Source organism: Chenopodium album, chromosome 17 (genome assembly GCF_948465745.1).
Source record: "Chenopodium album chromosome 17, dcCheAlbu1.1, whole genome shotgun sequence".
Classification (NCBI taxonomy): domain Eukaryota; kingdom Viridiplantae; phylum Streptophyta; class Magnoliopsida; order Caryophyllales; family Amaranthaceae; genus Chenopodium; species Chenopodium album.
Genome location: NC_137850.1, coordinates 41422575 through 41494663, shown reverse-complemented (window position 1 = coordinate 41494663; position 72089 = coordinate 41422575). Strand labels below are relative to the sequence as shown.

Below are 72089 nucleotides of genomic sequence, written 5' to 3'. Positions count from 1 at the left end.
TCTTTAATTTGATCAAAGAATGGAACCTTCAAAATAAAGTTTTCAGTATGACCGTTGATAATGCCCGTTCTATGGATGTGATGGTTGGCTTTCTTAGGAAAGATGTCACGAATTGTTCTCCTCTTCCTTGTGGAGGCAAATTTTTCCATGTTCGCTGTTGTGCTCATGTCTTGAATCTAATTGTCAGAAAAGGTTTAGAGTTTGTTGATGAAATTGTTGATAAGTTGCGTGAAGTGGTGAAATATATTGATGGCTCTGATTCTAGGCTCACTCAATTTGAGCTAGCTGTTTCTGAGGTTGAGTGTGTGTTTAATGGTAAATTGCGCCTTGATGTTGTCACTCGTTGGAATGCCACATACTTGATGCTTCAAAAAGCTTTACAAGCTAAGCTTGCAATCAAAAGATATATCAGTAGGTTTTTGGGGGTTGATTATAAACTCACAGATGATGAGTGGGAGACTATTCAAAATGTTTGCGACTTTCTCTTGCCATTTTATAACATTACCACTTTGTTTTTTGGTTCTCAATATCCTACTTCTAATTTGTATTTTGAGAATGTGCTTCTTATTGAGTATTATATCACCGAAGCTCATAAAGACCCTAAGCTTGCGCCTATGGCATCAATGATGTTGGAGAAGTTTGAGAATTATTGGGAGGATTATTCTTTAATTCTTTCAATTGCTGCTGTTCTTGACCCTCGTTATAAGATTCAACGTGTGAGGCAATTATACAACTTGTTATACGTTGGAGAGGCTGTTGACGCAAAGGTAAAAAGGGTAATGGATTCTCTTATTGAAATGTATTCTTTCTATTCTGCTCAACAACCTACTTCTAGTTCAAGGGAAAAATCCAGTACACCATTTAATGAATTTAATAATGGTGATGATGATGGCGGTAGGTTTCTTGCATTGTCGGCCGCATATAAGGTGAATATTTGTTTTAATTAGTTTATTAATGATTTTGCATGTCTTATCTTGTATTAATTGATTAAAATATTTTTTGTCATTATTTTAGAAGTGTGGTGCTACCGATGATGATGATGATTCAATGGGGAGCCTAACTGTTGATCTTGATGCTTATTTGGCCCTACCTCGAAAAAAAGTAGCAAAGGGAGAAAAATTTGATATTCTCCAGTTTTGGAAAGGACAAGTTGAGTTGTATCCTACATTATCTCGTGTTGCTAGAGATGTTTTGGCCATTCCTATAACATCTGTTGCTTCTGAATCTTCATTTAGCATGGGAGGTCGTGTTTTGACGAAGTATAGGAGTGCTCTTCTTCCCAAAAATGTAGAGATGTTGGTAACCATTCAAAATTGGTTTCTTGATTATGATACCGATATTGATGAAGATGTTCTTGAAATTGGTAAAGAAGTGTCAAATGAAACTGATAGTGCAGCATCAAATTAGTATTTTGTTGTCTCTTCCACTTGGTGCCACTAACTTGCTGGTTATGCTCTTGTTTCCTTTTTTCTTTTTTTTTTTTTTTTTTTTTTTTGGCTTTTGCTCTACTTTTTTTGCCATGGAATATTTATGATTTCTTATGTTAGTTATAGTTATGATTTCTTATTCACATTTTATTTTAGTTACTCCGTCTTTAATTTTAGGGGAAGAGATGTTTGCTTTGTTTTACACCGTGTTTTTTACTCTTTAAATTACTTCTTCCTAGGGAAGAGTTAGAGTTGCAATTGAGCAAGGCACGTACTTATACATCTGTTGATCTTGATGTGCAGCTGATTTTTTGGTTGAGGTTCCTGATGCATCTGTTTCTGCTGCTATTTTTGGTTGCTGCTACTCCACTGCCTTGTGGATGTTCCTCTAGTGATTGAGTGTGGTTGCTGCTGCTGCTCGACTGCATTGTGGATAATTTTTGCTTTATATAATTTCTGCTTAGTTTTCTAAAGTAAATTTGCTAAGTGGTTGGTGTTTTTGTTTACTGATTTGTGGATCTTACTACTACCTAATAAACAGGTTACTATTGTCACAGGACTTCGTATAAATTCTATGGTTGATACACTCTTGTTTTGAGAGAATATGATACTTGGGGACCTTGTGTTTTTGATCTGTCACCAAAAATGACAAAGAATTGCTTTATTTATCTACAATGAAAGTCTTAGAACTCTTTAAACTGAAGCTAATGAGAGCCATTCATTTGTGATTTAGCCTTCATCAGCCATTAGGCATTAGATTATTCAGTTACCAACTTACCATACATTGACAAAATTAATTTTTCATAGGTGATTTTATTAATATGTTACTAGTTTTGTTTCACCTCAAGATACTTTAGTTACACTTTACTTAGTTTCTCAATTTACTTTAGTTAGTCTCTCAATTAACTTTTTACTCTTACCAAGTTAATAAATTATGAAATAGTCATGTTGTCGTCTGTTTACCAAAGTATCATGATTTGAGTGTTTTTTATTTTTTTTTTATTTTTTTTTTATTATAATAAATATAATCTAAAGTTAGCTATAATTTTCAGATTTTTTTTAATACAATATATATTATCCAATAAGCCATTACTCATAAAAGGAATTTATATAGGGTTAACGATTTGGTCATAATAGGTTATGGACTTATGGGTTATAACTTGATCAGTTATAATCGGTCACAGGTTGTAAACAGTTCGGTCATAACCGGTTACAGGTTGTAAACGGTTCGGTCGCAATCGGTTACAGGTTGTAAACGGTTCGGTCATAACTGGTTATGGGTTATAAACGGTTCGGGTTAATCAGGTTTTTGTCGGGTTTTAACAGTTTCGGTTTACACTAGGTCGGGTTACTATCGGGTTCGGCAGTACTCGGTTCGGGCTGTTCTCGGTTTCGGGTTGCATCGGTTCGCTTGAAAAACGGGTACGGTTTCTTAACAGTTTTCAAACATTTGGATCGGTTCAGTTTCAGGTTTTATAAAATCGGGTCGGGTCAGTTTACGGTTATAACATAACGGGTTGTTAACGGTTCGGTTCCTTTTCGGAACAGTTCGGAGTCACCAGTTCGGGTCGGTTTTTGATAGCTCTACGACGTGTTATATTTATGTGGGAATAATAAATATCATACCCGATTTGACCAGAAAGAAAAAGAGGTTTTTGAAAATATATATCACATCCGATTTGTTAAGAAAGATATAAAGTTATATTTAGAGATATTTTCCTACAGATACTCCCCTGATATAAAATTTATACACAAACAATGCAAGTTATGGGACCTTTATTATTACTGTATGTTATTGCTTCCGATTAGACTTTTCACGAGGATAGTAAAAAACTAAAAATTATTTTGATTTTATGTTTTATGAGAGGAGGGAATTTTCAAACAAAAATGAAAGAAATTTGTCACTTTCTTGCTTATTGCTGGATGATTTTTCATACTAGACATTAGTTAGTTATTACAGCTAAATAAGTTCTAATAAGTTTTGGCAAGTTTATACGAAGATAAGTTCAAAGAAGTAAATATTAGATGAATAGAATGCACTTATCCTAACATGTTAGATGTCTAAAGTATTTTTGTACGAGTAATTTAAATAGATAGGAAAATAGTGTGCAATTTATACCTGAAGCACAGAGGACGAGAATAGCAATAACAATAAATTTCGCCATTTTTTTTTGTAGGTATGTTATTTTGTAGAGGAGAGAACTTTTCCTTATTTGGTGCATTTTATACATAACCAAAGCTTGCCTATTTATAACCTGCTCATCAAGTGTCTAACTAACCTCATCTTATTATTAATAAGCTTGTCAAAAATGAAGAAACGTGATTCATGAAATGTCGACATTATTGAGGATACTAATTACTAAAGATTTGAATACCAAATAATCATTGATCCTTCTCGTGCTACTAAATAATCTAGATCTCTAGAGACTAGAGTGTTGCTTGCCTATTGACACCTTGCCAACTATCCTGTTCAAAATTATTGTTAATTACTGTATAAATTAGTTAGTTACAATTATGTATTATGTAATTTTGACATTTTGTGCATCTAGTATCTATAAGTCTATAACAAGTCACACACGCATTGCGTGCATATATTATTACTCCCTCTGTTGAAGAATAAACCTCTCAAGTGTCCCACATTGGTTGAAAAAGAGTAATTAAACACTTTATAAGGTTAAGGGGCTACTCCTTCTATTGCTATATGGTTTTGGGATGGAATCTCCTTGGACTTATGAAGTGGACTCTCTCTCTTGGTTTGCGGGTGCGGCACAGACTCGTGTTTAATACCCTCTGTTGCACATATCACTCATAAATATGTAATGAGCCGAATCTAACAAAATCACTCATAATTATGTAATGAGCCGAATCTAACAAAAACACTCATAATTATATTAATAAAGTATATATTAACGGGAGATATTTTGCTCACTAGGAAAGTATGGTCTTCATCGCACAAAGCATCTCCAAGAGACCAAGATTGATTAATGTCACGTGGGCTATTGCTGTATTGGACCAATGATATTTGGGCTATGTTTTACTAAAGCCCAATTAGTCTAAGGTGCACCCTTGTGCACCTTAAATAGGTGTAACAACGTAGCCCAAAAGTCTAATTATACACAATCCTATTAAAAAAAAACCCTAAAACTAAAAAACACAGAAACTGCAATACAACCCACACCCAATACACCCACCCACACCCAATAAATGTAACGTCATTTCCAAACTCAAAAATCTTCTTCTATATGATTTTCTCTCTCTTCTTTTTCACTTTCTCTCTCCTCTATTTCATTCTTTCACTTAAAAACAGCAAAAACTTCAATGGACATTAGGAAAGAGATGCAAAATCAAAAGGATCCTCCCCAAAAAGACTATTTTATGTAAATTTCACTTAATTTTGTTTGAATTTATATGATTATTACTTAATTTTGTTTGAATATTGTTCGAAATTTATTATTGGAATTGTAAAAAAAAAAATAGTGAAATCAAACGGATATTTTATGTTCACATTTCAAAATGCATATGTTTATAATTTGAATTCTTATGTTCATATTTTGAATCCGTTTGTAAACTTTCTGAAATGCTTATATTCACTTTCTAAATTCATATGTTCACATTTTTTTATGTATATGTTCACCTTTTGAAATGCTTAATTATGTTCATACGCATTCAAAAATGAACCAATGCATATGTTCATATTTTGAATTCATATGTTCATATTTTTAATACTTATGAATTATGATGCATATGTTTCATAATCATATTATTTTTATTTCTTGTTCAAAAAAAAAAAAATTATTTTTATTTCTTCAATTTTTAATGTTCATAATATAATGCCTTGTATTCATAATAATATTTTATATGTTCATAATGTAAATATTCATAGTAAATATTTGTTGTTCTCATTAAGTCTGTTTATGCATATCTTCTCTCTCTTAAATGCATATGATCATATTTTTTACGCATATGTTCACCTTTTAATTGGTTATATTCACTTTAAGGAAACCAATGCTTACGTTCATATTTTGAATTGTTATGTTTACTTTTTGAAATGCATATGTTCATATACTTTATGCTTATGTTCACTTTCTGAAAAGCTAATGTTCACATTTAAGGGAACCTATGCATATGTTCATATTTTGCACGATTATGTTCATTGATAAAAAAAAAATGCAGAAAATCAAATGAAATTCATACACAAATGAAATTGATTGAAGCTTAAAAAAAAATCAATTCATATGAATTCAAAAAATCAAATAAACAACCAATTCAATATTGTAAGTAACATATTCAATCGTTAAATCGAAAAAACGAGAAAAATAGAAAAAAAAAAAAAAAAAACTGAGGAAAAAGGAATTAAAGAAGGAAGGAGAAAAATAGAGTATAATTTGTGAATTCAAAGATTCATATATACCTTAATCAATCGAAATTAAAGCACAAAATCGAAATTCACTCAAAAATTCATACTTAATAACTACTTTCATGTTGTAAGAAACAAATTCAATCAAAAAAGTGTAAAAAAGGGGAAAAATTAAAAAACAGAGGAGAGAGAAAATAAAAAATGAAGGAGAAAAATAAAGGAGAAGAAACCTAATGTTCACTTTCTGAAAAGCTAATGTTCATATTGTACTGTTGTTACACCTATTTCTAGGTGCATGATTGTGCACCTAAGAATATGTGACTAAAGCCCGCGCAATATATGAGTTGGGCTGGGTTGGGTTGAAACTTAGAAAGGTCTTAAATTTTTTTTTTTTTTTTTGACAAGTAGAAAGGTCTTAAAATTGCCCTGGCACATTTTGCGCTTTTATTTTGGACTATTATTGTTGTATATAGCTTAAGATAAGTGATTAGAGGCTTATCCTCATTTCAGGTGATTGTGGATTGATTTTCATCACCTGTCCTTGTTGCTCTCTACACACCAAAAAAAAAAGTGTTGTGTATTTATACACAATAAACATTACTACGTATTATTGTTAATAGAGATTCTTATTCGCTAATTTTTTTTAAAGATGTAGGTCTATCTATTGAACCAAACTAGACTAAGCTCATTACTTATATAGTTGACTATTTGTCTTACATTTAGGGCTTGTTCTCATACAATTATTTTCACTTCATTTCAGCTTTAATAAGTTCAGTTTAGTTCAACTCTTAATTTTCTTCTCTTATAAAATATTCATTTCAGTTCAGTTCAGCTCTAATAAGTTCAGTTCAGTTTAGCACATTTCAGTCAATGAGAACGGACCCTTATATTCCATAAGGAAAAAAAATACATATAATTAATGTTGTAATATATTACTCCAATCACTTTGTCTTTAATTGTTTCTCTTCCTACTTTAACCTTGTTTTATCTTTTCAACAAATGAACAAGGACATATAAAGACATGAGGAGTTCCTTTCACAAAATTTGTAAGAAAATGGAATTAAACTCGAGATCATCATTATCTACTAATCCGTATTGAATAAGGTCTTATTCCTGCTAACTTATTTTCGAGTTAGTTTAGCTCATATTATTAATTAATTTTAGTTCAGTTTAGTTAAGCTCATTTCAGTTCAAAAGAACAAGATCTTTGGCTTTGTAAGAAAAACTAGACAATTGATTCATTTTGATTGGAATGTTACAATAATTATTTAAGTAGTAGTGGTGTTAAGTAATCAGAAACTTTACCAACTAAATTGGATTTGCAATTATAATTAGCGTGATATTAGTCAAATTACATAGTTTCATATGTGGTTAAATGCTCGCTCTATCTTCTCTAAAAAAAACACATAGTTTCATATGTGGCTGACTACACCGTACGATCAGAATTGCTTATTCAGGAGTTACTCGGTCGGTCAGGGGTTACCTAGTCAGTCAGGGGTTACTTGGTCGGTGGTTACTCGGTTGTCAGGGGTTAATCAACAGGTTAGGAGTTACCCAATTAGTATTTTGATGTGAATCAGCCGACCACATGATATGTCCAGCCACACTGAAAACGCGTTGTGGTAAATTAAATTTTGGAACTAAAGAAGAATTCCATAATATGAGTAAGACCTTCTTCTTTTGAGTTGTTCAACTCTGTTCTGCTCCCCGGCCTTACCCTGTTCTGCTATGCTCTACCTTGATCTGTCTGTCTTGTTCCGTTCTATTCTGCTCTACAATGTATTGAAAGTCCGGCTCTACATTGCTGAAATATGTCCTGCTCTGCTCCGCTAACTTCTATTTTACTTTGCCAAGAAACTCAAAGGAACAAAGCCAGATTATTATGAGTAGGATTAAATTTTGGCATGGAATGATGGTGAATATTTGGAGACTTGGAGTAGTGGAGGTAAGAGATTACGTTCACGTGTAGTGAAGTCTTGGGACTTACTTTGCCCCCAAAAATTTAATGCCTCGAGGTTTATGTGATTGATTAATCCTAGATGACTATTTTGTATTTGCCACGTGGATTATTATCTGTCGTACACGTGTAAAATATCTTCCTCACAAAATTATTGAGTGAAGAAAGAATATGCGCATTTCAAAAATGCTTCTTTGCCAATTGGCCCAATTGCCCTTTCTAGGTTTCCCTATCAATGTATTCCGAACGCCCATGTCCATGTATTGGGCACCTTATGATTATTTTTATTTTTTTATAATAAAAGAAAGAACAAAGAATATTCATATCAAACCCAATAGAAAAGGTATATTCATATTCTTTGTTTAGTTTCACCATAAAATTTTAAAAATAAACAAAGTATGTTCATAATTTTTCCTCCACAATACAACATTGAATACGCTCATGTTAAAAAGAAACAACTTATTCCTTATACAGAGTAGTTGATAGGATGAGCGATGATATATTTATACAATATTTAGAATTGTGCATGTAAATGTAAAATATAATTAAAGATTATTAAATTATAACATCAATTGTCAATTAGTGATTTTACCACATACTCCTGAATTGATATGATATTGATATTTATAAAATGTCGATTTACAACTCTAAAAATTCCATGCCTTATTTGTTATATAAAGTAACAGCAAAGTTATTATTATCATTACTCAACAAATGTATTTTCTCCACTATGGTGTGGTCACTTTTACAGAGAATCAACCTGTGCATAGACTATGCATGTTTCCTTCTTGTTAATTAGGTCATTTCTTACAAGCTCATCAAGGTATAAATCATCCTGTAAAGTATAAAGTTTCTTTTTTTTTTTTAATTATTCTGATAAGTTAAGTTTATATGAAGTATATAGTCTTAACATAAAACTTGTCTAGCTTTGTGTATCTTTCTATACATTAAAAGAAAAAAAAAATTCATACATATATAGCGTACAGCCGTACATGAAAAAAACAACGAACATTTATACCTCAAGTCATCACAATTCACAGTAACCAAGCAGGACAAGCACCACCTTTCTTTCTGGGAAATGATACACATACATTGAATGTATGTGGTCCTAACATACATTACCAATTAAAAATTGACAGCTCATCATTAGCTAAAAAAATGAGAGGGAAAAATGAGAGGGAAAAGTTTTTTGTTTTTGGCGCCATTTACCATAACAAGGCGGGACAAATTTCATTGGCGCCAAAAAATCTTTCTTGTTACTAAATAAATATTTTAGGTTACTAAAATATACAATTTTGTTACTGAGAAAATAGCATCCTAGTCAACGTAATTAATGAAGAGAGATGTTTATTATAAGAATCGAATAATACTTCATTTAACGATATTTTACAAACTACAAATCGAAAAATTATTATAAAAAAACAAATGGAATTATTTTTTAAAGCTCTTTTTATAGACATCCATATCGATATATTTTCAAAAAAATTATTAAGTTAGACAATTTTAACCTTACTATGATTGTTAACTTTTTTAAAGAAGGGTTAGTAATTTGTCATTATTGTTACTACAAAAATTTCAAACATACCAAAAAAAGTACATATCATATATTTATTACGTATAAGGAACTATATAAAATTAAATAGGTGTTAGCTACAATTATACAATGATCAAGTACGTGTTGTACGGATTAATTCATATATTATATTGGAGGGTTTTATTCATTTCTTGAAGGTTTTTAATCAAATAATTGAAAGTTAACATGAAATCAAAAAAGTTAAGGTTACACACAAATTTTTATTGCTTATTGTTAAATACTCTCGTGTGTTTATAATTTATCTTTTTTATTTGCAAAGTTTTATAGTACTATTATTTTAGTAACAACGATATTTTTTTTTAGTAACAAACCACATGTTTTAATACCTATTGGTTAGTATAATCAATAAAGGAAGAAGCGAAGAACCCATTATTCATGCTATTTATTAAATTTATTAAAAACATACAAACATATCACATTGTACAAATTATAGTATTTAATTAAACGACATTTAAGGATTATTTTATGTACTGTTTAAAATTATTTGATTTTTCATAGTGTTGTTACAAAAAAAAATGGTTTATATCTTTTTTAAAACCTATAACACATGCACGACTACAAATTAAGATACTAAATAAAAGGGAAAAATCTATTTAATAATGTGGGAATATATGTCCCTACCTTTTAATTATGATAAAACACTTATGAATAGTGTGAGGACATTTATATTCTAATAATGTTAGTTTACCTATAATTAAGCTCCTCTTGATACGATGTTAATTGCATCTAAACTTTTCCCTTGTGTGATTTAATGATTAAACTCTTATTAATAGATGAGAGTATATCCTCTAATATGTTTATTTACGTATTTACCATTAATTGCACTTTATAAGGATAATTTAGATAATTTATCTACCAAAAGCATACCAAATATAGTATGGGTCAAGTAATGTGACATTTTCATTTTAGAAATGTTAGTCAAGTAAATAGTAACATAGAAAGTATAAGATATGTCATATATCAATAAGGACTATATACAAATGAAGACTTTTCAGTTAAATCTTTTATATAGAATGAAATAGAAGCCACCGATTATCTTTTTAAATGAACTTATCATATTGTGATGCTAGTAAGGATTTGAAAAGAAATATTACATTTATTACATTTTTATACTCTGTAATATAGAAAGGTCCTTCGACAAGTAAACAGTTTTAAGTGTTTAAGGTGATCGTCTAACAAAATTTATAGTGTTTATTTAATTTCATTATTTTGATCATGTATGACATCTTACATTAAATAATTATTTCAATTGACAAAAACTTATCATTGCCAAATTAATAATCCATATTGTTTACAACTAATTTCATGAATTAGCATCCCCTATTACTAGAAAAACAAGTTATATATATTACATTTTTCCTCTAACATATATACGGTTACTAATTAATGTACTAACCTATTGAACAAATTAAGAAAAATAATATTTACTTGATTACCTTTACTTTTTCACCATGGTTTCTTATTACTTTTCATTGATGGTGTCACATTATCTAATTCTCAAAAGACTTGATAGGTGGACCTTTTTCCTCAAAACATGAATTTATTTTAAGCAAATACAATTATATAAGGTCGACGCCACTCTAATATTATAAATTCCTTTTTTGTAACCTTTGGAAGTTATGATTACCAAAAAAAAAAAAATAATTACACAATATCGCTATAAAAGTAACAATAAAAAAAAATCCCAAAGGGAAAAATTATGCGCTTTTAAGGAATTATGTAATTCGGAAACAATATGTGCTTACCAAATGTAGTTTCCTATGTTACTAAAAATTACAGAATGGTTGTGTCCTTTTCAGATATGTGCATGTGCTTACCAGATATAGTTCCTGTGTTACTAAAGATATTATAAACAACATTGTTTGAATATTTTGGGGGTTTTCGCCATTGTCGACGACCTTGTCGACCTAAGACCATTTTCAACTATTACTGTTGTCAACCTTCAAATCTTCAATTTATTTATTTATCAATATGACTTTCAGTTACTTGTGTGCCTTTAACAATTATTGTATTCCAAACAAAAATCCAAATCCATTGTTATAATATGAATTGTTCTTACCAAATATACTTTCCTATGTTACTAAAAATCATAGTATGAATTGTTATAATGTTTTCAGATTTTTTTCATACCAAATATAGTTTCCTGAGTTACTAAAAAAATATCTAATAAAATTGTTCGAATATTTTGGGGGGTTTTCCGCCATCGTCGTCGACGACCTAAGCCCTGTTTCAACCATTGCTGTTGTCGGACTTCAAATCTCTTAATTATCTAATATTCAATATGCAATCGGTTACTTACGTGCCTTTAACAATTATAGTATTCCAACAAAAAATCCAAATCCATTTGAAATCGATAGGAAGAGAAGACTCATTTCACTAATCAATTGAAAATGGGTATATTCTGCAAACATACCCATTTATGAATTGGATATGATTAATGGAGGAAGAACAAGTCAATTACACAATAACTCTGCAAATAATTTAATACATTTACATAATTAACTAGAATCAATCCAGTTCGTAAACCCCCAAATCGAAAATTGCGAAACCTAATTAACTCAAAATTTCTCAATATTCTCATGTAAACAACAATTATTTTGTTCAATTAAACCGAATAATATTTGCAGTTGATGTAAATTTAAGCGTCTGCAAGTATAATGAAGCAGCTTCAAGGTTCTTTTTGTTCATCTTCCTTCGTCGCCCATTTCGTTCCTTCTCTCTGCGATGTTCATCAATGTTGCAGAAATATTTTTTTTATTTTTTTATTTTTTTGTAAAAAAAAATAATAAACTAATTGCATTGGAAATGACAATTAATTTGAAATTCAAACTTTTGAATTTTCATTCAAATTTGAATGAAATTTAAAAATAAGTGGATCTTGGGCCCCAAACAAAGAACCTATGACATGCTGCCATGTCATAATGTATGTGGCTCCCACATACAATGAATGTATGTGTAGCTTTTTCCCTTTCTTTCTTATTCATCACCTCTCCTTCATTTCCGTACAAAAAACTATTTAATTAGTATACATGTCTTTTAGCAATAAATAAATAAATAAATGTTTCCAATATGGTTACGACATTGTCACATTTATCATCTTTCTTGTGCTCTAATATTTTCATCTTAAACTTAGAACACGAACATCCATTAGAAAGGCCAGGTCTTACATAATACGAGTACTATGTAATTATGTAAAATAAATAACCATGAATGACATAATACTCCATTAAAAAGCCTACAATTTTTTTTATATATATTTTTTCTTATGTGAATACGCAAAATGAATAATTAATCGTAACTAATCTAACCTCTCACAAGTCCTCCAATCCATTTTTTACCGAGTCAAGCTTGACCTTTCCTCAAGTGGTTATTGGTTAACCTCTGAATGAGGACACAAAAATCTTACCATTATTACTAGCTAATTAGTTGACCAAGTACTTAATGAGTTTGGTAAACTATCCTAATAACGTAGATTATTGAAATAGTTCTCATCATGAGGTGGGGCTTATGTGCCTTAGCTTGCTTGTATGATTAAAAATAAGGCTTTGTAAATATCATATCCCATGTATATAAGAGTACCATTAAATCATATATGGACCCAAATCTTGGTGTCATACTGTCATTAGTCACGTTGATCATGATATATATTATATTCATACATTCCTAAGTTGCAATCTTCAACTTTTTAAACAATTTGACCAGGAGTCGGCGGAACCTAATCAACTTTGGTAGAACATGTAACATAAAGTCATATAATATAGGTACATTTGTTCATGAATGTTACACATCTTGATTAGTTAAAATTTAGAATGATTTCATACTTTTAAAAGATTAAATATCGTCCACATTATTTTTGTGTTTGTGCGTGACTCGATCTCTATATACCAAAAATAATCTCAACAAATTTCTATAGTACATATAAATATATTACAAACTTTTAAAAAAATATGGTGTACAATAATTATTGTACATCCATTATAAAGATAGCCTAAAGTGATTAAAAGTTACCCCTGAAATGAATAAAAGTTACCCCAATATGCGTTAAAGTAACCCAATTCAAATAAAAATTATCTACGCTTTATTAGTAAAGAATCACATTTTAAATGACTAAAAATCAATTATTAGTGATTGAATGTAATTAAATTACCTTTATAAAACTTTTCTTGTTGTTGATTTATATAAAAATTGTATTATGTTTAAAGTTACCCAAAAAAAGACAAAAGGTTACCCTAAAATTAGCTAAAAGTTACCCTTATACTGCTCGATGTACACTAATATTAGTGTAAACCGGATGTATACAAAAGTTTTTGTAAATATATAATACAAGTAATTAATAAGTAATCTGGTAATTAATTTTAATATTGCATTGATTTTTTTTTTTAAAATAAATATATTGATATTATTTCATTGTAATTGTCAACAATTTCTAAATTTAGAAAGTGATTTACTAATAGGGCAATCATAGTCCAATAGCATTACGGAAAATAAGGCGTAGCTAGTAAAGTATTAAGAGAATAAATAGAAATTTCATTTGCATTAGAATATACAAAATATAAAGATTCCAAACATGATTAACAAAAAGAAATAAAAGGAGTACATATTCTTATTGGACCCTATTTAGTATTTACCTCACGTTATAAAAATACTACCTCAATTTCTTATTATATGTACAATAAAAGGGTATTTGGTATTTTATATCTCACAAATACGAGTAATACTTTTTTTTTTTTTTTTTTTTTAAATGAGGTAGTAATACTATTCAATAAATAATTATAGTCATATAAAATTAGTTTATAAAAAATAATTTCAGTTTGGTAAAAATAAGATGAAATAAACTGGGCATTAGTGCATGTTTTCCCACTATTGTCAAGGGATGGAGAAATCACATTGAGAATCGGAAATTTAAAGATTGGATTCGATTTTTTTGGTTAAAAACTTGTGCATGAAAGATGAACACATCATACAAATAAGGTTTGACAACTTGCTATCATAATCAACACAAGTAATTTTCGCAGCAGCAATGCACCAAAAGTAACAACTTGGGTTGCAAAAAGGAAAAAGGTTTTGCGCAAGACCACAAAATAAGCAAGAAGTTGAAGAACAAATATCTCATGCTAGTAGCCCACAAGGCATCTCAAGGGCATTTTAGTACACGGCCAAATGTCAAAATTAAATGTCTTTCTAGAAATAACTTAGAAGAAATTTATTTATTACTAGCCACCAAATTAGTATGGTATTCCTAAATACATGCAAGGTGGAAGTATTTTTCAAATTGAAATTTCAATATATAATGGTTTAATGGTTTTCTAGAAATCACTAAACAAGAAAATTAGTAGCAAGCTTTAAAAATAGTATTTTTAGATGCGTTTAAGCTGGAAGTGTATATTAAATTGAGAAAAATTTGTTGCCTAGTTTTAAGCAATTTATATTGATTAATTTTATAAGAGAAATTTACAGAATTAGTGGTTAATGTCTTAGTGGGATGAGATATTGATAATATCACACCATTATACGAACATGTGATATGCTATATAAAACACAATTTTTATAAGTAATGATAGAATTAAACTAACAAGTAGTTGATTATTTATATAATATAAATAGTTAGAGAGTCAAATCTCATTTGACTAATAAAAAATGAAAAATTAAAAAATTAAAAAACTCCATAATCTATACTAATTCTTAGGTTATATGGTCAGATTAGGGACGAAAACCATATTAAAGTAAATTGCCAACACATTAACCACAATAACATAAGAGAGTCATGGTAGTTATTAAGGTAACACATTAATCACATTATTAGTAAAAAATTATCATAATCATCTAATCTTTTTCATTAATCCCTCTGACAAATCTGCAAGATTTTTCTTCTGCTGCCCTCTCACAGTCCTGTCATTATTTTGTCCTATGTTTTTTAAATTTCAATTTTCTCCTCCAAATTTCCTATTTTTGTAAAACCCCTTTATTTTTCATCTAAGGGTTTTTGGCTTGTCCATTTCTTTCCCATTATAAAGTTTGCTAATTTAATTCACCAAACCCCATATTCCTTCTGAGAAGCCTAAAAATCTTCTCAGCCACCTTATCACCACATCTCTTCCCATTTTCTCTCTCCTCTAAAACAAATAAATTTCATATCTTGAAATCCCAATTTGGGTTTTCATCACTTTTTTCAATTTGTCTGTAATTTTTTGTATCTGGGTATTTTTATACCAATTTTTTTCCTGCAATTTTCATTTGATTTTGTTGTAGAAAACAAGGGGGAGGGAGAGATGGAGGCTGTTCTACAAACCAAGGGCCTTCTTTCTCTACCTTCAAACCCCAAATTAAGGGTATTCAAATCACCTCAAAGTAGTTTAATTAGGCAAAGAATTAGCACCCCAATTGCCCTGAAACCTAATCCTCTTCAAGGGTTTTCAATTTCTTCAAATGGGTTTAAAAAATTTCATGGGGTTGTGTCAAATTCAAAAGGGTTTGCCCAGAATTTGAGAAATTCTCCAATTTGTCGAGCCGAGGCGGCTGCAGCTGCTGCTGCGCCTGATGGTGGTAGTGGTGATGAAATTCAACAACCAAAGTTTTTGGGGATTGAATTAATCACATATAAGAAGATTATTCCACTTGGATTAATGTTCTTTTGTATCCTATTTAATTACACAATTTTGAGGGATACAAAGGATGTGTTAGTTGTAACAGCAAAAGGGTCTAGTGCTGAAATTATTCCATTTCTAAAAACTTGGGTTAATTTGCCAATGGCTGTTGGTTTTATGGTGTTATACACTAAATTGGCTGATGTTTTGCCTAGGAAGACATTGTTTTATACTGTGATTCTTCCCTTCATTGCCTTCTTTGGTGCTTTTGGGTTTGTCTTGTATCCTATGAGCAATTATTTCCACCCCACTGCTCTTGCTGATAAGCTTCTGACCGTGCTCGGACCGAGGTTTCTCGGTCCCCTTGCTATTCTGAGGATCTGGAGTTTCTGTTTGTTTTATGTCATGGCTGAGCTATGGGGGAGTGTGGTCATTTCTGTGCTCTTTTGGGGTTTTGCTAATCAGGTGATTATTCCATTGAATTATTACTATTGTAGTTTGATTAGTTACTGTATGCCTATTATGTATATTCTACTTCTAATGTTTATGTTCTGCATCTTTGATTCTGGGTGATACTAGAATGACTGTGGTACTTATTTTATTTTACTCTGTATTTTACTCTATTCTATTTTTGTGCATAAATGAATTTTGAATGGAATTTTGTAGATTTTGAGAATGAGATCTATTTGCTTGGTTGATATTATAATTTGGTGTTCCATCATTTGATAATAAACAATGAGTTGTTTGGGATATGTATTCTTGATTTATTGTGAAAATCAACAATTTAAAAATTTTCCTCATCTTATGTGTTTGAGTTTTACAATTTAATTACATGCCTTGTTCCACTGTGTGACAATATGGCAGATTCTTGCTGAGTTATTGGTTGACTAATGTAGCTTAGAGGTGTACTTATCATGCCTGTTCTAGGATTTTTTTTTTAAATATTTTTTTTTTCAGTATTATTTGGTAGTAGATGCTTTAGTGATTGTGACTCACATTGTTGCTTCTGGGTGAAGTCTATTTGTGGATTTTTATGGTGTAAAGTATTGAGAAAGTCTTTTGTGTGAGGCATCAAAAGTTACCCCTTATAGAAGTTTAATGTCACGAGGTCACCCTACGAATAGAAAGTTATCCAGGTTACTTAGTTAATTCACCGTAAATAGTTTCATGCAAGATTTTGCAGTTAACTTTAACTACTCATGTGTCATGTCATGTAGAGGAATATTGTGCTGTAATTTTTTAGACTGTTAGTCTGTTACTGATAGGATTTGTTGCTGCACTTTTGTACTTGTGCTTGTCTTCATGATGCTAATTTCTTTGTTAAAAGGTAGTAATATTTTCTTATGATGTTGTATGTGATTTTGATTATCCACCTTTTTTAAGATAAAGATTGTAGTATTTGAGATTTATATGTTGCCGCGCGCGGGGGGGGGGGGGGGGGGGGTGGGGGGAGGGGGTAGATCTTCTGAATGAGGGGAATTGACTTCTTTTCACCATCGTGAGGAAGGCATCTAAACCTTCATTGAGTGTAGATTATCTGCTCAAGGCTATGATTAATTGGATGGTAATTTTTTTGTAAGATGTGGGGTTGGACACTTGGACCTGACTATCTATCTTGGGTATAATCCCAATTAGCTTACTGTCTTTTCTCTTTCCACCTTTCTTATTTGTTAGTGCTTTAATTTAAGAGAATTGGGGTATACTGTCTCTTTTAATGGGGGACAGTGCTTTTAATTTTGAAAGTAGGGCAATTTAGTATCCAGTCATTCTTCATGTTGGTCTAAATCTCAAATTAAGTGACTTAATACTTACACTCCTTTCAGAATGGGTAGATTTTTTGAGAATATCTGTCTGCAATCCCATCCTTTTACTTAGTTGTTCAAATAACACTGCCTACATCCTCTTAGTTAGTTGTTCATGGTAGTGATGACATATATTTTGAACAATGACTTCCTTACAATATGGAGCTTTGAGTTTGCTGTTTCTTTTGCTCAAACGTGTGGAGATTTACAGTCATGTCGTCACTTTTATTTTTTCTCTGTGATTAGATCCTTTGAGAATCCACTAGGGAAATCTTTGTTGCTTTGCTATCAATCAAGTATGGATATGGCTTCCTTTCTTGATTTTGTTCAAATATATATCTGCAAATTCTTACATTCTTTACTGTCACTTGCAGATCACTACGGTTGATGAAGCTAAGAGATTTTATCCTCTGTTTGGGCTAGGAGCTAATATTGCCCTCATTTTCTCTGGACGAACAGTGAAATATTTCTCCCAACTCAGGCAAAACTTGGGGCCTGGTGTAGATGGTTGGGCTGTCTCTCTTAAGGGTATGATGAGCATTGTGGTACTAATGGGCCTTGCTATCTGTGGTATTTACTGGTGGGTGAATACATTTGTACCGCTTCCTACCCGCAGCCAGAAGAAAAAGGTAAGAAAATTCAATGAGTAAGCAGTAATAAATCCAAATTTGTCCTGAACATTTTATATTTAGTGCTTGCCTTTTGTTATCTATGTACACAATGTTGGTAGTTTCACAATTTACAAAATCAGGACGATCACCATATATGAGTTATTTGGCCTCTCTTTCTTAGCTGATGCACCTTATTTCTGTTCTTGAACTCTCAAGATTAGTTTTCTCCGACAAATCTATTTTTAACTTGTTTTTTCAGATTTTCATGCTAATTATTATACCTGTTAAAGGCTGTAGGATTGCTTAAAGCTCTTTCATAATTGTTGTATCTATTTCACTATACTTGGGTGTCCCCAAAAAACAATCATCTACAAAACAAGTGCCTTTTGATATTTTATTGGCTTAGGAGGATGAAAAGAAATAACTAATTCTAATATGACTCTTTTTGTGACGTAACTTTACAGGAGAAGGTCAAAATGGGAACAATGGAGAGCTTGAAATTTTTGGTGTCGCAAAAGTACATTAGGGATCTTGCTACCGTTGTTGTTGCTTATGGTATCAGTATTAACCTTGTTGAGGTTACATGGAAGTCAAAGCTTAAAGCTCAGGTATGGATTCATTTACAGTTGACATCTTTTATGCACTTTTACTTTGTTGTCTGTAGCTGACCTCTCATATCTATATTTGATGCAGTTCCCTAGTCCAAACGAATATTCTGCTTTCATGGGTGATTTTTCAACGGCAACCGGGATAATGACCTTCACAATGATGCTTGCCAGTCAGTTCATATTTGACAAGTTTGGTTGGGGAGTTGCAGCTGCCATTACACCTACAGTTCTGCTCATTACAGGAGTTGGTTTCTTCTCATTGATTTTATTTGGTGCTCCACTTGCACCAATGATCGGATCCATTGGATTGACTCCTCTTCTAGCAGCAGTTTATGTGGGTGCCTTGCAAAATATTTTCAGCAAGAGTGCAAAGTACAGTTTGTTTGATCCTTGCAAGGAAATGGCTTACATTCCATTGGACGAGGACACTAAGGTTTGTTCTGCTGAATTCTCTAATTTAATATCGTCTTTGTCTTTTGGTTCTTCAAATTTCTTTTATTTTGGTTAAACGAGAGTCCAGAGAGAGAGTTTCTGGTTCTGTACTCAGTCCTGAAACAAAGGAACAATATTTCATGCTTCTTTTGGAAGAGGTGTTACTTGAAGGGGAATGTATAATGGGGTGGGTAAGCAAACAAATTTCCATATCTGGGTAATCAAGCAGAAAGGTAACCTCCACTTAAATTACTTGGAAATACTAGAGGGTTGTAAGTGTGTGTTGCTCTTCACCCTTATCTCATCTCGTCCGTTTTTTCTCTTCATTTTCCCCACCTTTCCATTAAGTACTTATTTATTTAAAAATAATATTGAAGAATTATTACCTGGACTTGCTTATGCATGTTAAACTCGGGTATCAGTGATTCAGTGGTTTCGACTTGGCCATTTTATGACTATATCTCCCATATTCGGTGGACCCATGTTGACGCCTTAAGGATCTGACACACGTTATTGAGGTGAAATAAAGTGTCCTAGTAACAAACCCCCAATCTCCTAAAAGTAGAACAGAGCTCAATTACTCTACATGTGAAAGCTGTATTCTTTTAATTTCTCATCATCAAGGACTATACTAGTCAGACAAAATTGATACAAGTTTGATTTAAGGGTAGAGAGGAGAGCGAGGGTGAAATGTAAATCATATTATCTTAATAACACAAAGATTTTCTTTTTATTTCAATATTCTACTTTGGAAAGATACCTTAAAATTCTCTTCCTCTTCCTTAATAACCCAACCTCACAGCGGGTAATATTCAATGATATTTGAAAGTAACGCCCTTGTAACTTTCCAGCTAACCCTTTAAGATCTAGTATATGGGATATTATTTACTCTACATTGTTTTTTTCCTGGTGGTTCTGCATTATTAATGTCTTATACAATGCATCTGCAGGTTAAGGGGAAGGCAGCTATTGATGTTGTTTGCAACCCACTTGGAAAGTCAGGAGGTGCTCTAATTCAGCAGTTCATGATCTTGACCTTTGGTTCACTAGCCAACTCAACCCCATACCTTGGAGGAATTCTGTTGCTAATTGTAACCGCATGGTTAGCAGCAGCCAGGTCATTGGACAAACAGTTCACTGAGTTGCGTAAGGAGGAGGACCTCGAAAAAGAGATGGAGAGAGCTGCTGTTAAGATCCCAGTTGTGGCTGAGAACAGCAGTGAAAATGGTTCCCTCAGCAGTGGGTCCGATTTGAATCCAACCGTTGGTGACTTGCCAGGCAGTTCTTCTGAGAGGCTCAAGTCCCAGTAAGATTATAATTATTTGTTAGCTCTATAATATATCAATGCAAAAAACACAAGAAAGAAGAAAGAGTTTGTTTGGTTGTAGAATTTGTAATAGAAAGTGAGGATCTGAAAATAATCCTACCAGCTGGAAATGCTGAGATTGCCTCAAGGAGGCGCTCCTGTTCGTTGAATTATAGGTAGTTAGATAGATTGGCTGGATTAAGGTGGTTAAAATTGAAGCTCCTAAAAAATTGCTGGCCTTTGCCGCAGTGTAGAAGATTTTGGTGTATTTCATAATTTGATGACTATATCCTATTTTGCCCTTTAAGGATGAATATCTGCTCATGCTTTTATAAATCTGGTCAGTTTTTGTGCACATCATTAGTTCATGATTCATTATTTTTTGACATTCATCTTTACATTGAAAGCAGAGCTCAACTAGGTCAGTGTCTTGTGACATTTGTACATGAACATGTTTGCTTCATTAGATCAAGGTCAAAAGTGTGAAACTAAGTAGTCTTAGCATTCATAGCAACGGCAACAGAAACAGTCTGATTATCTTATTTTTCTGAACAACATAATCCACCCCTCTTAGTTGAGACTAGTTTTGTTGCTTTCAATCTTTCATTAGGGAACAAGTTTTTTCAAACGGATCTTCTAGGGGGGTATAGAAATATTGAAGAACGATTACTGACAAAAAAGTGCGTCTTAACATACATGAAGGAAAACATGTTCATGTCATGTACAATTATCACAAGACGCCGGTCCAGTTGAGCTGTTCTAGTCATTTTCGCAGGATACTACAAACAATCAACTCAGAATAAATAGACATGACGTTATTATAACAGCTACACTACATTGAAGTGGGATCCTTATTTTCATCACAACAACAAACTGGGTTTGCATTGAGCATAGAGGAAGGATCTCGATGGCAGTAACTCTGTAACTTGCTAGCTAGCCTGAGAGTTGACACGCGGTTGGGATGGCTGAGGCAGATTGGTATTGTGGCTGGATTCTCGCTTTCTCAGGTCGAATGGGGTGTTTATTAGCTGCAGAAGATGGTGTAGGAAGACAGGTATAAGAAAAAAGATTTTAATAACCAAACAAACAATGGAGAATAGGATTTTTTTTTTCCTAGAAAATATATATTTTTATTAAAACAAATGGAGCCTTTTTTTTTTTTTTTTTTTTTTTTCTTTCTTTTTTTTTTTCAATTCTATAATACGGAGTAGAATTTTTTTTTTTTTTTTTTTTTTTTTTTTTTTTTTTTTTAAATTTAAAATGTACATTGAATAGTATTTTGATTAGCTAATTCTGAATTCTAATAGCTTAGCTAGTAAAACTTTTGACAGTATCAACAATTAATAGCTTGCGGTCGTAAATTTGATCGAGGTTTTGACATTAATTTTTATTTATTTATTTGTCAAATTTCTTGCCTCTGTAATGCAACTTTTTGTGCCTTGTAATTTATTTTTCCTGTCTTCAATTTTTGATATATTTTAGTTCATCTTGTGGTTTTAACTTTTTTTTTTTTTCCCCCTTATTTTTTCTCCAAATGTTTCAATTATTCCTATTTTGTTTGATAGACAATGTTTTGTTAATTTATCTTAAAATTTGGACTACTCCCTTGTTTTCTGACTTAAAATTTGGACAACTTTATCTTGCTATCTTGGCTTCTTGCCCTCTTGATTATGTTTGTTTTAATCTACATTAAGGTCAACTAAGCTTATTTGTAGTTGAAGAGGGGTATATATTAACTTAATTTTTAATCAGCATTTACTAACATTTTGTCGAAGATGAGAGTCCACAGAGTGTGAATTTATGCCGTTCATAGTGCTCCGACTTGCTCCACCTTCCTCACCGTTTCAAAGTCCCTTGCCTACGTCTCCGCGTCTCATCGTCCTTGGTGATTTTCATCTTTCAACAACATTTTTCAACTACGCCTGTGAATTTCCGCTGTGAGTCCCAAGCTTGAATAAAGAAGGAGGGTCATAATAGGCCAGTTTTAGTTAGTATAAAACTTTAGCACATCCCATGACATGAGCCAAAATGATATACGAATTACGGAATAATCATTTTTGGTTCATGTAGCCAATCCTACTTTTGGAATTAAAGCTTTGATTGATTGTCCTTAGGGGTGTACCCTATGCCGACTTCATTTCCTTTTTATTTATGTGTTCATATATATATTATTATTTTTTTTTTTCTTAAACTTATAACTCTTGGTTCTTTCTTGAAACCGCTTCTAAATTTTGGTTATTTTCTTGTAATAACGAGTCCACTATCAATTGTGTACCTATCATTCTTTAAAAAAAAAACAAATAAAATTATAACACTAATTTTTGCTAAGCTTGCTTAAGACCTTAATTAGGGTGTTAACCACAACTCTCCACGAGAGAATCTAGAACATAAGCATGAATGCATGAACTACTATGATCTTTATGCCTCTTTCCAAATCCCAAAGAAAAAACTAGCTTAATGAATAGTATAATAGAATGTCAAAAAAAAGATATCTAGTCCTTTCGATTGAATTATTAGTATACTAGTTAATTACAATAATACAAAAAATACAAAATTTCTTATGTCATACTTTATGTTTCCCCTGCAAAACAAAATAATACAACAGAAAATGATAAAAAAATGATTCTATCATGAGCTTTGTGTAGGCATGATTATTATCCATGCAATAATTTTTTTTTTGACAAAAATTATCCATGCAATAATATCCTAGAGCATCGTTAAATACTAATGTTAGTTCAGTATATTATATATATATTTTTTTAAATATTTGCAACGTATTTCTATTTAATTAGTAGCAAATTTGTTACAATATTAATTCATTTGGCTAATGATTTCTTCTATCTCTCTTTTCATTATACGAGTTATCCTTTTATCTTTTAATTTTTAAAATAGTATTGTCAAAAAGGAAAAATAAATAAATAAATGTGTGAACGGAGAAAGCATTCCATTATCATATGGGTTTAATGAGCGCTTGGATTATGTTTGTCCAAAATGAAACCATATCTAAAGTACCTCATTATACACCCAATAACTCAACAAGTCAACTACAATAATAGAATACTTTCACGAGACTTATTATTATTTCTTCACGGGGGATCCAAACATAAACTTGCCAGATCATTAAAGATAGATAACTAGTCCTATATATCTATTTCCAAATTGATTAAACATAAGTTACCTTGTGAAATTGTGAATCATCAAAGATAGAGTACTGATTATTTGATCATCTGAAATTATGTTGAATTGACTAGTTACTAGTTAAATTACTAGTTAGTCCCACTGGCCTACATATAGTATTATGTTGAATTGACTAGTTACTAGTTAATCCTGATCTATAAATAGGTCGTTTTAGTTTGTGTCATTTTTATCAAAATATTCTTCTTAGATGATTACGACGAAATAGATAGTCTAATGACTAACAAAGACATGAGGTAGTGAACGCCTAACAAATAAAGATGAAGATAGTATATATACTTCCTTTGTCTTTATTTACTTACAACACAGTTTTATGGCACACACGCTTTAAGGTTGAATTATATAGTATAAACGAGCATATTATTTAAATAATTTGATCACACAATACCTAACCCTACTCTATTTCTCATGTTAAGATTATTTTGATAAAATCGCTTGTTTACCTTCACTAATCATCTTTAAAAACTGAGTGCTTAAAAGATGTGTTGTATGTAAGTTAAATGAAACGGAGGAAGTATGTCATTGGTGTAGTCGATTAAGGTTTTCTCACTTTTGAGTGTTGCGACCTTGAAATTAATAGTCTAAATAGTGTAATTTTGTAAGTACTTGGTGGTGGGAAATCGGTCTTACCTTGCCTTCTACTCCCAAAGTCCCAAATGCCTAGGCTCTAATAATTGGGTTGGCATCACTTATCATCTAACGAAGTTTTTAGTTATTTTGTCAAACATTTAACACAATCATAGTTTAATGAATATTTATGTCAATCATTTGTCTATTGATTCATGGGATAATTATTTGTAGACACCTTATTATACCAACAATAGCCATAGACTAGTGAGTAAGTTGTCCATAGACTGTCAATTGATTGAATGAATGACCCCATTTTATTTAGACCCACATATGCTCGAATAATTAGGCCCCATAGTACCTAAGATTCGACATCGGTAATTGCACAACATATACGAAGTATTTGGTCCTTATAAATTGGTCCAAGACACAGCCGTAACAAAGACTGCAAATAACTTACAAGATCTAGGATCAAATCCCGTCTATATATCACAGCATTAGATAATTATACATAACAAAAATAACTTCCACCGTTAAAAAATTGGAATATTGATTTACATGGGAGTTCACGTGAATCCATAATTAGACAGCATAGAAATATTGGCGTTATGGCAATCATCCCTAGTCCCCACTAAACGTTTCATTTTCAAAGGGTTTGGAATTTTAGAGAAAATACATCACTCACATTATCTTTTTGTGCAACAACTTTCTAATTTTCCCACACAAAGTGATGGGAAGGAAGAAAGATAAGAATACAATGAGGTAATTTCTTAAAATAGAGCTCAAAAATATGACAAATAACAATTAATGCAATATTCTCCATGTCTATTTCTTACTTAGTATTACAAAGAACAAAACCCCTAAACTCTATACACAAATTAAAACCCTTGTTTGGATAATGACTTGAAGGCAGGGTAGGCATCTTACATTGTCTTTTCCTTTCTTATCTTCGTTGAGCTCTTCTTTATCACCCATCCTCCTCACCTAATTCATTCCATAAATACCCATGTGGATTTTGTATAATATGTGTACTTTTCGAGGGGTATAATCGTCTTTTCACTCCTTCGAAACTTGTAACCATTATGTGCTATATAGTAGTCTAGGTATTTCTTTCTTTTATGTTATGTTACATATTAGTAACACACACCATATAATAGAGGCCAAACAATGAATAATAGGGTCACCTTGTCGAATACCTCTGCAGGCAACCCACCGCAGTTGGCGGGTGAGCATTGGCTAGATGATGCTTGCATTCTTGACATGGACTACTTTGTCAAGACACTTTCCGGTATAAAGTCTAAGGGGGTACGCCCTGACCTTGTTGGCTCGATCATTGCTCACTACGCGTCTAAGTGGGTTCCTGAACTATCCGAGAGTAGGGATGTCACAATACTTGAGGGGGATGACCCATCAGCCTCCCCTGAGTCCGTGACATCCGCTTGGAGGAAGAAACGCTTCTTTGTCGAAACACTTGTAGGAATCCTCCCCCCGGAGAATGACACCGTCCCATGTAACTTCCTTCTAAGGCTACTAAGGGTAGCCAACATGGTTGGTGTTGAGCTCACCTATAAAGAAGAGCTAGAAAAAAGGGTGTCATGGCAATTAGACCAAGCCACATTGAAGGAAATTATGATACCTTCTTTTAGTCACACTTGTAGTACATTGCTTGATGTGGAGCTAGTCATGAGGTTAGTAAAGAGGTTTGTGGGATTAGATGAAGGTGTTAGGAGTAGCGCGGCCTTAATTAAGGTGGCTAAGTTAATGGACTCGTACTTAGCTGAAGTCGCGATGGACTCAAATTTGAAGTTGGAGGAGTTCATTCAGCTTGCTGGTGCCCTCCCTGCCCATGCTAGAGCCATAGATGATGGACTCTACCGCGCTGTTGATACTTACCTCAAGGTAATCTTTCATAGCTCCTTTTTTGTGTTTTTGTGTATTTGTACGGAATACTAGCCTTTGTTTTTGTCCTCTCATTTATGTTTTAATCATCTCATTTCTCCCCTTTTCAGCAAAATTTCCTGTCTTATTTACGAGTACATGATTTTAGTATAATGCACAGCATTTTTCCATCAACAGATGTTAGCAATTTCAGGTTGTACATAGTTTCTAATAAGAGTTTATACTAGTATAATCAATATAATGCCTCACATATTGACAACCAGACGCGTACTTAGGCAAGTAATAAGCATGATTTAGTATATGATTGTAGGTTGATGTATAGATATAGTGGTATGAAAGACAGCAAAATTAATCAGTAATTTATATGGTGTGTCCTACAATTGAAAACGCTATGACATAATTTTGTGGGGAGGGAATAGTAGAAGAGCCAAAAATATATTGCCTGTTATTACTGAAACAGAATCTTTTCTGATTAAAAAGAGTCCAATTTTCTAATACTGCATTACAACTTTGCAAGTAGTGCTGGTTTTTGGTCTCTTCTGAATGATATACATATTGTTTAAAAGTTCTTAGACATTTTTTGTGGGTGTACAGGCACATACTAAGGTAACAAAGCAAGAAAGAAAGCTTCTATGCAGATTAATTGATTGTCGAAAACTCTCTCCAGAAGCATGCCTACATGCTTCACAGAACGAAAGATTGCCTGTTCGAGCAGTAGTGCAAGTCCTGTTTACAGAACAGAACAAGATTTCCCGGCAGCTGGACTGGAGTGGCCCTATGTCTATGGCTAGAAGCCCGAACTCTAATAGGCACGATGCACCAGGCCGATGTCAGTCTAAACGGGAGGTTTCAGTCCAGCATATGGAGATCAAGAGGTTAAAGGAGGATGTTGTCAGACTTCAGAACCAGATAACTACCCTGCAGAATCAGCTGGAAAAAGTGGTTGAGAAAAAGAAAGGATTCTTTAGATGGAAGAAGTTCATTTTAATTTCTGGCTCAACTAGTGTTACTGATGTAGGAAAGAGGGATTTTGAGGAAGTCGGGTTTGGAAGGCATACCCCTCTTACCAAGGGCAAGAACTCACACAGATGGAGGAAGTCTCTATCGTGATCAATTCAAGTTTCTTTACTCCATAATACGAAGTCTGTTGTTTTAATTACCATCAGCATAATAACACTGATTTATATATTTGTTTTTCTTGTTAATTTGTACGAAATACATACGTCTTCTTGTAGGCCTACAAGGCTACAAGTCTTCCTGTAGAGTCAAAAGTTTGGATATGTCAAGTAATGTATGCCATTCAGAAAAAAAGTAAAGTAATATTACCTTACATAAGACTATGTTTATTAACAACAAGCTGTTATTCTATATATCAGTATGAAAAACAAACTGACAAAGAAATAAGTTCACACACAAATGAATATCAACCTCAACAAACAAAAAGAATATGGAAATAATTTACATTCCAAAATTTACAACTTAAATTTTGACAGCCTTCTTGATGGATTTGATGGATGACTTGAGGAAGTTGTCACCAGCTGAATGATTCTCATCAATATGATTATAGTCTTCATCATCGTCTATCACGAGTGGCTTCTTTCTTATGCAATCCACCCCCTTTCTCATATTTAATATCTTTGAAGGAGAAGATGGGAGTTGCCTGAAGAACCTCGCGCTCTCAGTCCTAGCAATCCCTTTATCTTTCCCTCCTCCAAAACTCTTCTTTGCTTCACTCTCGGTCTCAGAAGAAATGGATCTCCTTGCTCCTAAACTCTTCCTTGCTTCGCTTCCTTTGCTAGTAATATCGGCCTGATATGATATTGTTCTTCTTGGAGTGCTCATTGCCCTTGGTTTTTTAACTTCAGCTGAAACAATTTCTTCCTTCTTTTTTTCATTTTTTGTTTCATGGCTTCTTGGCTCAACCGAAATGGATCTCCTAGGAGTGCTCATTGACCTCGGTTTACTGGTTTCAACCTCTACACTCTTCTTCTTTTCATCAGAAACAGGAGGTTTCAGGACTTTTATCTCCTTCTGTGGGAATTTTTCATTGAGCTTTTTGATGATTTCATCAGTATTGCTGCTAGTCTCGGGTTCTTGAGCTACTTTAGGAGGGCTAAAATTCAAATGATCTTCGCCTTCTGTGTTTTCCAGCAGCAAATGCAACCATTTCTCTACATTGCCTTTCCCTTTCTCCTTCCTCGATTCCTCATCATCATCATCATCTACTTCTGCTTCTCGAGCAAATGGGAATTTGACACTTAACTCCTCCACATTATGACTTGTTTCTTCCTCTTCTATCTCCTGGCCTAATGTAAGTTTTGGTGTCTCTTCTGTTTCTTCTTCTATTCTGTTTTCTTCAATCATCCAAAGGGCTTCTTCTGACAAGTTGTGTTCTTCTTCTAGGAACTTCCTTAGCTCCTTGTGTGAAGGTGTCTTAGATTTGATCCTCGGCAAGTAGATTAGTGTTCGGTCTTCTTTCTCCTCAGCAAAAGCATCATCAATATCAGTCCTTGATCTCTTCCTTGCTTGTTCCCACTCTGGCTTTATTTGTTTCTCAAGTTCATCTCTTTGCTTAAACTTTTTAGCAAGCTGTTTCTCAGCCGAGTTACAAATTGCCATTTGCGCTTCAAGTCTTGCCATGAGTGTGTTGGTTGCAGCCTGGTTTAGCCTCACCTGTTCTTTGTAAACCACACTCCTACAAAAATTCACAAACAAGATGAATTAGAATTTAGGATTACAACCAAAGAAGTTCCGAAATTTCCCAACAAATGTGCAACAAAAGAGGAAAAAGGCCTTACTGATGCATTGCATTTCTGATCATTTTCTCCAGCATTGTTCTGTAAGAAGATTGAGCCTCAGCCACTCTACGACATTTTTCAGCCCGTCTTCTACGTTTAATCAATGCTAACTCAAGCTCTTGAATTGTCATCTTTTCTTCCTCATTCTTTAACATCAATTCAGTCACTTCATCATCCAACCTTTGAATTTCTGCCTTCATCTTATTAGTCTCTTCTCTCCGCTTCAACGAATCTCTTGCCATAACCAAGGCTTGGTATGGGTTCGTAGCCATGTCAGGCATCTCATTCTCCTTCGACATAGCATTTTTCAATTTCCTCGAAGGAGCTATCATTCATTAGACATAAACGAGTTACACAACAGAAACAGGACTAAAAAAAAAATTCGAAAAAGCTAGTTTTTTACCTATCATAGGAGTAGTAGGCCTATGCTGTCTATTGACATCTAAAGTTCTCAAAGTTGAATCAACAAATTCTTTTCGAGCACGAACAACAACAGCAGCAGGCGCTAGGCCAAGGTGCTCTTTCGACTCCATAAATGGTTGAGGAAAATTATGAGAGTCTACAGTTTGCATATCATTCAGCTCTTCGTTCTCACCTGCTGCAAACATCCACCTAAATGCCCTATGCCTACCAAAACAAATTACCAACATATGATGTTATAAACAACATTTTATATCCTAGTCCAAAAATCTGAAATCTAAATCACAGAAAAAAGGGATAATTCATCAATCCATTCACCTAAAATCCGAATTCGATGCAGCAAAGACAGATAAAAACTGGTCAATAGATATGCCCAATTGCAAATCCCACCAAGGTACTAAAAATTCCAACTGATTGTGCTTCCTCTTGCGAACTTGCCATTGAAGTATCCTTAAATTGCTTGGTACAGTCAGTCCTCCTCCTAAATTTTGTACCACAATATGTCATATAATATATAGTATTTTTTGTTAAGAAAATTGTAATGTACACATAAGTAGAAGATGTGTTCTGTACTTGAACAAGGGAACCAGTGATCGATATCCCAAGCGAGTGGGGAGGTGGCATCAGCATGAAGGTAGATGACATTGCCATAAGGATCAACCCGAAACATGGCCGGATCAAAGCCGGCATTTCTAAGAGCAATTACCACAAAAAACAACATAAGCATTAGTTAAATATCTTGGAATCGTGGTTAATTTAGTTGAAGAAAGAGTAAAACTTCTTTGGTAGAAGGGTTATTACCCTAAGTGGTTGAGTTGCTTCCATATTATACTAACAAAGATTCTGTAATTGGCTGTTGGTTTCGCTTGTGGGTCGATTATAGGAAACAAATCATCTAATTCCTCTGCCCTTGATGCCTAAATCAACAGATTATATAGCCTTAATTAATTAAGCATCCAAAAATCACCAATGTTCAGGAAGAAAAGAATTCATATATTCATGTAACTCAGTAACTCACATATATTGCGAGTTCAAGTTACACTATTAGCGTGACTATTAAAGACGGAAGAGAGTAACTTCTAAAATAACCCAATAAAATTTTAGATGGTAAAATCACTAAAATGTACTATTTAGCTAATGCTACACATTATTCGGTCAAATTTTCTAGAAATGCATGACAAAATCACAGCGTCAATGTTAACTAATATTTCCACCTATAGAATATGCAGCCCATATCAAATTCCTATTTTCAACCCATATTATCAATTAGTCGGATCAATTTTGATAAACAGAGAAGAAAGGACAATTCAATTCACCAAAATCATAAAATTCATAAACATACCAAAATTAGAAGCAAAATTAAATAATAACATGAAAAAGCAAAGAAACCCCATGTTACAAATTCTATCAATTCAATTATACAATCACAACAAAATACTCTAAAGTCAAGAAAGAACAAGAAAATAAAAAAATATCTTAATAAAATTGGGGGTTTTTTATTTACCTCTTGGGAATGTAAAGAATAGGGAGTGAAAGTAAAAGGAGGACCATGACAATAAGGACTAATACTTGTATCTTTACAAAGCTTAGCGTACGCTCTTGGGTACCCAAGGCTTTGATCCACTGCCAAATCTTCCTTACCAAACGCGTACGCCACCGACATTTTATCGAATCGACTCGAATCGAGAGAGGTGTATGAGGAGAAGGATGATGAGGGAGTTAGCTAAGTACAGAAAGTAAGACAGGAAGAGTTAGAAGTGAAGTAAAAAAAATGCAGAGGAAGTCAAGTGTTTTGAGGAGAGAGAATAAAAGAGTAACGGTCAGATTGATGTTTCAAAAAGTGGTTGTGGGGTGTAACGTGAACGTAGCGGTGGGATAGTGTAACGGCTAGATTTTGTGACCCGGCTCAGGGAATTTAATATTGGAATTATTACTCGTTTATTTTTGTTTTTTTATTTATTTTCTTTTTAGTTTTATTGGAATCTTTTATGTATTTATTTATTTAATGGTGGGGTGGGGGTTAAATCAGAAGATTAGTGTGGCCTAGCTGTTTGGTACCATTAATTAGGCAGTTGAGTTTTTTGAAAATAATTGAATTACCGTAAAATTAAAGAGTTTTTGAGATCTTATTCTCTACAAGTTTTGAAATTTTTCATCTTCTCCTACGTTTAAGATACATGGATTAATAAGACCATATTCAACGGTGAGATTTGTTGAAAACTTTTTAAAAGAGAGTATGTATGTAAATTGAACTTATTTATTTATTGAACTTATAATGCTTTTATAAAAACTTAAAATTGTTTATATGGACTCTGTTCTGATTTACTAGACTAAATTGAACTGATTGGAACTGAACTGATTAGAGATGAAATGAATTGTTTATGAGAGAAGGAAATTAGGAACTGAACTGATCGAACTAAATTGAGTTGAACTGAACTGAAATTAAGCTGAAGAGAACAGATCCTTAATTGGATGTAGTGGGTCATGTTGGAAAATGATATTAGCATACTTAAGATAGTCTCACCATTGAGAAATTATACATCACATGAGTTGTTAAATTGAGAAATGAGTTGAATATCACCATTTGGTGTGAAAAATAACTCAATTTGTATTTTATTACTCAAAGTCAAATCTCACCATTGGAGATGGAAGAACAACCTATGGACTATTTGGCCCTATTATTTGAATCTTAAATAATAATATCTCGTTAAATAAGTTTAGTCCTTTATTTAAAACCCTAAGCTTCATTGTTGAATTTTGGAGGGGCTTTTATCGGTTTTACGGATGGAAATCTTCAATCTTTGTTTCTATTTCGCTTATCTCTTGTTTTTTGGTTTATAATAAATCTGTTTTGAAAATAGGGTTTATATAATAAATCTTCCAAGATGATATTTTCTCCCTCAAAAGACAAAGGTTTTCTTCTTCTTTAAGGAGGATATTTTCTCTTTCGAACCAAGTTCACACAAAAATTAATAAGCAATACGTTAAAAATAGGATATCTATGTTAAACATAACGTCGGTTGACATGTGTGGACTTTTAAGTACCCACTACTAACTTTTTTTTTTACTTATTTTTGAATAAAATATTAACCTTGTTATCTTTTTCGTGTGTATACAATCTACACATTATCGATCGATTTACCCTTATTTTATGCTAAAAATAGTCTTATCATCATTCATCAAATAAAATTAACAAAAAATAAATAATCATCAATGAAATCATATCATAAACTTGCTGTAATATGCTTTATAGTACGTAGAGTAGTAAATTATAACATGCATAATGTTGAATGATCCCTTATAAAAATAAGAAACAATATTAAGAAACACGTAAACAATATTACACAAAAATAAAATGAAAGTCTAAAACATTTTTTTTAGGTAAGAAGAAGTAACCTGATCCTACGTATCTCAACCTACACGGTTTTTTTAGTCCGGTATTTATGGATCAAATACATTGAGAGGGAGAGACTGAGAGGAGGGGGGGGGGGGGTTTAAGGGATTGGAAAAAAAAAAAGGCAGCAATACAATCATGGTTGTCCAACAACCACATGACCACCTGCTGGATAAAATCCGCCTGGATAAACAACTTCACCATAAACTGTAGGACCATATGGATCATATACTACTGGTACTACTGGGACTGGTGGTTGCTGTATAATAACTTGTTGTTGTGGTGGTGGATGCCTGCAGTTTCGACCACCAAATATACCGCTAAACGTACAGCTAATACCATCAGCTAAGTCGCCGAGAAAGGCCGTGACAAGCATTGGCTGCATTATTACCACGGCTATCAATAACACCACCATACACTTTGTGACTTGACTCATTTTCTTTTTGTTCTTGTTATATGAAAGATTGATTGGATGAAGTTAATTAGTGCATAGAATTGGATCAACCATTTATAATAAGGCCAGATAGTTAATGTAGAATATATAATCAAACAGACGTGGTTTCCACATCCATTTCATCATAATCAAATTAAACATCCAGCTAGACGTGCAGTGGCTATTCCTCATCCATCATAATAATGCATGCTTTGAAATTTAATTTATAAGTATATTTGTATGCCACTGAATAATTAACATGCTCTACATGATGGCTTTTAACTTTTAATAACTAATTATTTCAAGTTTAATTTAACACGTTTACTCTTGAAGCTAAGCAAAGGTAGGCCTTGGTCAAGCCTTGGATGAACTTAAGCAGTTACAAGATTAGAGTTGAAACTTGCGAATTGAATACCACATATACAGGCACGTAAGAGATTGGTTAAGTTATACTCCGTACTAGATTAATTTATCCACGTTATTCAATACTCGTATAATTTACTCCTCGTACTTGAGGCTTTTTCTAGTATTTTTATAATTTGGCCTGATCTGATTAAAGTTAAAGCATGAGAATTGTATATCAAATTTAGCTAACAATTTATCACTACTTAAAGTTATACTTGATTAAGTTATTCAAATTACCCAGTTAATTATCTTGTTGACTTGGATTCCACCATCAGTACGTACGTACTCCGTAGAATTTATCACTACTCTTTATTACTCTGTAGTAGCAAGTTGTTTACTCGGGTAAACATTTTTTTTTTATTTTTTATTTTTATTTATTTATTTTTTGTCTTTTTTTAGGAACAAAGTTTTTATTTCCTACAAGACTTGGTGTGAGGAACAAAGTCAACTATCAACGTTTACTGAATGATGTGTCATTGTGTCCAAACTCCAAAATCAGACCAAAAAAGTACTGTAGTTGTTACGCCATCATCTTCTTTCAGCTTTCTTCAACTTCACTCACTCCATGCGCTTCTCCAACATTCTTTCCTCCAACCTATTCACTAAATCTCCATACTTTACACTTTATACTTGATTCACCTCCAATTACAAAATCATAGTTGAATCCAACTGTTCGACCCCTTTGATTTTCGGATTCAGATACCTTGTTTAAGGTCAGTTTTAGTCTAATTTATGCTCAAATTTATGTATTTAGTATGATTTGTGATATTTGATCATTGCTTAGTTAGTTGAATTAGATACTTTGGTAGCTAGAAATCAAGATCTTACTTTCTGGGTGTTTGACCAAACCCTTGAAATTAGTACTTTTGCTGCAAGTGGTAATTAGGGAAACTTAGAAATCATGTGAATTTGTGGATTTGAGCAACTGGGTTTTGCAAGATTTGTGGTTAATTGCATTTTCTGAAGTGGGTTTCTTTCTATTTTGGTTAATTTGTATGAATTGAATAATTGATCATGAGGGTTTTGCCAATTTGGACTCTACATGTATTGTTGTTAGTGTTTTTGTTGATTGGATTTACGAGTTGCGAATTCGATTTGGATTTCGTGGATGCCGAATCTGAGGTGGAAGATGATGCTGTTAGAAGAGCCCCCCAATATGATCGGTTAGATGAAGTGAAAAAAGCATGTTCTAAAGTCATATCTTCTGCTACTGAGCTCAAAATTGATGACAATGTAATTGATAGGATTAAGAATGAGATTTTCTTTAATAATGGAGATTGGGAACAACAAGGAACTAGTGCACCATTGTTACCATTTGATGATAGACCACCTAGAATGTCATCTAGTTATGATTATGAGCTATACAACTCTTCTCGTTTGATGCTGCCGTATAAGCTTGTATCTTTCAAATTGACTGATGTTAGCAGTGCTCATCGGTCTAAAAGGACCATAGCTGTCAATGGCTATCTTTATTTGGTGATTACCTCTAGTCTCCCTTTGGCGACTATGAGTGAACGAGTGCTTAAAGGCCCAGAATTTTCCATGTGGAGCCAACATTCTCAGCTTCTTATTAGTCTCCAAGGGGTATATGCTGAATCGAGAAAAAATGGTGGGGAGAAAATGCTGTGTTTGTTGGGTAGCACCATGCTGCCTTCCCGTCAGCCTGATTCTAGTGATTCAGGCTCAAGCGATAATCAGCGAACTCTACTGCAGGATGAGCAAATCCTAATCGTTCTTAACATTCCAAAGAAAGCTAGTCTAAAGAACAGGGCCATTCAAGGTGAGGTGCGGAGTTTGAACTCGAAAACAAGTCCAAAGTACTTTGATAAAGTTAAAATCACATCTCAGATGCAGGCTAATACTCGTGACTATGAATTTAGCTCTGATGAGATTATAGCAAAGGCATGTAATCCATATCCATACTCGGATACTTCCATAAGTAGCGGCATAGAGCCCTACAAGGGTGCTGATTTTTGTTCAACACTTAAAAAAAATTCCATTGATGGGGCTTTTGTAGTTGTTCCTCATTGGCAATGCAATGGCACTGATGAATTTTGTAGCAAGTTTGGTCCTTTTGCTTCAGATAAACAAATAAACAGTACAGATGGAAGCTTCAAGGATGTGAGAATTCTTGTGCACAACATTATCTGTGTAACTAAAAAAACACAGGATAATGGTGTAATGGCAAGGGTTTCTGCAGTATTTAGAGCCTTTGATGTTCCCAACATTCTGTTCATCGAAAATCAAAGAAGTGGATTGGGAAATATGACGCTTGTTGCTGAGGGGATCTGGAATTCTTCCACTGGACAACTTTGCATGATTGGTTGCCTTGGAGTTGTGGGTGTAGAAGGTGATTACTGCAATTCTCGAATTTGTTTGTACATACCTCGGTCATTCTCCATTAAACAAAGAAGCATTCTTCTCGGTAGCATATCAAGTATCGAGAAGAGTAATCCCCCTTACTTCCCTTTGTCACTTGAAATGCTTTATCAGAGCTTGGATTACATTTCTGACAGTTACAAATATGCACAGCCGTTCTATCACTATTCAAAAATTGTTGCAGCAGGTGCTATACTGGAAAAATACGAGCCTTTCAATTTTGGAACTGTCGTCAAGAAATCATTGCTGACATTTCCTACACTTCAGGACTCGGAGGATTATTCTGAAAATCTCAGACTTCTTGCAGAAGACCTTACACTTCATGTATCAGCTGTACCTGATCCTATACCTGTTTCTCAGCCTTCAAGAACTGACATTGAGATGGAGGTGCTTTCTCTTGGTCCCATGTTTGGGCGTAACTGGTTCTCTAATGACTCCACGGCTAGTCTTGAAACTCCTTACCACACAAAAGCTGCTTACACTGAGAGACAGTTGCTTTTGAATGTTTCCACTCAGTTTAAGCTCAGGGGAGGACCTTATAAGAACTTTTCTATGCTGTTTCTGGAGGGTATTTATGACCAACACGTTGGAAGGATGTATTTGATTGGTTGCAGAGATGTCAGGGCCTCATGGAAGATGTTATATGAGAGCATGGACCTTGAAGGCGGCCTCGATTGTTTGATTGAAGTCGTTATTTCATATCCGCCCACTACAGCTCAATGGCTAGTTACTCCAACAGCTAGTGTTTCCATATCCAGTAAAAGGACAGAAGACAACCCTTTCTACTTTCAGCCAGTCAAGCTTCTCTCTCTTCCCATTATGTACAGAAAGCAGAGAGTAGATATCCTTTCTAGGAGTGACTTTGAGGGGATTCTCAAGATTTTGACCCTCTCTATTGCCATTGGTTGCATACTGAGCCAACTTATTTATACAAGAGATTCTGCAGATTCTCTTCCTTACATGTCTCTTGTCATGCTAGGAAGTCAAGTCATTGGATACGCTCTTCCTCTTGTTATTGGTGTACAAGCTCTTTCACGGAACAACAATTTGGAGGCTTCTGAAGATCTTGAGAGGAGCGAGTGGATCAAGGTAATTGACTATGTTGTGAAGCTTCTTGTTCTGGTGTGTCTTCTACTTACTGTTAGGCTCTGCCAAAAAGTGTGGATTTCTCGTGTCAAGTTACTTTCACAGAATTCTACTGAGACACACCGAATTCCCACTGAAAAACGAGTGCTTGTTATTACTTTGGTCATACACATTGTTGGGTATATAATTGCTTTGATTTCCCATTCCTTGAAGACTGGCCAAACGCCTACTTGGAATGAGCAATATGTGGACACAACAGGAATCCCTCACACATTGAAACCTTGGGAAACTCTTTTTCAGGAGTACATAGGTTTGCTTCAAGATCTTTTCCTTCTTCCGCAGTTGATTGGAAATATATTATGGCAGATAGACTGTAAGCCTCTTCGAAAACTATATTACATGGGGATCACTATTGTCAGACTTCTTCCTCATGTGTATGATTTTATTAGAGGGCCAGTATCTAATCCGTTTTACTCAGAGGAATATGAGTTTGTGAACCGAAATTTTGATTTTTACTCCGAGTTTGGGGACATCGCTATACCTGTTTTGGCGATAGGCCTTGCAGTGGTAGTGTATATACAGCAACGGTGGCATTACGAAAAGCTTAGAAACACTCTGGCTCTAGGGAAGCATATACTTCCTTCTGGATCAAGAAAGTACGAAAGGCTGCCTACTCAGTCAGTTGAAGCTGAGCTCGTTTCCGGTACCAATAAAAGAAACGCTCAAGAGAGTGAAGAGTAATGTATGTATGATATCAGACAACTCTTAGCTCCCTCACTTGTTAACTGAGTTAATTTTGTACTTTCTCCCTTATCTGATACCATGACTGACTGGTTTTCAATACAAATAATATACATGGATTGGTCTCATTTAGTCTTGTCGTTTTCGAGTTTAGCATAGATTAGATCATGAGAATGCTCTGTTTGGGAAATCTTGCTTGTTCAAACTCTTAATTAGGCTTCAATTCTGTAGTATTTCGTCACAAATTTAATTGGCCATTTTCTAAAATTCAACTAGTAAAACTTTGAATTTTATTCAAGCAATAATCAACAGGCAGAGAAACACCCATAAATTGCTGCTAGTATTACATGATCAAAATTTTAATATATGATCGTGAAATCATGAATCAAACACTAGCCGATTGATTCGGAACAACATAATGAACAATGACAAGAGAATCAATAGAATCCCTAACCTTATCTTTCTTATTAGCAATCTCAGAATTCGTCTCCAAAGAATCCAATTCATGAATCCCACCAAAAACCCCAATTGAGCAAATCTGAAACCCTTTAGCTCTCTCCGTCGAAAAATTCTCCCCAACAATTAATTGTTCAATTCCGCTAAAACTCCCTTTCAATCCGCTAATCAACTTGTTGTTTAAGCTTAATCAGCTGAACTCTAATGGCGGATCCAGGTTTAACCCCAATCGGACCATCGAGAATCTCCGCGACCCAATCGACGGCAATGAGGTCGTCGCAAATGGGTAAAACGCTGGTTCGAACAGCGGATAGATGATCGGGGTGGGAGGAGTAGTCGGCGAGGTGTTGTTTGGTGCGGTAACGAGAGTGGAGGATGTGGGTGAAGGAGAGGGAGGAAGAGCGGTTTCGGTGGAGGACCATTGGGAGAGTGGTGAGGGAGTTGAGAGAGGTGAGCATGGTGGAGAGTTGGGTGGTGGTTGCGGTGGGTTTGATGTTGAAGAGGACGATGTGTTCGATGATGTTGGTGGTGGTGGACATTGTGGTGTGGGTGTAGGAGAGAGAATGGCGGCGGAGGTGAGGGCGGCGCGTGGTGAAGTGTGGGCGAGTGGTTGCGCACAGCATTTCGGGTGAAGTGTTGAATTACTATACAATTATTTTCACTAATTGCGGTTTGCGGTGCGGTTTGAAAATTTTTTACAACTGCAAAACCACAGATTGGTCAATTTTAAAAACCACCCCAAACCGCAAAATTGCAGTTTGGTGCGGTCTAGACCGCACTCTGCACAACCTTATGTAGAGGTGTCAATTCGGATATTCGGATTGGTTCGGTGAGGTCGGATCTATTTTTAAACTTATATAAAGTATTATGCTAAATTCTTGTATCCGTGTGAGTTGAAATCTGAATTGGATATTTTTTAGGTTGGTTTCGAATCGAGTCAAGTTGATTATAGTTTTGACACTTATATGCACGAGTAGAGGTTTCGACTTGTATCTTATATATTTATATAGAGTATAACTATAGAATCACACACCTGAATTTAACACCTATAATTACGATATGGTCAAATTGCTTGTGCAGTGACATGTTGATCTACAACTCTACAAGTTACTCAATGAGTCAATACGAGGTACTCATTGGTTTAAGAACTTAATATTAAGACTTAAGATAAAGGATTTGTGTTGTATAGGTTAGGTTGAAGGTTGAAATTCTCCACACAATTCACAAATCATCTTAAAAACAATAAGCCACATTTAATAGACGGTCACTATTGAAGTAAGCAGCACTAGACCACTAGCAGTAGTCAGCCAATATTGGTGGCAGTGTTGGGTAATTTTTTTCATGAATTGAACCTTGTTTTGGACTTGGCCGGTGGCCGGTGGCTATCATAGCGTCATAGGCTCTTAGCTGTTTTGAGTATTACCGTGTTGTTAGCTTGTTTTAGAAATGTTCTTGATGAGGTAATATCTGAATTCACATTGTAATTTTTTCTTCTTCTGGAAGACTAGAATTTTGACTTGCAAAGCGGCAACCTACCATATCTTTCATAACTTGAGTAGCTGACCATTTGTAAATTGTGTTGACAAAATGACAAACATTAAAAGATTAAACCCAATGAGGATAAAATAAGTATTGTAATTTGTATATGATTCTGTTAAATATATATTTAAACCAAGCATATTTCTCCTATAAGAAAATGAATATGATAAGAAGTTTGAAAAAGAAAGACTATGAATAATTGAGTATACATTGATCGATGTGTAATTTTGTTATAAATTTTTAAACTTAATTCAATTTAGAAATTAAGTATAATACATATAGGCTCGTGGATGCGATTATTGTATTATAGATGAAAAAAGAAATTTATTTGAAGTAAGTAGCTCGTCACTCTAAAAATGTAGCTCATCGCACAAATTCAACCCAAATCAAATTGACCGGACATAACCCGAACCGATTATAATCCGAAAGTACATTTTCCATTTTGGGACCCTATTTCTCCAATTTCTCATCTTTAGAGATATGAACTAAAGGGCCCAAACAAGTAAGACCCTTAAATTCATAGCCCAAACAAACAACTTTAGCAACTTTACTTCAACATCCCAAATCAATCATCTAACAATCCCATATCCAAAACCAACAAACTTAAAGATAACAAAATCCATCCATTCATTCATCCACTTAAAAAAAAAAAAAAAAAAAAAAAAAAAAAAAAAAAAACAATGAACACCACTAAATTCCTCCATACCCAAGTCTTAAAATCACCATTAACACCCCTTATTCAATTCTCACAACCAAGATCACTCCCAAGAGTTCATCTCCCTCGTATTCGCAGCACGAGCAATGGCCAAAGCAACAACGAACAACCAACAATTCCTCCATTAACACCGCCGGAAACGGTGGAGATAAAGTTTCGTAGAGGATCAAGAAAGCGGCGACGACAACAAGAATCCGGTGAAACACCAATGATGAAGGCAGTGGCAGATAAGAAAAAATGGGAAGAAATGAGTTTGTCTGAAAAGGCAATAGAGTTGTATATGGGTGAAAAAGGGTTTCTTTTTTGGGTTAATAAATTTGCTTATGCTTCTATTTTTATTATTATTGGAGGTTGGATTTTGTTTAGGTTTGTTGGTCCTTCTTTGAATCTTTATCAGTTGGATACTCCTCCTCTTTCTCCTCAAGATGTGCTCAAGGGTTAATTAGAGGTTAATACAAGATTAATTATGGGTTATAATCATAATTATGTCTTTTTTTATTGTATGTTTTGTACCTCGATTTTGTAATGTCATCAGCAAACAGAAGATGATAATCATTAGTCAAGAGGCAATAAAATTGAGAGATTATACTTTTACTTTCGACATTTTAAGTTTGTAATGGTGAAAAAAAATGCTAACAATACGTAATTTATATGGACTCGAGAGTCTATTTTATGATTCATCTTTAAGGTCTCACTTTAATTAATTCAAAATTTAGCTCTTAATATTGAATTTACACGAAATATAAGTAGAATGATCATTTTTTTTTGGATATTTTAATGTACTAAGTTACTCTCGTGTTAGTTTGACCCAATTTGAATTTAAATGAGAACAAATAATTTTCAACAAAATTATTTGATCGTTTGATCATTACTTTCTAGCTAGTGTATTAATTAATATACGCTCTATTCTTTAGCTTTGTTCAGTACATTTTTTGATTTAACTATGACTTTTTTTTTTCTTTTTTTATTTATTTATTTATTTTTTTTTTTATTTTTTTTTTTGACAGAACTATGAGTCTATGACTCTCTTAAAAGGAAGGAAATATGAGCATTTCTAGATCCTAATTAGCATCTTTTGGGTGGGGGATTTGCGTACACACAACAAAAAAAAAAAAAAAAAAAAACTTTGAATAATTACTACTCCTTCCGTCTCTTTATTAGATGCCTATTTCTAGCATTTATTCCTCACAATAATAGAGAGAAATAGGCATTTAATTAAGGGACGAAGGGAGTAAAATTAGTTAAGAATTTACTTTGAATATTTATTTTTTTAAAAAAAATATGGGCCAACATCAGCTTAAATCTCTTTCATGTAGGGTTTCAGCATAGCAAAACCATAAGCACAGTACCACTGACCACCTAAATTTACATTTGTTGGTTTCTTGGACGAATTCCTAAACTTGTTACACGGCGCTAGGAAAATAATGTCTTTTGTCAAATTCTATGGAACCTTAGCTAAAAAGGCTTGTTTATTATCGTTTTTTTGTTTTCAATTTTTAATTTCAAATAACAGAAAACAAAAATAAAAGAATTGACTTGTGCATGACTAATTTTAGTTCATTATATTAACAAGTTTTATTATATCTAAAAATTAAAAACTAAAGTTCGTTGATAGTGATACTAAACAAGCCTCAAGTTTCGGTCTTCATTTCTAGTTGCCTAAATGTATGTCAATTTCTTCATTGATTTATCAATTGTTGGTCAAGTAACACCCTTTGTATCGATGTGCACCATGATGAGAACTATTCAAGTGAATAAACAGTCTATTTGCATTGTAAAGTGTTTTCTAGTCAACAAAAATAAATAAAATTAGGAAGCTGGTTTCTGGAACGTTACAAAGTAATTACAATGGACTTAGAAAAGTAAAGAGATAGTTGTTTTCTTCATGAATGATTATGGGAGCCGAGGTATCAAATCACAAGAAAGAACATCATTCACTTTGTACATTATAACACTTGAAAAATAACATCTAGCACCAAAATCACTCAAAGATAACATAAGAAAGTTCACAATTCATCATCACTCCACAAAAACACACATCACAAATATGGGTGTGACAATTTTTTCTACGCATGCATGCAATTGAAAATAACAACCACCTATATAGTAAATCCACTATGTAGAGTAACGGTCCATCAACGTTCTTATTAGTCTTAGAGATACTTCCAACTACCTTAATTAATTTTTCACAAGATTAAAATTAAATTAATGCTTGGTAAAATTGGGCAACTAGGAAATGGTCGTCGACCTAAAAACATTCTTGTGTACCATTATAATATACTTTAAAATATATGAAATTTATGATGATTTGGAATCTAGGATGATATATTAGGTGCCAAACACGGTATAAAATGAAGAAAATTCTCTTAGGTAAACTAATCAAATGTTTAAAGAATGTTAGGTTGTGAGATTGGAAGATGTGAACTCTTTTGTCATCTTATGAATGCTTAGTTCAACAGTTCAATCCACTAGGCTATTATGCTAAGTGGATATAGGCCCATTTACAAAATAATATTCTCCTCACCGGCTCACCTAGGGTGCTAATTGAGCTAGTCGATCACAAGGTGAGGGGTGCTAAACTTTTTACATGAACTCAACTCGTGCTCGCTAAAGTTTCTAATCAATAAAAATTGCTCGACTCGTGCTCATTAAAGTTTCGAATCGAGTCGAGTAGCTCACGATCTGCTCGTTAAGGTCTTAATCATGTTAAAATTATAGGCCTTTATTTCTTTTTGTTCACTTTGTATAATTTTCTTTTTTTATTTATTCATTATTAAAGATTTACTCTTTTTTTTTATAATATAAATTAACTTGTATTAAATGTCAAATTATTTTAAACATGGTAACTTCTACTACATATATGTTAATAAAATATATAATCGAGTTGCTCACAAGCTTATCGTGTCGAGTTAGAGCTTGCTCAACTCGTCCTCGTTAACATCTTGAATCAAGCTGAACTTGAGTTGAGCCAACTAACTAAACCAAACTCCCCTTAATTACTCCCTAGGGTGAGTCGAGCTTTGACCGAGTCGAGTTCGAGTTGCTCACAAGATGCTCAACTCGATTTGCACCCCTAGGCTCACCCTATTTTAAGTTTTTAAGTACTGTATTTCAAATGTCATTTTCCGAATTTGGTTCGTCACATTTTCATAAGAATTTTTTTTTTAAAAAAATCCATTTATAAAAAGTACATATCAATACTATTATTTTTAAAAGGGGAAGTTGGAAGGACACTTGTCCCACATCCTGTTTTCCTGTTTTAATTTTTTTTTTAATTACAGAAAAAAAAAAAAAAAAATCATACATCTCTTTCATCCCAATCCCCTAATCATACCTATTCAAAAAATTATTTTTGTAAAAAAAAAATCATTCATCTTCTCCATTTCAATCCCCTAATCATGCCTATTCAGATTGTAATTTTTTTTCATCAACAAAATAATTATTAAAACAAGTTTAGTATTTTATGTCAAAGGAAGTTAATTGTTCATAAACCCATCACTAAGAATAATAAATTCCTTTCTAATTCCAATTCACTATGCATTCATATTCAAAGTTTCGCTTATGTATGATCAAAATTTATTTTCCACATTTAAAAGAATTGCTATGTTTGATTTGCAGAAAGGTTATTGTGGACCAAATGACTAATAGTGATTGAAGTTCAACTTGGGCTACAAATTCTCTTTTGGTAAGCATGTTTCTTCTATTTTATGTATATTGCAGAACAATGAATTAGAAAAATAAATTTGTAGCCTTTATATGTATATATATTGTATTGTGGAGTACAGGATTTCTTTATAAATTGTTGAACAACATTTATAAATTGTAACTATATAAGATGAAAAATTGTAAATTGTTTAAATTTGACAGACTTTTAAGTGTATTGTACATTAAAAATGCTAACATAACAGTATTGTTATAATATTTCCTATTATTACTGGTATATATATATATATATATATATATATATATATATATATATATATATATATATATATATATATATATATATATATATATACACACACAATTCAATAAACAACCGTGCATCACACAGGTTTAAGACTTATTCTATATATATATATATATAGATTTAGGTCAAATGAGAAGAATCTTATAATGAAAAGAATGAGAAGGAATCTCATACATTCAAATAAACAGATCTAATGGCTCTCATTACCTCCTTCATTAATGGCAAAAATGTAAATATCCTTTTTTCTACTTTTCTTTCTATTTTCCCAATTCTCTAGTTCTCCCTCTTCCTTGTTCATATATCTTCCCCATTTTTTTCTCTTTGAGTTTAGAAGATGCTCTAAAATGATAATCAAGTGGAATCAAGTAAAAGTAAACATTGTACATGCTTAATTTTTAAACTAAATCGACATTATTCTTGTAAAATTTGTGCACGTTTTAAAACTAATTTGTGCATATTTATTAAGCTGAATATGCAATTTTTTTGTACTAAACGTGCAAATTTTTCCAATTATATGTGTATATTGCTAGCCGAACATTCTCTAGATAACGTCGTCGATCGATTAATCCTTATTATTATTAGGTTTCCAAGTTATTCATGACCACTATTACTTTCTCATTTCTAAAAGTACAACTAGAACTATGAATAAGCATTGCTGTAGGAGAGAACGAATCCAACACAACGAAGAGGAAAAACAATGATATAATGAATGTGCATAAATTTTGAGTCAAACGTGCATAAATTTTAAGTCAAATGTGCATAATTTTAGGAGAGAGAAAGAGAGACAAAAGAATTTGTATGAATCTATAGAAGAGAGATGTCGAGGAGGAGAAGGAAAGGTTAAAAAAAATCATATAAAAACTAAAAATGAAATGTGCATAATTTTCGAACTAATTGTGCAGATTTTTTAGACTAAATGTGCATAATTTTACAAAAATGAAATTTGATTGTTGGATTAAATAGATGGTCAAGATTTCTTCTCATTCTTTTCATTTTAAGATCCTTCTCATTGGATCTCAACCCTAAATATATATATATATATATATATATATATATATATATATATATATATATATATATATACTTTCTCTGTTTTTTTTATACATGCAACACACCTTTTAGCACGCTTATCAATGAGGTGATTAAACTAGGTAAACGAATGAATTAAGCTATGAAATTTAAACCTTAGCAACTTATCCCTTTCTTCTTATAGGTGTTAAAATTTTGTAAATTAATTTATCCGTTTACCCAGTTTAATATCTTTCTTAACATGCGTGCCAAAGGGGTGTGTTGCAACTAAATAAAAACGGAGGAAGTATATATATATATATATATATATAGATATATATATATAACAATTGCGCATTTGCGCATGTCCATCAATCTAACTAACTAAACCAAACTCCCCTTAATTAATCCCTTTTGTACTCTTTCTGTGAGCCTAAAGATTTGTAACATGCTTAACATTGACACTTAGATTAAGATAGAAGATATATATATATATATATTGGTGTTTAGAGAGCCACAAGGACAAGGTGAAATCGATCCCAAGATTTCCTGAAATCGGGAGAGAAGCTCTAACCACTCGAGCTATCCCTCGCTCTCAAAATAGAAGGTATATATAAGAATGGTGATTTCTCTTTTCTAATCAGATGGAACATATTATCACCTTAGACCTTAGTACGTTAGACACTAAGACAGTAAGACCAAAGTCACACCTTTGACTACTTGACTGCTTCGCCAATTCAATTCTTTAGTGTATCAATGAGAAAAATTCCTTAAATAAAGGACATAGCAATAACATTCACAAATATACTACGTGCGTGAAAAATTATACAATAGACTGATGTAAAAACCTTAAAATATTTTAAATGAGAATTACAATTACAACTCTCAACATTTAGTAATAAACTCACACAGGAGGTGGTATTAATAAACTTTTGGTGTAATATAATGCATGATAAAGAATGATGACAGAGTCACGAAATTTAGGGCTAATATACTAGGAGTCCTCTAGGATCACCTTAATTGGCGAATCAATTTCAAAATTGTTGCTTAATATAACTTGGTTTTTATATCCGCACAGAAGTTAATTACACATAAAACATCTACGCTTATTAATAAGAAGACCGCATAGCGCAGTGGATTAGCGCGTTTGACTTCGGATCAAAAGGTCGTTGGTTCGACTCCCGCTGTGGTCGATTCCTTTCTCTTTTTTTTTTTTTTTTTTCTTTTTTTGTATGTCGGCAACATTATTTGCTACTAAGATACTACTAAGAAATAAAGATTTAAGCTACCCTACGTAGTACGTACCTTCTTGATTATATAAAAAACACTTAGCATTTTAACAATTAAATAGTACTAGTGTTTGGTAGACTTTAAACAAAGATAATGCAACATATAAATTAGATTATATTAATAGATGATGCTATTTAACAAAGTTGATCCATGATGCACTAAACTTTCTATTTAGTATTTACAATTTTACATACATTACATTACTCTATCATACTATAACAAGAAATTAAAACTAGTACGGAGTAAGACTACTGACTACTGAGTAGAAACTAATCAATAAGATAAGATATACAATCAAATAATTTACTCAATTAACCTTGTTTGTATGATCATCAGAAGGTCCAGTAACAGCAACAAGAATGTCACTGAAACGACGTTGATCGGTGTGCTTGTTTGATGATGACGACGAAGATGACGATGATGATGCATCTAATAAAGGCTTGACGAGAAGAGGAAGTGAAACACCAATAGTAGCAATGAGGCAAGATGCTGCTATAACCGGCTCTTGTGCCACCAATCCTCTCAACTTCTCCATCATTTTCCCCCCATTTGCTTATGTAGCATAATAATATGTTATGTATGTTCATTTTTGAAGAATTTTGTTATTAAATTGGTATCTTTAAGTTATTTGGAATATATATAGCTAATAAGCTAAATAAAGTGGTTTTAGTTTGATTCACTAAATATATAATTGGTTGAGTTTGATATAGACATATGAAGATGGTAGTAGAACCCTCTAGCTTTAAATATAGTCCTATAATATTGTAGAAGCTTCATGCAACTCCACCTTTTAATATATATACATATATTATTACTTGTATTATTTTTTTAGAGCATATATGTTGAAAACATAATTGACGAGAACACAAGAATTTTCACTGTTTGATCTTTCAAAAAAAAAAAAAAAAAAAAAAAAAAAAGAATTTTCACTATTTGACAAGCAAGGAGAACGTTATCCGTATTTCGCAATAATAATGAGTAACACTAAATTGGGGAAAGGAAAAAATAAAAACTTTAACATAATTGTTTATGTTTTTTTCTAATATGAAAACAAAAATAATTAAGTCAACATTTAAAAAAAATTAAAAAATCGATGATTAAATTCTTGTACTTGCAAAGTGCAAATTAGTTGATGCAACTGCTATAGAAAATTAAAATTCAGCCTTCATATTAATGTAGGAATAAATTTTTAGCCATGTAACCTAAAACTCATACATGAGGAGACACTAATATTATATTGTAACCAAACTAATATAACTAAACAATCAAAAGCAAGGAGATCGATGAGACTACAACTAAGAGTTCATTTGGTATGATTAGAGGAAACATAGTGAAATGGCATTGAATTGAATGAGGTTAAGGAAAGGGTAATGGTAAGTGATAATAGCCATTAAAAATATAAATTTATCATCGAAACCGTACCATCAATGAGCAATTCAATCATCTTGTTCACAATTATCATCGAACACCATCACTTAGAAATAAGAATGACATTGAATGTTTGAATTTTAATTTTTTGAAATTTCCATGCATGACAACCTGAGGAAAAAAAAATTTAGGAAAACTTTTTGAAATCTCAATGATGTATGGGATGACATCATTGAAGGAGAAAAAAATTAATAGGGAGTGATTTTTATTTTTTTTTTTTTTATTTTTTTTATTTTTTTTTGACAAAGTAATAGGGGGTGATTGATATCATAATTCGAATTGTTTATTTTCAATTTTCATAGAGAACTACCACTCAACTTTGTGACTATATAGGTAGTGTGAGAAGAAAGGGATTTTGAATTCAAGCCATAGAGAGGTCATTCAATTTGTTAGTCAAAGATAGATTTCCAAAGCTAGCAAGATAGAGAAGTTGTTTGTTGAAGGTGATCTTGTCGTTTATCAAAGTTGTAGTGACAATTGACAAGTGATCAACATTAGATACACATGATGTTATATTTAATTTGAATGAGCTATTTTACAATTTTGTAATTAGCCTGAATGTTGAATCACATAGAAAGCAATATATTACACATATAATAATATGAGTACAGAGTACATAGCGTATTACTCCGTATTATATTATATTGAGAAATTTAAGATGTAATAAACATATTTGAATATAACTTGGCTTCAAACGTGGTAAAGTTGACCAAATACATGCATGCAAAAGGGCTAGACTTGGAATGATTCACTCAATTAACTACGTATCAATTTTGGTCAAAAGTCAATAAAATCTTCTCCTCTTAAAAAAAATAAAAATAATAAGTCAATAAAATGCTGTATGTCTCCCATCTAGAAGGAAATGTGTGCTAACGAAACGTGCCCAATTAATAAGCGGATTGACGGTGGACTATTTTTCTTTTGTGGGGAATATTTCTAAAATTAGTAAAACGTCAAAGCTGAAAATTTATATTTATTATACAAAAAAAGCTACAACTCACGTTATTAAATTAGTTTTCAAAAAAAAAAAAAAAAAAAATTAGTTTTGGTCCAATCTACAATTCTGCATTTAATTTCATGTTGTACCAACGGTACTGTGGCTTTTTGTGTAATACCGACTGTTTTTCCTTTTTGGTGTGTGTATTTAGATAATTTAAAGTGAAGGAAGTGTTTTATTATACTATAAATATAAATATAAATATAAATAATGATATATATAAGTATTAAATATACCTTCTAAAATAGAATTAAGTTGGGAATTCATGACAAAATTAAGTTGGAAATTCATGACAAAATCACGCGCAAATCGGTGTGATTAATGTAAATTTATTCTTAATATTTCCTTTTTTTAGTTCCTTATACATAGCCCTTAGGGCTATGTTTATCATTTTCCTAAATATAAATATTACTCGTACAGAGTATTTTCAAATTATTAGTCAAGATGAAACTGCAAGCAAAACATTACAATTATCAAAGAACTACAACCTCTGTTAATTGTTATTTGCAACTTTGAAATATTTTCTTCTCTCAAATAATACTTCAAAATTGCAGATAACGATTGACGAAGGTAGTATTATATCCATCTAAAAAAAGTACTACGAACTAGTGGCTATGCTATGTCACTATGTGTGGCAGTGTGGGGCGTATGGCCGTTGGAAATATATTACAAATATATTAATCATTTAATTATTGTTTCTTGTGTTAAAAAATTATTCTTCACTAGATTAGTAAATGTGTTAATTCAATCATAATATCATATAGGCTATATAAGGTTGAGTATGATATTTAAGTTAACAAGTAACAATGATAGCTTCCTAACTCATTTCTTTTAACTTCCCATAGTTTCTCCAATTTTTAGAATTTAGAATTCTTTTAAAGTACGACCTATCATAATCTATGCACTCATAACATAATGTACATTATCCTCTTGCTTAATGTTCTTTTACATAACGTGTATGTAATTATGTATGCATATTTCTGCTGAAAGAGAAGTGGATAAGGAGGAGTAAATTTCAAATTAAGATATGAATGAAATGTGCACGTAGTGCATCAGAAGGTATGACCTAAATAATTACAAGAATATGATATGTATGTTAACCTAAATCAACATATATAAGTACAAGAATACATATGTTATGTCATTACCTTACTGACCTGATAAGTGAAAAGTGATGCATCGATCACTCTATATTATGACAAAACTCATCAATTGCAAAGATAATTTGCATCTCTTTGATACCCGACTTATTTGAGACCATACAGTGCTTTAAGCCAGCAAAAATGTGTAGGAGGCTAGGAGCCCTTCTATCAACAAAACCGAAAGGCTGATGCATGTACGATATCTATTTCAAAACACCTTGTAAGTTAAAAATAAAAATAAAAAAATAAAAAATTCACATCAAGTTGTTGTATTGATCAATTTCAAACCTAGGCCAAACTCAAAACAATTGGAATGTATGTTGACATCTTTCATATGAATGCTAATTCTGCCAAATTAAAGCAACACATTACCCACTACTTGTCTAAATTCCCTTGCCGGCGTTTAATGAAGCATAGAGTTGGTTAAAGACAAATACTTATAGAGGAAGGATAGTAGACGACTTTCTCAATTGATGTTCTAAAAATGAACGGTCTATATTAAATTTTGTACTACTATAGTTTCTAATTGGACTTTCTGTCAAAAACTACCTAATAAAGCCCAAATTTTGTGAGAGACTACCTAATAAAAAAAATGTTGTAAAAAACTACCTATTATAAGTAAAATGTTGTGAGAAATGACCTAACAAAATGTTAATTGTTGTAAAATACTACCTCCGTCGGAAATCCACCATTGACCCACCTCAAAACACCCCCAAAACCATCGCTTTCACCCTAAAACCAACACAATCTACTTGAAATTGCTTTCACCAAGCCGAAACCACCCTCTAATCCCAAAACCACCACCTCTACCCCCTAAAATCAAAATCCCAAATCACGAAATTAAACCACCTTCACCAACTCGGAATATCTTCTAACCACCCCAAAAATAACCTTACCATCTTGAAAAGCAACTTATGTGGTGGTTTCGGGGGTGTTTTGAATTAGGTTAACGCTTTAAAATTAGATCAACGGTGGAAATTCGACCAAAGGTAGTACCTTACAACATTTAACTTTTTATAAGGTAGTTTCTTACAACATTTTTTTTATTAGGTAGTTTCTCACAAATTTTATGTTGTATTAGGTAGTTTCTGACAAAAAACCCTTTCTAATTTCTGTGTTTTTGAGAGCAATTTGTAGATGAGTTGTTTTTCAAAATAGCTATGTTAATAGTGGGACGAATTATGGCAAATTTATGTAGTACACTGTACACTTACTCCCTCCGTCCCTTATTGATAGTCTCTTATGGGCAATTTTCACGGGAATTAATAAACATTAATAAAAGTAGTAAAAGTATATTGAAAAGGTATATTTACATTGGGTATGCAAAAAAGTAGAGAGAGAAAGTAATAAAAATACATGGAAAAACAAAATTTACATGAAAAAGTTAAATTTGCATAAATATTATTGCAAATTGGAGGGAATTTTGGTAAAAATTTGATATTAATGGTACTTGAAAAAAGCAAATGGGACTATCAATTTGGGACTAAAAATTGGCCATACGGGACAATCAATAAGGGACGGAGGGAGTAGAATATTTGTTATTAAAAGTTTGCTCCACTATAATTTTGTAGGCAAGATTATTTTAAAATTTTTGACTTTAAATTCTCATTAATTGTTAAAATATACAAAAACTTATGTGAAAGTTAATTAAATCCATTTCGATGTATATATACTTTAAAGGGCTAGAAGAACATCCACCCTAGAGACCGTAAAAAGTCAAATGAAAAAGTTATTTTTGGGCCGGACTGACTAATTAACTAAAAGCATTAAGATGATGACTTGCTATTTGTCAATCCGTAGTACTTTGTCTGCAATAGGGTTGACTATCATTAAATTACACCCACAAGGCCACACAATATATTTGAAGGTGGAGAATGAGTAAACTCACTAAAAAAAAAAGGAAAAATTAAAATAAAATTCCAAAATTGGTTCCTCTAGAAGATTAGGCAATATAATTGGACATAAATCATGATATCACTATTCATACTAGTCACAAGAAACCCCAAAGAGGTGGCATCTCAACATAAAAGTTTAATATAATTTTAAAAAATAATAGAAGCTACTTCAACTAATTGGCTAATTAATTACTTAACAATATTAATGTAGAAAATCTAGATGAACTATAAGATTGGACCAGTTGTGACAGTACAAGAATGAATAAATCTTTTGGGTCCTCGTTTCACATGTATATAGTGACTTTGGATATGGGATAAAACTATAAAAGTAGGTTGGGGTGACGGAATAAGTACATTTTTTACCTACCTACATATAAATATATAAATAAAGTACTTCACATATAATATCTCCGTTTCATATTACTCGTATATGCAATTTTGGTATATTATTTGTGAGATATAAAAAATTCCAAATTTACATACTTCCTTCGTTTCTTTTTAGTTAACACGTTTCTTTAATCACGTTTGCCAACGTACAACTTTAAATTCTTAAATGGACGTGGTTCACACTAATTTATTGTGAACCACCAACATTAGACATAACATGATTGTTTTATTAATAAAAAAAAAGTCACTATATTAAAATAAAGGTTATTATGTAAAATAAAAATTAGTGTGACATTATAAAAGCTATAAGAGTTTAATTTTTTTAATGAAATTTTTAATATAATGATCAATATGAATAATAAAAATCACTATTCAACATAATGTCGTTCTTTAAATTCATAATAATAACATTAAAGGTCACACAAGTTCTAAAAAAAAAGGTTATTATGTTAAAAATAAGGTTACTATATTAAAATTAGGGGTCACTATGTTGAATATAATGTCAGTTACGTATGTATACACCTTAGATCCACAATAATATTATTGTGGACCAGGTCCACGCAAGATACTATTCATATCTTTAATTACCGATAAGCAAAAAATATTAATTTGAAAATATATATCATGACGAATCTAACAAGATCCCACATGACTATATTTTTCATTATGTATAAACCACAAAACACGGTCAAAGGAGAGTGTGTGAATAGTGTTAAAGTTAAAACATGTCAACTAAAAAAAGGAGGTAGTATAATACAAACCGGAGGTAGTACAAGTATATAATTATCTTGTAAAAAAAAAAAAAAGTAATTTTAATGAATGAATATAATTAAAGTATTTAAATTTTTTTTTTTTTTGAAAGTTAATGTATTTAATTTAATAAAAGACAGTTGGTTGTTTGTGGACTATTTCAATTGCTGTCTCTTTTGAATTTTTTGACCTTATGAAGAAACAAATTCAAAGGTCATCCCTTTTGTTGCCTTTGTCAAAAAGTGTCCTACAACGTACTCCGATCCTTTTCTAATCATTAATTATTACTTTGAAGGTTATTAAGTGTGCTAATCCATATTTTTGGGGTGTGATTAGCATATTTTATAGCGATAAATACTTTCTCCAAAAATGATTCAGAATATGTTTTCATACTTAATTAAGCTTTTGCATGTTTAGCACTGATGCGGGATTTTGATAGTAAGGGGGATTGAGATACTACATCAATGGCTCTAATTAATAGTGAGTGTGGAAATGCTTAATTATTAGATGAATTTGACTCAATTTATTTTAAATTATGTTACAAACACTGATTTATTTAAATGATTTGTGACTCGACTACACTTGAAATTAAATTATTACTTTTCATTTGAATTCAAATTAGTTTAACTCAAACAAATCCAATCCAAAGATTAATGTAGTTAAGTATGCTTGACATTTTATAATGTTCAAATTTAAAATAACCTAAGTATGACTATATTGGATTTTACTTAAAATAAACCAATCAAATGATTTATCACTTGCATATGACTTAACAAATCATCACGATATGAGTCTCTTTGTTGCTTTTTTTTCCACAATGGTTTCAATAGTTCAACGTGGTCACAAAACCCTGGCCTAAGCTGTCATAACACCGTACCCCTTAAATCTTGGCAATTGTTATAGATTTATACAAGTAAGCAAGATTAGTATACTTGATAAAGGAATAAGGACCATGACAATCATTGAACTATTCTATACGCCTCTAAATAAAGTTTTATTTATACTTTTTTTTTTTTTGCTTATTTTTGTGTTTAGGGATATGTATAAGAATTAAATATACTTCCTAAAATGAAATTAAGCTGGAAATTCATGATAAAATCACACGTAGATCGGTGTGATTAATGTAAATTTATCCTTAATATTTCCTTTTTTAGCTCCTTATACATAGCCCTAGGGCTATGTTTATCATTTTTCTTATTTAAATAATATATAGAAATGTTTTTATAAAGATATTTTCTCAAACTGAATCCTACATAAGCAATACAATTTCAGCAAAATAAGCTTAAATTATGCTTTCAAATGATTTAAAATGAAATGAATTTTGAACAAAAAAAAGTTGAATCACATAGAGCCAAAGCCAATGTCTAGATTTCAAATCAAATAATATTAAACGTTGTTTTCAATTTTCATCTTTTAAGTAATCATTCAAGCACGATATTTATTGTTAAAATGTGAATAGTAACAATTTTCTCCTTTTTAAATTAAAAAGAAAAGATACGAGCAGATCTAAAAGATGAAAAAATGTCGAGTGCCGACCGCTTAAGTGCTCCTCGAAATATGTGTGATAATGCGCGTACTTTAATAGCTCTCCAATTAGGAAAAAAATACATAATTAAAAAAGAAAAAAAAAAAAAAAAAAAAAAAGGTAAAAAGTCCTCTTTGTCTCTAGAAGGTCCAGCTTAGAAGGTCAGTTGGTGCTTCATAATTTGTTTGCTAATGACAATTAGTAGATTCATTTAGCAAACAATTAGCTTTACTATTGCATAATTAGCCAATTTGGAAAATTTTCAGCCGTATTATTACGCTCAACCTATAAGTCAAAATTAGATATTTTTATATTTTACAATGGCTCATAAAAGTCATCTTTCTTTTTTTAGTAAATTTCTTTTATGAATTCATCCATAAAAGATTTTAATGATTTTTGGAACTTTGTTTAATATGTTTATATGATGTATAAGGGCTAATTTTACTCAAATATTACTTAGGGTCTGTTCACATTTACTAAACTGAGCTGAACTGAATTGAACTAAATTGATTGGAGTTGATCTGGACTGAACTGAACTAAACTGGACTGAACTGAGCTGAAATGAATATTTTATAAGAGAGGGAAATTAGAAGCTGAACTGAACTGAACTGATTGGAGCTGAACTGAACTGAAATTAAGTAAATGTGAACAAACCCTTGTTTTCATGAAATAAATATATAACAATAAAGTCACTCTGATTCATTCATACATAAATTACAGATTTTAATTGTGTTACGTACCGATAAATTTATTTTCTTGTGATAAATATTTCTAAGTTTTAAAATTACTTAAATAAGTAAAGCAAGAGATTCACAATCATTAATAACATTTATTGTAGAATCACAATCCATTTTTATTCATCGTACTATAAAAGGTTGATAATCTTTTTTATTAAGATTGTATCCTCTTTAATTTAACTGAACTTTTTATTTGATGAAGAACGGGGGAATGATAAAGATTATAGTTTAATTTTTTTGGTGTTTAAAGAAGCCATAAGGACGGATGATGAGATTCAATCCCAAGATCTCTTGAAACCGGAAAGGGAGCTTTAACCACTTAAGCTATCCCTCATTCTCAAAGAATATATAGTTTAATGAAACACACTTGCTTTTTAAGAGAAAGACATTTAAAAACAGCGTGATTGTCATTATATTTTAATTATTTAGTTTCGTATTACATTATATATTGTACTCCGTAGATAGTTTTATTTTATTTCATTCATTAATTAAAAAGATTCCTTTGTATTATTATTAATACAAATAATTTGTCCGCACTCCTTGAATAATTAAATCTTAAAAGACAAAAAAACATGAGCGCAAATGTGCAATGAAAGGATTAAAAAATAGCAACCCATTAAGTATTTTATTCATACAAACAAAACACACTTCATTAAATTATTATTTAAAAAATTATTTCATTATTACTACAATCCATTCTATAAAATAATCACAAAAGGCTGTCCAGACCAAAAAAAAAATAAAAAATTTAAGACGGAGCACTCAAGTTAAATTTATAGTTGTTTTTGAAAAAAAAACAAATTGATTAATTTGCACACATTTTGTTTTTCAAAATTTTTAAATGAGCGGAAAAAATTAATCAAACAAGGAATAAAAGAAGTCCTTTGATAAAATCTACATCTAGAAAATACATCGGAATATATTGTAAAGTGAGCTTAAGAATAATCTAACGAAATCAAAATAAACAAAATCAAATAATTAGACATATTATTACCCTAAAACAAGAAAACGTTGCCAAATGAGAATACTTTAGACAAAAATCACTAAAATCTAAAAAAAAAAAAAAAAAAAAAAAAAAAATTAGAACCTCCCTGGAAAATGGGAAAACTCTTAAAATAAGAATAACGACTTTCAACCCTTGAAAAATCTCAAGGCCGCCCTTTCTCAACTACTTCATTGATTCCAATAGTAAGAAACTTCCTTTATTAATGGATCTTCATTCCTATATAAAGTCATCACCTCTTTCGTCATCCTCTCAATTCATTTCATTCATTTTACATATCTTTTCATACACTTTAGCTTTTTATATATTTCTTACTTTAACATAAACGGTCCACATTATACTTCATATATATATATACATAACCTAAGCTTTTTATTATTTAGCAACCCAAACAGTCTTACTACAAGTTTCATAAATTTTTTTTTTGTTTTTTTTGACAATCATAACAATTTTTTGATTCATTCGTACTAATCATCGAAAGCAATTTGGGTTGTTTTTGGATTTGATAACGACGAAGAAAAAGAGGTGTAACAAGTATTATTTTTGGCTATAATTTGTTGTTATTAAGGAAGTATGGATGGGGCGGATATGGCTAAGTTTGGTGGGAGTTTACGACGAAATGGTTCGGTATGGAGGAGCCAAAGGTCGGACGCAGTGTTTTCGCAATCGACGAGGGAGGAGGATGATGAAGAGGCTCTAAAATGGGCTGCTCTTGAGAAACTTCCTACGTATGATCGTCTAAGGAAAGGTATATTGACGGCCTCTCATGGTGTTGGTAATGAGATTGATATTCAAGCCCTTGGGTTTAATGACAAAAAGAATCTTGTTCAAAGGTTGATTAATGTTACTGAAGAAGATAATGAAAAATTCTTGTTAAAACTCAAGAACAGAATTGAAAGGTATTTTTTTTTTTATTTTTTTTTTGTTTTTTTACATGATACTAGTTATGTTTTATTTGTACAATTATTGGTTATTCATATCGACTAATTACAATAGCTTTAGGTATACTTGAGAACAGCTAAACATGATACGTTTTTTAATTAATTTCAGGGTTGGGATTGATATTCCGACAATTGAAGTGAGGTACCAAAATTTAAATATTGAAGCAGAAGTATATGTTGGAAGTAGAGCTTTACCATCATTTGTTAATTTTTTGACAAATATTGTTGAGGGTGCTTTGAACTACTTGCATCTACTTCCCAACCGAAAGAAGCATTTAACTATTCTTCATGATATCAGTGGTATTGTCAAGCCAAACAGGTAAATTATTTCACTGAATAAAGAAACAAAAAATATGATTACAAATTTTTATGAGCAAAGTTTAATTATTTATTTTTTCATGTTTAATAATTAATTAGTGTTTATATTCAATAATTGTAGGATGACATTACTTTTGGGTCCACCAAGTTCTGGTAAAACATCTCTGCTTCTAGCTTTGGCAGGGAAGCTCGACAAAGATCTTAAGGTACATAATCTTTTTTCATGTACAATGGGTTAATCTACTTGTTTAAGTCTTTAAAAGGAACATTAATACATTTACACGCGTAAATAACTATATTATAGCCTTTGAAATTTGATCACGATTCTTAGAGTTTAATTATTTTTACCACTCTTATATATTTATGAGGAGACGGGATGGTTTAGTTAGATAAATTCCTAATTTTTCCGAGCCCATCATTATCAAAGAAAAGTCAAAATACAAGTTCTGTGTTTTTCACAATTCTTTTTCACCAATTGGACCTTTATACTCTTTAAGGAAAACTTAGTCAAATATATTGATTGATATAGTTTATAGCTTAGTATAAGTTTGAATATATGTATAATTTTTTATAAAGATTAGAAATCTTATTATGAACTTTAATATAAACAGGTTTCTGGGAGAGTAACATACAATGGACATGACATGAATGAATTTGTACCACAAAGAACAGCTGCTTACATTAGCCAACATGATGTACATATTGGTGAAATGACTGTGAGAGAAACCTTTGCTTATGCTGCTAGATTCCAGGGTGTTGGATATCGATATGGTTCGTTCTTTTCCATTAATCTGTACAAATGTTTCCTACGCAATACTCAATTGATAACTAATTGTTCCATTTATCGAATATATTGCAGAAATGTTGGCTGAGTTGTCTAGAAGGGAGAAGGAAGCTAACATTAAGCCTGATCGCGACATTGATCTTTTCATGAAGGTATAATTAAAACATCGAAAGCAGGGGACTCTGTTTGGACTCTGTTTTTTTATAATGACAATTTTGACTATTTAATCAAAGATATAGAATAACTAAATGTTTAATGTTACACAAGTTATTGACTTGTAAGATTAGTTGAATTAGAAAAACAGAGGAAAAAACAGGGGACTCTGTTTTTCATGAAACCTATTCTTTTTAAAAATTGTGATGTACTAATCTTTAACTAATTTGTGATGTTGTAGGCCTCAGCAGTTGAAGGTGAAGAGGAAAATGTCGTTACCGATTATATCCTAAAGATTTTAGGATTAGAAAATTGTGCTGATACCATGGTAGGAGATGAGATGATTAGAGGTATTTCTGGTGGACAAAGGAAGAGAGTTACAACTGGTAAGAACATAATCTTAATTTTAGGAAGTTAATACTAAAATTATCACTCATATTTTTATACTAAGTTCTAATTTTGTTCTACTAAATTAGGTGAAATGTTAGTTGGTCCAGCTAAGGCATTGTTTATGGATGAAATATCAACTGGTTTAGACAGTTCTACTACATACCAAATTGTGAACTCAATCCGTCAATCAGTCCACATTATGAATGGAACCGCGGTCATATCTCTTCTACAACCAGCACCCGAAACATACAACCTTTTCGATGATATCATCCTTCTTTCGGATGGTCTTATTGTGTACCAAGGTCTTCGAGAGCATGTCCTCGAGTTCTTTGAGTCTATGGGGTTCAAGTGTCCGGACAGAAAAGGTGCTGCTGATTTCTTGCAGGAAGTAAGTAGCCAACATAAAACCTTTCCTAGAAACATTTTAATGTATACACTTCTTGTTTCTAATGAGATGATTTTGTGCATAATGATATAACAGGTTACTTCTAAGAAAGATCAGCAACAATACTGGATAAGAAGGAATGAGCCTTACCGTTTCATTACATCCAAGGAATTCGCCGAGGCATTCCAGTCTTTCCATGTTGGAAGGAAGATTGCTCAAGAGCTCAGTGTCCCCTTTGACAAGACTAAAAACCACCCGGCTGCTCTAACAACGCACAAGTACGGTGTTGGACGAAAGGAATACATCAAAGCAAACATGTCTAGAGAGTACTTATTGATGAAGAGGAACTCCTTTGTCTACATCTTTAAGATTTGTCAGGTTTGATTTGCCTTCATTTTTACACTACTTTTAATGACATCAGTAAGGAATTATATATATGAAGATTAAATTACTAATAATGTTTCATTGTAAATTGTTGTGCAACAGCTTACTATAATGGCTTTCATGGCAATGACCGTCTTCTTCCGTACCAAGATGCATAGGGAAAACGTCACAGATGGTAACATCTACACCGGTGCACTATTTTTCTCGGTCGTGATGATTATGTTTAATGGTATGGCAGAGATGTCTATGACAATAGCAAAACTTCCGGTGTTCTACAAGCAACGAGACCTCCTCTTCTTCCCTGGGTGGGCTTATGCCCTTCCCGGTTGGATCCTTAAGATCCCTATAACCATCTTTGAATGCGCTGTTTGGACCTTCATCACATACTATGTCATTGGGTTTGAACCTAGTGTTGCAAGGTACTAACTCCTAAGTTCTTCACATTTTTTTTTTTAATTCCTGCCTTTTATAACTTATCATGTTTACTTGATGAAAAATAATAAATTTCGATCTCTTGCAGGTTGTTTAAGCATTACCTCATATTGATCCTAGTAAATCAGATGGCTTCTGCTCTATTTAGAGCCATTGGATCATTAGGGAGAAATATGATTGTCGCGAATACATTTGGAGCGTTTTCTTTGCTAGCACTTTTTGCCTTAGGAGGATTCGTTCTCTCACGAAGTATGATTCATAACAAAATCCTAGTCTTATAATCAAGCTCAATGAACTAGTTAATACATTCCCTTGATGCTTATGTTTGTTTTTCGATTTCAACAGACGATGTCAAGCCATGGTGGATATGGGGTTACTGGTCTTCACCTATGATGTATGCTCAGAATGCTATACTTGTCAACGAGTTCCTTGGAGATAAATGGAAAAAAGTACGATCTCTTTACATTTATGCTTCATGTTGTGACATTCATATATGCATACAACATGTTTATAACATTTTTTTTATCCTGTAATTCACAGATCACTCCAGGGAAAACTGTATCACTTGGTGTGGAAGTTCTCACAGGGCGAGGCTTCTTTCCATACGCGTACTGGTATTGGATTGGTGCAGCAGCATTAGTTGGATTTGTCCTCGTTTTCAATGTCCTCACCATTTTTGCTCTCACTTTTCTCAACCGTAAGATCCTCTGAAACTCGCTTTTTATTACTTTCTTTGCTGAATTTTATAGTCATTTTTCCTTTGATTACCAAGGAATTATACTAAATTGTTGTTATGTATTCAGCATTTGGAAAAGCTCAAGCAGTTCCTGATGATGAAGATGAAAAGAAGAACAATAGAAGTGGTGGTGCTTTGGAGATGACTGCTGGAAGATCTTCTCAAGGTGATGATCAAGCCGATTTTACTTAACTTAAGCATAGTTATAGTATATATAAACTAAATGCTTAATCAATTTTTAATCAATATGTAGAAAATGGAAATGAAATCGTTGTTGAAGCACCAGTGAAAAGGGGAATGGTCCTTCCCTTCGAGCAACATTCCATTACATTTGATGAAATTCGATACTCAGTTGACATGCCTCAGGTAAAAACACGTCTCATCAACAAGTCCCATTCTGTTATCTAGTGATTTAGTATGACCGACTTTATTAACCAATACAACGCATCAAAATATGCAGGAAATGAAAGAACAAGGTGTGGTTGAAGATAAATTGGAACTTCTAAAAGGAGTTAGTGGAGCTTTTAGGCCTGGTGTTCTGACAGCTCTTATGGGAGTTAGTGGTGCTGGAAAAACCACCCTCATGGATGTTCTTGCCGGTAGGAAGACTGGAGGTTACATCGATGGAGATATTAAGATTTCCGGTTACCCAAAGAAGCAAGAAACTTTTGCTAGAATTTCAGGATACTGTGAGCAAAATGATATCCACTCGCCCCATGTCACTATCCATGAATCTTTGCTGTACTCAGCCTGGCTTCGATTGTCTCCTGATGTCGATGTTAAAAAGAGAGAGGTAGGTGTAATTATTGATTGTTACTTGAATATCTTAAGGTTTATGCAGTGGCGAATCTAGGCTGAAGGATGTTTACTTTTTATGCTAAAACTAATTTTTGTTCCTTTATGTAGATGTTTGTGGAAGAGGTGATGGAGTTGGTTGAGTTAACCACATTAAGGGGAGCACTTATTGGGCTACCGGGTGTGAGTGGTCTCTCAACAGAACAACGAAAGAGACTTACAATCGCAGTTGAGCTAGTCGCAAACCCCTCAATCATCTTTATGGATGAGCCAACTTCAGGGCTTGATGCTAGAGCTGCTGCTATTGTGATGAGGACTGTCAGAAACACAGTCGATACAGGAAGAACTGTGGTTTGTACCATTCATCAACCTAGCATCGATATCTTTGAGGCTTTTGATGAGGTAAATAATTTTTCAATTGAGGCCACTTTGTACTGTTATCTTTCTAAGAATTTCTAGGCAGAATACTAATGATAGAGGATCCATAAATGCAGCTATTCTTGATGAGAAGAGGAGGTGAAGAAATATATGTTGGACCATTGGGACACCATTCTTCTGAACTAATCAAGTACTTTGAGGTAAATTAATATTCTATAAAACAATCTTAAGACTTCATTTCATAATCCTGTATAATTGTATTCATGTAATTAACATGCATTTGAATTCTTCAGAGTATCCAAGGAGTACCGAAAATCACAGATGGTTACAATCCCGCGACATGGATGCTGGAGGTCTCAACTCCTGCACAAGAGGTAGCACTTGGAGTAGACTTTACAGAACATTACAGGAATTCAGACTTATACAGGAGAAACAAAGCAGTGATTCAAGAGTTGGGAGTGCCTCGACCTGGTTCACAGGACCTCTATTTCCCTACTATCTACTCCCAATCATTCTTCTCACAAGTCCTGGCTTGTTTGTGGAAACAGCGCCTGTCTTACTGGCGTAATACTCCTTACACTGCTGTCAGATTTATCTTTACCGTGGCTATTGCTCTCACTTTCGGAACTATCTTCTGGCAACTTGGAGGCAAAAAGTAAGTTTTATGTGTTCAACCTATAATATTACTTAGCAATCCTTCGAGTTCATGAAATTCATCGTACTAATTGATTGTTATTTTTCGTATTTTTCCAGGAGTAAACAACAATATCTAATCAATGCCATGGGTTCAATGTATGCTTCTACCCTGTTTCTTGGAGTGCAAAATGCATCATCTGTCCAACCTGTAGTGTCTATCGAAAGAAGTGTCTTTTATAGAGAAAAGGCAGCAGGAATGTACTCAGCTTTGCCTTATGCTTTCGCGCAGGTACTTACAGTCTCACCTTCGCCTCCCCTGCTTGTTACTAAAATTTGTCATCCCATGTTATTAGTTAGTATTCTAATGCAACTATTGAATTTCAGGCGTTGGTTGAGATACCATACGTTTTTATGCAAGCAGCAACTTATGGTATCATAGTGTATGCTATGATCGGGTTTGAATGGACTGCTGCCAAGTTTTTCTGGTACTTGTTCTTCATGTTCTTCACTCTCCTATACTTCACATTCTACGGCATGATGGCTGTGGCAATCACACCCAACCATCACGTTGCTGCCATCGTTGCTGCTGCCTTCTACGGAATTTGGAACCTGTTCTCTGGATTCATTGTCCCCAAAACTGTAAGTTCCTCCAAACAACTTCTCATACATCAATCATAAATTCAAAATCGACTTGTCGTGCATAGCTGCACTACAATTTTTTTTTACAATAGATCAGCTAGCAGTGTTACTATAAATATAACACAAAAAAAAAATCTTAATATACGCGTCTTACTGTTAAAAAAATTGTTATATGAATATTAATGTACAGAATGCTCAATTATTGGCTCCTAAACCTTGTTTTTTTTGTTGTGTAACAGAGAATTCCTGTATGGTGGAGATGGTACTACTACCTATGCCCATTGTCTTGGACATTATATGGATTAGTAGCATCACAATTTGGAGACGTACAGGATAGAATCTCAGATAGCACCTTTTCTCCGCCTACAGTTCAAAAATATATCGAAGGCTACTTTGATTTCAAGCATGACTTCCTAGGGGGTGTCGCCGGGATAGTCATTGCCTTCACCATCCTCTTTGCAACCATCTTTGCTTTCGCCGTCAAGACCTTCAACTTCCAAAAGAGATGATATAGCCATTTTGTAACATACTTGAATTGCCATTTAAGGCATAACTCTACAAGTATACATAAATTTTTGTTAATTTTGTTATTTTACTTAATTTTGTACTATAACAGATTCTTTTCTTTTAGATTTTATGAGAATAAACGATCGTATATATGTAACATGTATAATATGGAGTATATAGCCAAGCATTACAATTATGAATAAAGATCTTAGTTCAAATTTAAGTATTAATGTTATTGCAATTTTAGCTAAACTTGATATTTTGTCCTTGTAATGAAATACTTATACAAAATTTTCATTCTAATCTACCTGGAATCACCTTATAATTTGCAAGTGTTTTCATAATCACCCTTGCAAATAATAATTGGCCATTATTGCACATTGGTTTACATCGAATTACCCTTAGAATATTTTCGTTACACAATTTATTAAGAAACGAAGAAATGCTAATCAAATTAACTTTTTTCCTAAACACATTACTTGATATAGTTTTAATACATTCTCTAGCACACATTGTATTTTTAGTCCACATCCTCTCAAAAAAAATGTTTTCTATCCGGATTAAGTTTTCGCATTGTTAGTTCAAATTACATTGTCAAACTTGAGTATTAAATCCAACATAAAACTCTTCTAAACTTCCTATATTTTTATCATTGAATCTCACTGAAGTACCAGACACCTCCTTGACAGGCATGAGCCGCATGATTTCGAGTTTATCAACTAAGGATAAACACAATGCAATTTTCTTCATCCAACAGTATGTATCCCATCTCTATAAGAAGTGATTGAATATGAATTGATTGAAAATCAAATAATTTATGATATCAACCTAAAATTACATAAGTTATGATAAACAATACGAGTATATGCAAAATGTTCTTTAGAATTCCGTCTTAATAGTAGATTTATTAATACTTCCTCCATTTTTAAATGTTTGCTCCAATTAATGTAAATTAAGATAAACTATGATGGACAGTATACCCAAAATACTTAAAAAAAAAAAAATCGCCGTTGCCGGGGATCGAACCCGGGTCACCCGCGTGACAGGCGGGAATACTTACCACTATACTACAACGACCTTATTGTTGTTAACTAAATTGATATTTATTTTTTATTTTAATTATGGCTAAACAGAGAAATAATGTCCAAACAAACTATGTGACGTATAGCATGACGTAAAAGATTTTTTATATACTGTGACAAAATATAGCCAATTAAATATGTAATTCGTAGCAGATTTGCTATTACTCTCCTAATTATGGACAAAAGGTCCCATTTTATATTTGTTATGAAGTATTATTGGCAAAATAAATATATTGCCTTGAACTAGTGCACTGCACGAGGCATTATTTCGTATAAATTGCATAATGATTGATAATAAAAATATGAAATCATGTTAAGATTTTTTTTTTTTTTTTTTTTTTTGTACATAATTTGCAAAAAGAGAAAAATAGAAAAAAAAAAAAAGGAATAGTAATTTGAATTTGAAAAATAAAATGAATAAAAACAATGATCTTCTATAATATACGTATAATAAGTAAAATTTAAAGTTAGTGTTTCTTTAAGAAGATAAAATTAAAGAAAATACAAGATGAAATTCATGGACCGACATAAGATGAATGATGGAAAGAAATTTATGAAATGGAGGAATACATGATGGAGATTTAATTATAAGGTCAATGAGACAATGTGCTAATGAGTTGAGACCTTAACAAATTACTCACAAACAAGCTTAGTCAAAACTCAGTTTTTAAGTGATTATACAAACTTAAACAAAGTGATTATACAAACTTAAGCAAAATAGTTGAGCTCAGTAAGTAAGTGAGTCAGGTTCAAATAAAGTCGATATCAATATCTCTCGCCTCTCCTCTCCTCTCCTCTTCTAGGGTTTCTCCAAAATCTTGACCGTTTAGGTCGGAAATAGTCTTTAATTTTGCAATTTAGGTTTAAAAAAATCTACACGAGTCATTGTAGATACGTCCATCTCCCTATGGTGGAGTCGTTAGTTTTTGTTGGTTTAGTTGTTTGTTTATGTTTAGGGCTTGTTTGTGTTTTAGGGTTTATCAAAGAGGTAATCATTTTTTGCCCTATTGTCAGTTCTTTGGTAAAGATTTGTTCGCGCTCGTAACGGTAGTCAAGTTTTCAAATGCGTTCAAGCGAATCAGATGAAAATCATCCTTACGGCTACAACAAATCGTTAGACCGTCTCTCCGAAAAGGCTGTATATTTCAGCGATGTGTGCGAGAGATGTATCACACTGCAAGATTTTTTCAACGATCGTAGCTTTGATTCAGGAAACCCTAATTTGATTCAATTTTATGTATTTGTTAATGTATATTTCATTTGTAGATGACGGATGGCTTTTTATTAATGAATTGATTTGTTTAAAAAAAAAAATATAATAAAGTCGATATCATTTATTTTTATTGATTGATGGCGGCATTTAGTTGTTTCAAAACCACTTTAATAACAAAGTATTCATACCTTGATATTTCCAAACCTTCAAAAAAAAAAAAAAATCACTAGTAGTAAATTTATACATCTATAATCTAATTAATCATCAATACTATATACTAAAGTAATCACCAGCATTATTCTAGAAATACACGTGTCGCGACTATATTAAAAATTTTCCCGTCAAAAATATTTTTTTTCCGTTAAAAATAATAAGATAATTTATAAAAAAAAATTTATAAATCCTACATAATAGAACAATAACAACTTTAAATAAATAAAATATTAAATACATACAAAATCTATAATAAATACAAGCTTATATAATTATGTAATTGTATAAATATAATTTTTTTTTCCTCTTAACATCCGAGCGTTGCTCGGGCAAATAACTAGTACTAAAACAAATCGTTGCTGACATCATCTCTTCTCCAACAAATTTTACACATGTCACTCTGACATAATTTTTTTTTTTTTTTTAATTTCTACTTTTTTTTTTTTTTTTTTTATTTTATCTAATAAACCTTCAATATGCTTTATCCTTAGTCCCTACCGAGACCAAGTAGTTTTTTTTATAGGTATGTTAATATGTCAATGTTCAAAAGTGTTCATTGTGTGTGTGTGTGTGTGTTTTTTTTTTTTCAATTTTTTTTTAATATTTTACAAGTAATATGCTACAATATAAATTACTTAGCATGTATACAAAAAATTTACGGAGTAGAAAACTTTCTTTCTCCGTACTATAAATAAATCTCACAATGTGTTTGTTTAAAACCGTGGAACTAAACTAGTATTTCAAAAATAAAAAAAATAAAAAAAAATAAAAAATAAAAAAGCAAGAATGGGCCTTTCATTACTTCAATAAATTGGGCCCTTTCATCTAGGCTGGACCAAAATGCACTTTAAATGGAATACCGTTTCAAAATAATCAAATTTGCATTTCTGACACGAGAAGTAAAAATAAAAGGAAAAACGCCGTTGCCGGGGATCGAACCCGGGTCACCCGCGTGACAGGCGGGAATACTTACCACTATACTACAACGACTTTGTTAATGATGTTATCAATTCTACTATATAATTATATAATCTTATAAGGAATTAGCAACATTTGAAGGGTCTCTTCACAACTTGCAACAGCACTTCTTATCTCCTCGATCTACTTTTATCTAATTTTTGTTAAAGGATTATCAATTTAGGTAGTTTATTAATAAAATAGTAATTTTTGAGTTTTTTTTATTTTGTGTTATGTTTGAATTGTGTATGTACCTTTGGTCTTATTTGACAATTATTTGTTGACTGTATATAATTTTGAAGGGTTTTAGGAATTTCCCTTAAATTGGGGTAAATTGTTTATTTTCAGTTTCCTCTGATTAACTTTGGCTTGGGTTATCAGATGCGGTCAAGCTCATATATTCATACTAGGTTACGAATAATTATAGGCACATAGCACCTACTTGAAATTAAGTACTTCCTCCATTTTTATTTAGTTGCAACACACCCCTTTGGCACGCATGTTAAGGAAGATTTTAGACTAGGTAAACGGATAAATTAATTTACAAAATTTTAACACCTATAAGAAGAAAGGGATAAGTTGCTACGGTTTAAATTTCATAGCTTAATTCATTCGTTTACCTAGTTTAATCACCTCATCGATAAACGTGATAAAAAGTGTGTTGCAAGTATAAAAAAACAGAGGAAGTACTCCCTCCGTTTTTTTTTATTTGCATCACTTGTGTTTGCACGGAGTTTTAGTAGAGTGAATTTGGTATAATATAATAATGTGAGTGGATGAATAATTTTATGGTAAAAGTAATGTGGGGACCATGAAAGTGAAAGTATGTGAGAGAGAGTAGTGGAGACCATGAGAGAGAGAAATGATAAATTATTTGAGTGGGGGTTAAAGTAAGAGAGAGAATTAATAAAAAATGGTATAAAGTTACTATATATAGAAGTGATGCAAATAAAAAAAACATCCATAAAAGGAAAGTGATGCAAATAAAAAAAAAAAAAAAAAACGAAGGGAGTATATGTTAGCAAACATATAGGATGTTATTCTTGAAATTAAGTTAAAATTTGTCATATGAAAGTGGACCAAGGTGGAAAATATGATGGCAAAAAGTACCACTACGTACATAATAATAATAATAATATACAAAAAGTACTATTACGATAACTTATACTTAATTGTACATTATACATGCAAAATAGTACATATGAATTTACCACTGTAGCATAATAGTACATATGAATGTACCATGGTAGGAAAACATCAAACGGAAAAAAAATGAAAACCCCAAAACGCCCTCCTATATACATGCTTAATAAATAGGTGTTATGCGCCTATATGCACTCCTAGGTTACTTACACCATATGCGCAACAAGCATAGAACATTGCTAAGTACGAGAAATTCAACACGCAATGACACTGATTTGCACAACTTATGCATAATTATAGGGCATGCAGGACACTGAGTCGCCTCAACATGTGATAACAGACCTTTGACGCTATAGTAAAGATGTAATCATTCATTTCCATCTCTAAAGTTTCAATATGAACAGTTAATTGGATGTATAGTTGTGTTTAGTAACTTTGTTTCGAGCATAATTCATGCAGATTATACAACAAGGGCATAGTTAATGATGATTAAGTAGAAAAGATGTTTCAGTAACGACTTTAAGCCTTAATTGGAGATATATACAAGCGAAAATAATCAGCTGTCAATAGGACTTAATGTATTCTGTTTTTTTGTGTTTATATTGTCAGTACTAATATCCTCTGATTTCTGAGAATATCATGTACTCTTATGATATACGTACTATGATACATAGAATTATTTGTCATCTTTGTTTCTCGACTGCAATCTTTTTCTTCTGTACGATTGGATAGTATTGAATATTGACACCCACCTTAGGAAAATTTGTGTGAACCAGGTTTTATTTCGAGTTAAATTAAACCATACTGTCAGTAATATTCTTGTACCTTATGATAGTGTAGTGTATTATACATTGTATTACCATTTCTTTCTGTCTTGTAGAATTGTCGTGTTTTGTTCACAATTCAGACAAGCTTGAATTATTGTCTCGTGTCAATAATTTTGCAATGGAAAATGTAGCATTCCTTCCTTTCCTAATGAAATTATTATGATTCACATCAACTTAATCTTTTGCTTTTTGTACTGAAAGTCCTAATAGTAAAATGATAGTTACATGAAGTTGATCATGGTTGTTTTCTGTTGTAAGTGCGAAAATATAAGTTGATTGTCGGTTACAGTAATGAGTACCAATAATGTAGGAAAGTTGTTGTGTTTAGTGTATCTTTGATCTTCTTTTTGTTGGTTGTTGGTATCAAGGCAACAGCAGAAATATACAAAAAGAGATTAAAACTACTGTGTATAAAATCATTAGGTAAGACCAACTCTGGCAACAACATCCTCATCCTTTTACATACCAACTATGAATTGTTATCATATAAAAAGATTGTTATCGTCATTGCTAGTTTTAAGACTGAACGCCTGTAAACTAGGAACCATACATACTACCCTGAATTGGCTGAATTAGCATAATTTCTTGATTTTTGAAGTGATCTGTTTATTTTAATTACTCTGTTACATGACTGAAGTTGTACTGAACATACCCTTACGCTTGTTTCTGAATTCAAGAAGGACTTGATAGCATCATAGACTAACTAACATTGTCGTCGTGTCATGGGATTCTATGGACCACAGTGAATCTTATTATGATTCTTATTACAGTAGAAGCTGTGCAAACATGCACAAAATCAAGTGCAATGAAATTATTGCTTAGGGAATTTTTAAATTTACTGCTGTCTTTGATGCTTTCTTTTCGATCTTTTACCTTTCGAAAGTGCTTAGATGCCTTGTTGATTGTGAAAGTAGTGGCCGAAAGGATGTTCGTTCTATGATTGTTTAGTTATAACTGAAGCAACAAGAAGTACAATAAAATTCAGTCAGTTCAACTTGGTTCTTGTTACAATAACAACAATTAGTCTGCTGCATGATTTTATAAGCTGCTGCTGCTATCTGACTGTGTGTCAATTGAGTTAGGGCATAATTTACACGAGGCGTATTGAACTGCAGGCCGGAAGGTGTTCTGACCGTATAAAGTATGATACACTGGGGGATCGTGGTGGGACTAGTGGCGTACTAGCAGTACACCAGCCTTTTGTACCACCAGGAAAAGGGTGCGATCATACTAGCACTAATGTACCAGATCCCATCGGTGTTTAACATTAATATTTCATAGTTACATACTTGCACCACCTTGTACAACTGTAAACAAAGACTTGTAACAATAATTAATCTGTATAAGTTGGTGTTAAAATAACCTACTGCTTATTTGTCGATTCAACGACACAATGATCAAGATTGAAGGTTATGAAGAAGATAAGGGTGTGTATATTATGATTACATGTGGTACAATTATTGTTAAGGTGGTCTTGAGAGAAAATTTTCATGTAGTTCATGCAATGCATGCGTTTTATTAGTAATCTGAGTAGAATTTTAACAAAACATTATCCATTTTTCCTCCATTTTTTTTTTCTTTGTGCATACCTAGTATTATTGATTTAATGATAAGAATTGTATAAATTATATCTAATGACATGGTGATCATATGATTAAATCCCACTGGAGGCTTTGGGGATGAGGATACCTTGCTCTTTCACCGAAGAATCTTATATCTCGCTAAAATTTGGATAGGGAAATTAAGGAGGAGTCAAGTTCAATTGAGTCATTCATCTTACCTATCTTAAAACACTGTTGTCATGTCAAATCACACGTTATTACCACTTCTCAACTTTGACGTAGGTATGCCATTTGGGCCATCATTCTCCAACACACTATTTTTTTTTTTTTTTTACTCAAAGCTAAGGTTGACATGCACCTTTCTAATTATTGTGATAACATATTGTTATGCTTTCTATTTTATCCTAGATATTTAAAGTTTTAAACTCGGTGATTCTAATCTAGGATAATTAAAATACAAGTCAGACATGAGTACACGACTATCATAAAAGGTCATTAAAACTAATTCCATGTTATACCTCGATTTAACATGCATAGCTTGATATCTAGGATAGCTTGATGCAAGCCCTAATGTTCGGAATGACAGTTGCAAGATGAACCTTGGACAATTCGGCCATGGCTAAGGAAGAAGAAAAGAGAAGAGGAAAAACAGAAAAGAGAAGAAAAGAGCGGAAGAGAGTTAGTCGGATCGTAACCTAAGCTCGTGATACCATGAGAGAATGTGAGAATTTTTCCGTGCCTTTCTCATTGATTAAACATCAATATATAATACAAGCG

At 32.5% G+C, this 72089-nt stretch overlaps 6 protein-coding genes, 3 non-coding genes and 1 pseudogene across 9 annotated transcripts; 6 read left to right on the top strand and 4 right to left on the bottom strand.

The window, feature by feature from the left end:
- The first annotated feature begins 15380 nt into the window (after positions 1 to 15380).
- LOC145589738 (plastidic ATP/ADP-transporter-like) lies at positions 15381 to 21033 on the top strand. Its single transcript, XM_081646417.1, has 5 exons — positions 15381 to 16384; positions 18096 to 18350; positions 18797 to 18940; positions 19026 to 19373; positions 20323 to 21033. The coding sequence occupies exons 1-5, from the start codon at positions 15605 to 15607 to the stop codon at positions 20680 to 20682; spliced, it is 1887 nt and encodes a 628-aa protein (XP_081502543.1). The 5' UTR covers positions 15381 to 15604; the 3' UTR covers positions 20683 to 21033.
- Positions 21034 to 25448: 4415 nt separating this feature from the next.
- Positions 25449 to 27535, top strand: LOC145589737 (root phototropism protein 3-like). The gene is made up of 2 exons (XM_081646416.1): positions 25449 to 26339; positions 26934 to 27535. Exons 1-2 carry the CDS (start codon positions 25608 to 25610, stop codon positions 27447 to 27449), a joined length of 1248 nt encoding a protein of 415 aa, XP_081502542.1. The 5' UTR covers positions 25449 to 25607; the 3' UTR covers positions 27450 to 27535.
- A 251-nt stretch (positions 27536 to 27786) lies between these two features.
- LOC145589736 (uncharacterized) lies at positions 27787 to 31324 on the bottom strand. The gene is made up of 7 exons (XM_081646415.1): positions 31062 to 31324; positions 30359 to 30474; positions 30131 to 30249; positions 29876 to 30038; positions 29541 to 29764; positions 29138 to 29462; positions 27787 to 29034 (listed from the first exon to the last, which is right to left on the bottom strand). Exons 1-7 carry the CDS (start codon positions 31218 to 31220, stop codon positions 27819 to 27821), a joined length of 2322 nt encoding a protein of 773 aa, XP_081502541.1. The 5' UTR covers positions 31221 to 31324; the 3' UTR covers positions 27787 to 27818.
- Positions 31325 to 34267: 2943 nt separating this feature from the next.
- Positions 34268 to 38065, top strand: LOC145589735 (uncharacterized). The gene has a single exon (XM_081646414.1). It carries the CDS (start codon positions 34804 to 34806, stop codon positions 37993 to 37995), a length of 3192 nt encoding a protein of 1063 aa, XP_081502540.1. The 5' UTR covers positions 34268 to 34803; the 3' UTR covers positions 37996 to 38065.
- Positions 38066 to 38374: 309 nt separating this feature from the next.
- LOC145587999 (stress-response A/B barrel domain-containing protein UP3 pseudogene) lies at positions 38375 to 39177 on the bottom strand (annotated as a pseudogene).
- A 1493-nt stretch (positions 39178 to 40670) lies between these two features.
- On the top strand, positions 40671 to 41147 carry LOC145588997 (uncharacterized). The gene has a single exon (XM_081645575.1). The coding sequence runs from the start codon at positions 40671 to 40673 to the stop codon at positions 41145 to 41147; it is 477 nt and encodes a 158-aa protein (XP_081501701.1).
- Positions 41148 to 46802: 5655 nt separating this feature from the next.
- On the top strand, positions 46803 to 46876 carry TRNAR-UCG (transfer RNA arginine (anticodon UCG)). Its single transcript has one exon. It is a non-coding gene; the product is annotated as a tRNA-Arg (tRNA).
- A 10243-nt stretch (positions 46877 to 57119) lies between these two features.
- Positions 57120 to 64545, top strand: LOC145589734 (pleiotropic drug resistance protein 1-like). The gene is made up of 21 exons (XM_081646413.1): positions 57120 to 57736; positions 57888 to 58097; positions 58218 to 58302; positions 58708 to 58867; positions 58956 to 59032; positions 59275 to 59419; positions 59510 to 59811; positions 59905 to 60186; positions 60295 to 60611; positions 60713 to 60873; positions 60970 to 61073; positions 61165 to 61321; positions 61428 to 61526; positions 61614 to 61726; positions 61821 to 62153; positions 62267 to 62557; positions 62650 to 62733; positions 62827 to 63188; positions 63287 to 63458; positions 63554 to 63808; positions 64048 to 64545. The coding sequence occupies exons 1-21, from the start codon at positions 57411 to 57413 to the stop codon at positions 64315 to 64317; spliced, it is 4305 nt and encodes a 1434-aa protein (XP_081502539.1). The 5' UTR covers positions 57120 to 57410; the 3' UTR covers positions 64318 to 64545.
- Positions 64546 to 65320: 775 nt separating this feature from the next.
- TRNAD-GUC (transfer RNA aspartic acid (anticodon GUC)) lies at positions 65321 to 65392 on the bottom strand. Its single transcript has one exon. It is a non-coding gene; the product is annotated as a tRNA-Asp (tRNA).
- Positions 65393 to 67741: 2349 nt separating this feature from the next.
- Positions 67742 to 67813, bottom strand: TRNAD-GUC (transfer RNA aspartic acid (anticodon GUC)). The gene has a single exon. It is a non-coding gene; the product is annotated as a tRNA-Asp (tRNA).
- Between the last annotated feature and the right edge of the window lie 4276 nt (positions 67814 to 72089).

Excerpts from the sequence above, each read along its gene's own strand:
- LOC145589736 (XM_081646415.1), bottom strand. The coding sequence starts at position 31,220 with ATGTCGGTGGCGTACGCGTTTGGTAAGGAAGATTTGGCAGTGGATCAA. Across the intron at positions 29,765-29,875 it reads GCATCGAATTCGGATTTTAG|GCATAGGGCATTTAGGTGGA; the intron begins GTGAATGGATTG and ends TTGTTTTGGTAG. Across the intron at positions 29,463-29,540 it reads GCCTACTACTCCTATGATAG|CTCCTTCGAGGAAATTGAAA; the intron begins GTAAAAAACTAG and ends AATGAATGATAG.
- LOC145589737 (XM_081646416.1), top strand. The coding sequence starts at position 25,608 with ATGAATAATAGGGTCACCTTGTCGAATACCTCTGCAGGCAACCCACCG. Across the intron at positions 26,340-26,933 it reads CTGTTGATACTTACCTCAAG|GCACATACTAAGGTAACAAA; the intron begins GTAATCTTTCAT and ends GTGGGTGTACAG.
- LOC145589738 (XM_081646417.1), top strand. The coding sequence starts at position 15,605 with ATGGAGGCTGTTCTACAAACCAAGGGCCTTCTTTCTCTACCTTCAAAC. Across the intron at positions 16,385-18,095 it reads TTTGGGGTTTTGCTAATCAG|ATCACTACGGTTGATGAAGC; the intron begins GTGATTATTCCA and ends TGTCACTTGCAG. Across the intron at positions 19,374-20,322 it reads CATTGGACGAGGACACTAAG|GTTAAGGGGAAGGCAGCTAT; the intron begins GTTTGTTCTGCT and ends ATGCATCTGCAG.
- LOC145589735 (XM_081646414.1), top strand. The coding sequence starts at position 34,804 with ATGAGGGTTTTGCCAATTTGGACTCTACATGTATTGTTGTTAGTGTTT.
- LOC145589734 (XM_081646413.1), top strand. The coding sequence starts at position 57,411 with ATGGATGGGGCGGATATGGCTAAGTTTGGTGGGAGTTTACGACGAAAT. Across the intron at positions 58,303-58,707 it reads AGCTCGACAAAGATCTTAAG|GTTTCTGGGAGAGTAACATA; the intron begins GTACATAATCTT and ends TAATATAAACAG. Across the intron at positions 60,612-60,712 it reads TTTGAACCTAGTGTTGCAAG|GTTGTTTAAGCATTACCTCA; the intron begins GTACTAACTCCT and ends GATCTCTTGCAG.
- LOC145588997 (XM_081645575.1), top strand. The coding sequence starts at position 40,671 with ATGAACACCACTAAATTCCTCCATACCCAAGTCTTAAAATCACCATTA.